General features: G+C 33.6%; 7 protein-coding genes across 20 annotated transcripts; 5 read left to right on the top strand and 2 right to left on the bottom strand.

Annotated features, from left to right (window-relative positions):
- Nucleotides 1-3751: 3751 nt before the first annotated feature.
- LOC140873169 (CDPK-related kinase 7-like) lies at nt 3752-9227 on the top strand. Its single transcript, XM_073276173.1, has 11 exons — nt 3752-5098; nt 5794-5924; nt 6124-6165; nt 6253-6361; nt 7027-7105; nt 7187-7483; nt 7622-7734; nt 7930-8037; nt 8120-8182; nt 8320-8487; nt 8849-9227. Exons 1-11 carry the CDS (start codon nt 4607-4609, stop codon nt 8984-8986), a joined length of 1740 nt encoding a protein of 579 aa, XP_073132274.1. The 5' UTR covers nt 3752-4606; the 3' UTR covers nt 8987-9227.
- A 718-nt stretch (nt 9228-9945) lies between these two features.
- Nucleotides 9946-16774, top strand: LOC140873065 (protein kinase and PP2C-like domain-containing protein). Of its 3 annotated transcripts, none has more exons than XM_073276048.1 (13): nt 9946-10066; nt 10267-10505; nt 10666-10783; nt 11233-11399; nt 12567-12634; nt 12785-13005; nt 13757-13808; nt 14546-15083; nt 15222-15291; nt 15403-15622; nt 15802-15906; nt 16050-16145; nt 16331-16774. In XM_073276048.1, exons 2-13 carry the CDS (start codon nt 10391-10393, stop codon nt 16523-16525), a joined length of 1965 nt encoding a protein of 654 aa, XP_073132149.1. In that variant the 5' UTR covers nt 9946-10066; nt 10267-10390; the 3' UTR covers nt 16526-16774. The 3 variants fall into 3 exon arrangements, with proteins under 3 accessions (XP_073132149.1, XP_073132151.1, XP_073132150.1); XM_073276049.1 differs by having other exon boundaries at nt 9978-10115; XM_073276050.1 differs by lacking the exons at nt 10666-10783; nt 11233-11399.
- Nucleotides 16775-21682: 4908 nt separating this feature from the next.
- LOC140873127 (mediator of RNA polymerase II transcription subunit 15a-like) lies at nt 21683-29000 on the top strand. Its single transcript, XM_073276106.1, has 11 exons — nt 21683-21801; nt 23217-23322; nt 24201-24261; nt 24652-24881; nt 25220-25493; nt 26060-26130; nt 26348-26422; nt 26544-27701; nt 27863-28324; nt 28410-28498; nt 28778-29000. Exons 1-11 carry the CDS (start codon nt 21683-21685, stop codon nt 28998-29000), a joined length of 2868 nt encoding a protein of 955 aa, XP_073132207.1.
- A 1312-nt stretch (nt 29001-30312) lies between these two features.
- On the bottom strand, nt 30313-35115 carry LOC140872995 (SNF1-related protein kinase catalytic subunit alpha KIN10-like). Of its 12 annotated transcripts, none has more exons than XR_012147967.1 (12): nt 34343-34536; nt 33851-34047; nt 33542-33726; nt 33257-33439; nt 33044-33175; nt 32775-32960; nt 32487-32576; nt 32259-32411; nt 31996-32184; nt 30945-31120; nt 30769-30836; nt 30553-30618 (listed from the first exon to the last, which is right to left on the bottom strand). XR_012147967.1 is itself a non-coding variant. In XM_073275945.1 (11 exons), the coding sequence occupies exons 2-11, from the start codon at nt 34038-34040 to the stop codon at nt 30572-30574; spliced, it is 1434 nt and encodes a 477-aa protein (XP_073132046.1). In that variant the 5' UTR covers nt 34041-34047; nt 35095-35115; the 3' UTR covers nt 30313-30571. The 12 variants fall into 12 exon arrangements, 10 of the variants coding, with proteins under 10 accessions (XP_073132046.1, XP_073132043.1, XP_073132045.1 ...); XR_012147968.1 differs by having other exon boundaries at nt 30590-30629; XM_073275945.1 differs by lacking the exons at nt 30945-31120; nt 34343-34536 and adding an exon at nt 35095-35115 and having other exon boundaries at nt 30313-30629.
- Nucleotides 35116-37121: 2006 nt separating this feature from the next.
- On the top strand, nt 37122-40280 carry LOC140873221 (pentatricopeptide repeat-containing protein At5g27110). The gene is made up of 2 exons (XM_073276263.1): nt 37122-39700; nt 39787-40280. The coding sequence occupies exon 1, from the start codon at nt 37122-37124 to the stop codon at nt 39222-39224; it is 2103 nt and encodes a 700-aa protein (XP_073132364.1). The 3' UTR covers nt 39225-39700; nt 39787-40280.
- A 444-nt stretch (nt 40281-40724) lies between these two features.
- LOC140873250 (pentatricopeptide repeat-containing protein At4g13650) lies at nt 40725-45467 on the bottom strand. The gene is made up of 3 exons (XM_073276313.1): nt 45013-45467; nt 44765-44902; nt 40725-43598 (listed from the first exon to the last, which is right to left on the bottom strand). The coding sequence occupies exons 1-3, from the start codon at nt 45092-45094 to the stop codon at nt 40891-40893; spliced, it is 2928 nt and encodes a 975-aa protein (XP_073132414.1). The 5' UTR covers nt 45095-45467; the 3' UTR covers nt 40725-40890.
- An 11936-nt stretch (nt 45468-57403) lies between these two features.
- On the top strand, nt 57404-57715 carry LOC140873126 (uncharacterized protein At1g05835-like). The gene has a single exon (XM_073276105.1). The coding sequence runs from the start codon at nt 57404-57406 to the stop codon at nt 57713-57715; it is 312 nt and encodes a 103-aa protein (XP_073132206.1).
- The last annotated feature ends 2288 nt before the right edge of the window (nt 57716-60003 follow it).

Raw genomic sequence — 60003 nt, 5'->3', positions numbered from 1 at the left:
CAAATATGGTTAAAGTCATTTAAGTCTTAACATTTTTTCATACAGGTTTATCAATTATTCAGTTTCTTTTTTTCAAACAATTTTTATGCTCTTTAATTTATTTACGTGTAACTAGCTAGTTGTTACAAATAAGTCTGGAACTTGATACCTTATCTTCACACTCGAGACCTTAATGTCATATGAATTAGATGTCATCGACAAATGTATGATTTTCTTATTATAAGTAAAAAATATTAAAATATCAAAAAATTGATGACATAGGGATCCCAAGACGAAAATTTCGAACCAATATATATTTAATGAATATATCTGAGGTTATGAGATACATGTCTGAATACGTGACGTCTCGAATGAATTAGGGCTTATCCAGCTGCAGGAAAATGAATAATATATGACTAATAATTAAGTGGGATTAATGGTGGTGATTGGCTCCCCAAATTGGCATAGGATTCTCAATTATAATTAGAGTATATATAAATAAACATTGACCAAAAAGCATGTCTGATTATGTTATTGTTTTTATTTTTAATTGTCTCCGTTATAAGGGAATTATTTGTAATGATTAGGGAAAAAAACATCTGTAATACATGTTCGTGCATGTTCATGTCCAATTTATTTAGTCATAAATTTTCGATGGTGTAAATACGATAACAAAAAGTCTTGTACATCAACTTTATTCCTCAAATAAAGAAATGGATGAGAGAAGGGTATATAAAAAGATGATGAATTTATTATTTTTTATTTGTGTGTGTGTGACGAAGCTAAGCTAGCTCCATTATGCCAAAAAGAGGGGACAAATAGTAGAGTCCTTGTTTGTTTTCCCTCTATATATTTTAACGGAGAAACCAATGGAATGCCAGTCCAAAAATACAATTCTATAAACATAATTTTTTTTCCCGAGGGCTCAAGTAACTTTCATTGATCAATTTTTAATTGTATATAATACACGTATATTATATAAATATCAAATATTTGTTCATGTCATCATTAGCCAAAAGGAGTAAATGAAAATTTTGTTTCCATTCCAATGATTAAGAGAATTTTTTTTCAAAAGAATAATAAATATTTGATTAGCCTTTAAGCATAGGGATCTTGAAAAGATGGTAATGATTAAGAGATTTTTATTTTTGAAAGAGAATAATAAATATTTGATTAGCCTTTAAGCAGATGGGCCTTGAAAAGAAGGTAATGGGAATAATATATAATAAAAAACTAATAAAACACTGTCTTTTTCTGACTTTTTTTCGTTTGCGTCAAGGGAAATTGGATATTTAAATAATCATATAATTTTCAAAATTTTGTTCAGTGAAAAAAAAATAATGTACATATTTTATTTTATATTAGTATTTTTCACGTATTTCTTGGCCAATTTCATATATGTTAATTTGTTCGTAAGTCTTATATTACGGTTTCATGGATATAGTTGATTTGACTTCTATTTAGAATGAAAATAATATTTTTGATATAAAAATAATATTTTTTATAACTCGAATTGAATAAAAAATTGTGTCACGAAATTGTTCAGTAAAACATCGCATATAAGCTATCGTGTACCTTTTAAATTTCTTTTGCTAAATATTTCTGCCATCTATCCAAATTTTATCATGTCATAGTACCATCTTTATGGTCTTTTCCTCATCATGAATATAGACAATTATCATTGTATCCAATGTGGTGGCGGAGAAAAATAGTGGATAGAACACGCTTGTGTGAAAAATAACTTAGGTGATTGGAGAAAGCTATATATTCTAAAAGTTATTTTAAAAAAAATATTTTTTATAGTTTTAAAATTGAATTATATTGAAATGATGACCCTTTTCTCGATCTTATTAGATGAATTTTAACTCCTACTCGTAATCAAAATATGATTTGATAATATTGCATTTGCAGTGTTGAATTTTATCTCGTATCAATATCATATCAAAATTTTATTTCTTGCGTTCAAACAATTCCGCGTATATGTATCAGAACTCGATTAATAATGTTTGAAAATACTTTAAAAGATAGTTGTAAGATTTTTATTTTACAAAATTTTTCACTGTTTTACAAACTAATTAGAACAATTTCAATTGTGTCACGAACAATTTTAGTTTTTCAAAACCCTTGAAATATTGTTTGATTTGTCAATCGCAACAGAAACAATAGACATTTATCTCCACAAATCATTAAAAAAGGGACTTGATGCTAGAAAAGTTTTGGAGAATCGAACAAATTCCCATCAAGATAATGGAGAATAAATTCTAAAGTGTCACACTCTTTTAAGGACTACTTTTGAATACGAATCACTACAAGAGGAAGAATATCGACTTCACATATGTGTAGTCGTTTTATATCCTCCAAAAAAAAAATGTTTCAATTAATTTTTTGAAATGTGTAAGTTTGTAACCCCACTGGATAACGTTAAAATCTCTCACCAAAACTAGTTATTTTTAAATTTGAAATCGACATTTCGTGTGACTAAGGTAATTACAGACACTTGTATTTTTCAAAGTGAATAAATGTGCTTGATCATGACCATGACTTTACATTGTCAAATATAAAAAAACATGCATCTTTGTGTACATATATATACATATGGTTTCGATGATTTTTTTTGTGGTCCGAAAAAAAATATATATACTGCAAAAACCGGTAATTTTGAAAATGTCGATACATTTTGAAAAATGATAAAAAAAAAAATTAAGTACCAACAATCCATTTCCATGGCAATAGTAATTATATGGCTAGCTAGGTTGTAAATTATAAGCGCCCAAATACTTAGGTGATGCAATATATTGAATGTGGAGTTTAATTGCTGTCAAATAATACATATAGATTTTAGGTGATGCATTAATTAAAGTTATATTCAAATTTTACTATATGGTCTATAATTCATACATGAGAAATCAATTAGTTATATTGATATAAATTACTCGATTTACAAATTTTTTGGCATTATGTAATTTAAAAATATCTTGAGCAAATTATAAGCCAAATTGATATAAACATAAAACTTTCGATCTAATGTCAAGAATCGATTAAATTTATTGATTAAAAGCCTATATTAAAAATACTGTACACAAACACTTTCGTGAGTCAATTTTATAATACAAATCTTCTATTCCAACCAATCTCTATATATATATACATATTTTACTTTTTATGCCAAAATACTTTTTTATCGTAAATCTATAACTATATATTATGTAAGAGCCCTTTAGTAGTCTCTTGGTGTGTCCATTAAAATAATATATAAATTAAAAAAAACACACAACCGCTTTCTTCCACTATCTCATTTTTTCCTTCAATTATGATTTTTTTCTTCTTTTTTTCATTTAACTATTTTTTTATTTTCTCAAAAATTTTTGTATTTAATATATAATACAATAATTTTATTTGAAAGTTTTAATTGAAATATAATTTTATTATAAAAATGGACTATTTAGCACGCAATGCGTGCAACATAGTGACTAGTATGAATGAAGTCGATTCGTTTTACAATAGACTTATTTAAAAAAACTAAATTTATTTTAATGAGAAAAATATATTTTAAAATTAACCCTTTTTCAAGAACAAAAAAACAAATTAGATCATCCATCCCCATCTCCTAATTGTGGAGTTAGGAGGTAGAAGAACAAGAACTTTCCCACCAAAGAAATATTGTTATTTAAGGCCAAAAATAAAAAGTATAAAAACGCAGAAAAAGTTGGTCAAAGGCTCAAAAAAACCAACAGGAAATAAAAATGGTGGTTAGCTTTGAGTTGTTGAAAGATGTCTGTCTACAGATCCCTCTCTATCTTCATCTCTCTCTTTCTCTCAGTAAAGGACAGCCTGGAACCATCCAAACTTAAACCCCACTCCCATTATTATCACTTCATTAATTTAATTATTGGCCCCTCTTAACAATATTCACTCAAATCATTTTTGAAGAAAGTACTGTTTTGTTTAAAACGAGAAATTTTCTTGATTATATCGGTGATTTCTTAATTGCAAAATTGGTTTAGAAAAGCAAAGGAAGAGACTTCATCTCTTTCTTGCATACTCTGATCTGACTAACTCTTTTCTCACTTTTGTGTTCTTTTTCTGGTTCATATTCTTTCCCTTATTGAATTTTTTTCCGGCATCTTTTACTTTAGGGAGTACTCTATTTCATGCTTCGAGTGATTCCGAAGCTCTTATTTCCACACACACCTACTTCAGTAGTTTATTCATTCCTGTGATTCTTCTTTTTATTTTTGCAAATCTTTCTTGCATTCATCATTGAAAGGAAAGGTGTAATCCATCCCATTCTTTCATTGTGTCAAGAAGTTATATTATATTTCGCCATTTTTTTCCCCTTCTCGTGCTTCCCTTTTCCACGTAGATTTGCCTTGAACTCTGTTTTCGCATCAACTTCCCTTGTTTTCCTTTCTGGATTCTGCTGATCAAGCTTTAAAATTCTATCTTTCTTTAGTTTTTATGCAAAAGATCGAGTCTTTGAGTATTGTTGGTGCACCGTTCCTGTTTATTTTCCTTTCGGAATTCAAAACTTGCTTGGAATATGTCGTCGTGATCACAAGTTGCCCTCTTTTCCCCTCTTGCTTTACTTGAACGTTTTAAATCTACTGTATATACTGTCCTTGATTCAATGGGACTTTGCCATGGAAAACCCGTTGAACCGCCACAAAATCTGTCTGAAACTTCAATAATCCCTGGTGATAACCATGATTCCACACTCACTTCCTTTACTGGGAAAACGCCCAAATTCCCATTCTACAGCCCGAGTCCACTTCGTAGTGTATTCAAGAATTCCCCTGCGCATTCTGGTAGTGTTCCTTCAACTCCTCTGCGCTTCCTCAAGCGTCCATTTCCACCTCCATCGCCAGCTAAGCACATTAAAGCCTTGCTTGCAAGAAGGCATGGCTCTGTGAAGCCAAATGAGGCCACCATACCAGAGGGTAGTGAGTGTGAGATCATTGGATTAGACAAGAATTTTGGGTTCTTGAAGAATTTCAACAGCTACTACGAGCTTGAGGATGAGGTGGGCAGGGGTCATTTTGGTTACACTTGCGCAGCTAAGGGGAAGAAAGGTAGTATGAAAGGGCAGGATGTGGCTGTCAAAGTCATTCCAAAATCCAAGGTACCATTCGAAATGGATCAAAATCCATCTCTTGCTTTTATCGGTTATTTGGATGTTCATGTACTATGAAGTGAATTAATCTGGAATTTTTAGTTATTTGCCTCAGGATACATGTCTTATTGTTCATAAATTGGCACATTGGTTTCTGGCGATGTTTCCAATGTTTTTTTTCCTTCTTAATAACATTATATTACTAATCAAGTCGGTAGATTATTCTCTGTTAATGCTTGTGAGTAGTTTTCTGTGATTTCAGAATTGTATCATGAACATTGCAATTTGTAACACTTAGGTAGTGTTTGGGAAGGAAAAGTTCAAAAGGGATTTCTAGAAGCAATCCCAAACACTACCTTAGTACATATTGAAATTATTAAATCCAAATAGTTACTATAAAATTCCATGGCCAGGTTTCTCTTTTGAGTTTGGTTTATACAAGGGTTTAATTGGTGGATCCTGAGTCTTTATCCTTTTGCTTGTGACGGTCACGTTTGTACTATCACGTTTGTACTAGCTTGCAAGGTTTTGATGTCTCGTTAGTTTCTGATGGATGTACCACTATTCTGATGGTTTTCAAAGGATGAAAGATTTTCGTTGGAAAAGTTATACTTGATGTATGATAAAGAAACCAATGTAAATGATGAGTAAAAAAGATGAAGCTCTTACTTATTTAACCAAATCTTCTAAATATTATTTCGCAGATGACCACAGCTATCGCCATAGAGGACGTCAGAAGAGAAGTAAAGATACTCCGTGCTCTGACAGGACATAAGAACTTGGTACAATTCTATGATGCGTATGAAGATGAAGAAAATGTCTATGTTGTCATGGAGTAAGTTTGGACTTTGGACTATTAACTTCAATTAAGTTGGTGGCAAAGCTATGCCCCTTGCTGAGAAATATATAATCTAACTTTTTCTTTGCTCTTTTGCTCTCATTCAACTGGAATGTTTCAAATTCCCTCTGAACCTCAGCAATGGCCTCTCTAAAATCTGAATATACACCTCCTAAAATTTTCCCCCTCTTTGCAGGCTATGTGAAGGAGGGGAATTACTGGATAAAATTCTCGCTAGGTAAAGCTTAATGCCTTTTCCTTTCCATTTCTGCGAATCTATCTTCATTTTTGGTCTTTCATGTAATTTTACGATTGTTTGATCAAGGGGTGGCAAATACTCGGAAGAAGATGCTAAAATTGTCATGGTACAGATTTTAAGCGTGGTTGCATATTGTCATCTCCAAGGTGTGGTTCACCGTGACCTAAAACCCGAGGTACATCTACTGTCACAAACAATTATACAAGCCTTTGTCTGGGAAATGTACCATAGTGTAATACCTTTATTTCACGAAATAATCTCACTTGCCCATTCCTGAAGGGAAGTTATTCTGTTTAATCAATTGATTAGTTATGCAACATCAAGCAATATGTTGGGAACTCTGGTCTTATTTTCTTTATTATAGTTCTCGTAAGTTATATTCTAAAGTAAAAATACATCAATGAATGAATGCAGTGTAACCAATGATTAACGTGGTTGTGCCATAAAAGTGCTACCTAGAACTCTATTAATCTCTATCAGTTTGAATTACAATTGTCATCTCTTTATATAGGTGAAATATGTTTGGATAATGCTTTGATTTTATGGACTACTCCAACAGGAGCTTCCTTTATTTGGTGAACTTTAACTTATATTGCATAAATATTCTTTGAGTGTCTTTTATTAATCAACTGATGTTTGAACTTAAATTATTTCTTCCTCAAACGCCATGATTATCATTCAGATAGTCTAATAGCATGTCTGTGCAATTGTTGGTTTTCCATTTTCCAGGAAGCATTCACACAATTAAAAATGTATACGCGTCATGAATATATTTTTTTCTGCTTTTGTGGAGAATATGATAACTAGATACAACTAAATGAAATTTTTACATTGTCTCAGAATTTTCTATTCACAACAAATGACGAGAATTCCACATTGAAAGCCATTGACTTTGGATTGTCTGATTATGTAAAGCCAGGTTGAGTTTGTTGGTATTAAATACTTTTTTTGTTCTTTTCATTATTTTTGTGGTGTTGATTTAGATGGATTGATAATTTAGATGAACGATTGAATGATATTGTTGGAAGTGCTTACTACGTGGCGCCCGAAGTTTTGCATAGATCATATGGAACGGAAGCCGATATGTGGAGTATCGGTGTAATTGCTTATATTCTTCTTTGCGGAAGCAGACCGTTCTGGTCAAGGACAGAATCTGGAATCTTCCGCGCTGTTCTAAAGGCCGACCCCAGCTTTGATGAAGATCCATGGCCTTCTTTGTCCTCTGATGCCGTAGATTTCGTGAAGAGATTATTGAACAAAGATTACCGGAAAAGGCTAACAGCAGCTCAGGCTCTTTGTAAGTCGGGTGGAAATATTTATGGACTCTGTTTTATCCAAAACGGGATTCCTAAACTGGTCTTTCCAGTGAGTCCACCAACAAAATATAGTGTAATAACTTGGTACCCAAATATGTTGATGAATTTTTTTATAATAGGTCATCCATGGCTGGCTGGCAATCACACTGTGAAGATCCCGCTAGATATGATTGTATATAAGCTAGCAAAAGCTTATATATGTTCCTCTTCTCTGAGAAAGACGGCTTTAAGGGTATGTATATTTTGACTGTAATAGGAAATTATTTTCACTGGTAATCTATTAATTATGATATTTTCAGTCAATTCCTGGGATATCACGGCTTGTGTCTCTTGTACACCATTTTTTAGCATTTCAAGTTTATCTTCAGTGAAAATGGTATTAGCTGTGGATATTATTAACCAAGAAACTGTTCGAACATTGAAACAGGCACTTGCAAGAACGTTGTCAGTACCTCAGTTGAACTATCTAAGGGAACAGTTCCAATTGCTAGGACCAAGTAAAAGTGGATTTATATACCCACAAAACTTTAAAACGGTGATCTCTCTCTCGCCCTTTCTCTTAGTTTTTAGTATTTTAATCATTTTATCTTAACTTCACTGATTTACTTTGGTTGCAGACTATGTCAAAGAACTCCACTGATGCAACGAAGGACTCACGGGTTCTGGATTATGTCAATATGGTAATGCTTTCGGTAACCCATTCTCTTTCAAACATTAGTTCCGTCGTGGATTTTTTTAGCAGATCATATATCTTTACAAGACTTGCTATTATACTGATGATGAAAATGGTTGGATCATATCTTCATGTGTCGAACAGGTGAGTTCTCTTCAATTTGGGAAATTGGATTTTGAAGAATTTTGTGCAGCAGCCACAAGTGTGCATCAGCTGGAAGGAATGGAAACCTGGGAGCAACATGCACGCCTTGCCTATGAATTGTTTGAGAAGGATGGAAACCGGCCGATTAAGATAGAGGAACTTGCCCCGGTATTCCTCCCTTTGTTCTATCCCCTTTTTCACATGCACATGTTCGGCATGCACGTAAATAGAGTCATAGAAACACATCCAACCTTTGCTTGAAACAAATCGGGGACAAAATCAGCCTTCCTTAAATTATAAAGATCTTTTGGTTTTTCGGAAATTTTGTTTCCAATTTTCATAAAACTGTAAGTTATGCTCCCCAAAATCCATGTAGTCTGCCATGTCAGTTCCTTCTTTCCCCCATCTCCCTAATTTATGGATCCTCCCCTGTTTAGATTGGTTCTATAGTTAATCGAAGATGTTGCGGATTCTCAGTTCTGTTTTCAAGACTTCAAGAAATTTCTAATCTTCGCCGCCTTTTGAACAGGAGCTTGGACTTAGTCCATCCGTACCTGTGCATGTGGTTCTGCAGGACTGGATTCGACACTCGGATGGAAAGCTCAGTTTCTTGGGGTTCGTCAGACTTCTGCACGGAGTTTCTTCTCGTTCATACCACAAAGCATGAACGAAATATGATCCAACTACTTGGTTGTTTTTTCGCAATATGGCCAGTTCCTTGAAAACAAGAATCTTCACAAGAATTATAGGCTCAGTCGCCAAGGTGTTAGCCATTGTCGAATTTGCAGTGAAATGGTTCCGTCATTTTTTTCACGTATATTTGATGTAGAGGATAGTATAGATGAGATTAGATCAGCAGATGTGTATGTAGTGTTAGAGAAAAGTTGAAATGTGAAGTGGTTTTTGTATCTTTTGGTGTACTTTCATGTCTACTTTATGTTATTAGTTTCATAATAAATCATGGTTGCTATAATTATGCACATCCCGTTTAGTTTCAAAAGCCAGGTCAAAAAAACACTTTTTTAAGTGTTTTTTATTTAATAAAGTATTTGGCTGACCAGAAAAGTGCTTAAATAAACACCTTTTCAAGTCAAAATTAGAGCTTTTTCAAAAGCAAAAAATTATAGCTTAAAAAAGTATTTTTTTTAAAAAATGTCTACCAAATCCAAACGGGTGTTAGTTTACCACTTTTATCAAGCATCTCAAGTTTAAAAATAATCATTCTAACCAAGGAAAATAAATAAAATAAAAGCTTAAATTACATTTTGTTTCTTTGTGATTTTGATGTTGTGATCCAAATGCACTATCCACTCGTACGATAGGTTCGATCGAAGTTTCGGACGCAGTGGATAAACCCTAAAGCTTAGAAATAATCATTTTAACTAAGAAAAATAAATAAAATAAAAACTTAAATTACATTTTGGTTCTTTGTGATTTTATCATATCAAATTGAATCAAAAAAAATAATTTTAATAATTTTTCATTGAGAATATTAACATCCATCGTACTAAATTACCACAAATAACACATCGAAAAATCTTGATTAAAATTGTCAAAAATATAAAAAAATAACTATCTAAAGATTGAAATAGAGCCAAAATCACGAATATACAAACAAATGGACAATACAATTTTCCAATGGGAGATCAGAAGTTGCCCAAAGGCATTACCCTAAAAATGTTGCGTGCATGTTTGTCGATATATGCCTTCAAAGCATCAACCTTTATTCGTACCTTTGGATGTTACGGTGAGCTAGCATGAAATTTGCTGTTCGAATCAAGTAAATTGCATGCTTGGTAAATCATGAAAAATTAACTAGATTTATGGCTCTAGTTATGACTTTATATTGTTCCATTTTGGCTTGGTTTCAATTTTATTCACCGACTAAAATCACAGCTATTCCGGTTTCGTTTCCAAATACGAATAACTGGATTGTGACTTTTTCAGGGGATAATTCCAGTTTTTGTTCTATGGCGTATTGTGTGGTGTATAGCTAATTCAAGAAATTCATTGGCTTCCATTTCTACATCCTGGTGTCTGGCGATCCCTCAAGAAACATAAATTAAAGAAAATGGTATTGGAAATTATGGAGCCAAACAATTGCATTCGAGGTTGCTGTCACAGTCAGACGATCCCTCTTCATCTCCACCCTTCTTCTTACTCCCTTGCTTCCCCAATTGCCAGAGGTATGTGTGGAAAAATAATCCACTCAACATTATTCTTTCGAGATCGTATATTCGTATTTCAGCTATCAGTATGTGTATGTGTGTGTATATTTTGATGAAAGCTATCAGTATACTTTTTGCTTAAATATCAACTGGGATTTTCTGGATTTTTGGTTTCAAGGGGCGGAGAGTGTGGTTTACCAAGCCATTCTTGATGGTACGAAAGTGGCCGTGAAGAAACCAATTTTATCCACTTCAGACGACCTCGACAAATTCCACAAAGAATTGCAAATACTCTGGTTATTTTTCTTTCTTCTTACGATGTTTATTGGGAAAACACCAGTTTATGGAAAAAAAACATTTTGAACATTGTATTGAGTTTAAAACGTAGACCTCTAGTTGGCATATTTTTGCATTCTCGAGCTTCTGGGCTGGCGATATTGGCGGTATAAGCGTGTTTCGAGTCTAATTCCCTGACCCAATTCCTTTCTATATGTAGTTTCATGATAGACCTTGGTTATTTTGTTAGATTACTGTCTACAACATTTCAAACATACAAATATTGCAAGATTCGGTTGTACAGATAAATACATTTGTTTGAGTGGAATTTAGCTGCCCGTGGATGAAACTAAATTTTTTTGTGTAGAGTGAATTTGATAGTCTTTGTGATTATCATGTAATATTTATGTATTTAAAAACAATTATATTTGGCGCACCATAATTTTTTCTTGAAATATGATTGCTGAAGCAAGTTAGATCATCCGGGGATATTAAAGTTGGTGGCGGCACATGCAAGGCCACCAAACTACATGTTTTTCTTGGAATTTTATGAGGCTGGAAATCTAGCCCAGAAACTACACGTTGAAGAATGGAGTCCAAGCATTGGTCAAGCAGTTAAAGTTACCCTTTATTTAGGTATAACACGTGTCTCTGATGAATCTTAATAGTAGTTGTTGTGTCAATAAATTTCTTGGTGTATTTGATGCTTAAAGCGGGGGAACATTAACTATCTCAGAAATTGATGGCATTATTGTTTATCATCTTAACTGTGATATGGTTGATGCTTTGTCTATTGTATTTTATTTGGTACCTCAGTATTGCTTACCCCAAGTTCTTTGTTCTATCGTGGCTAATATTTCGTTTTTTTTAAAAAAAATAAAATTAGCCGGCAGCCTCATTCAGCAAAATGGAAATTATATTGTATCGTATTTTTAAGTCTTGCATGTGCATATGATAACTAAACTTGATAAAAGCATGCATCAGTCAAATTTGTTCAATCATATGCTGTGACCACAATGAAAAGGGATATGCCTAGCAGATTCTTATTCTTTCAATCCCCAATGATTGCTAATTTGCACAATAACTTCTCTGAATTACTCCTTTTTATGATGGATCTAACGTCAGTTTCATGATGTTGCCAAAATTAACTAGCACTTAAGGTTATTGTATCATGCCTGTTATGGTATTTGACTTCTAGTTTTGCAGAGTGTTTGTAATTTTTTGGATCCTCTGTTTCTAAGTCGATCAACCATTTGGTAGTTGAACTGGAAGAGGACATGCCACTAAGTAGACGACACAAAGTTCATCTCTGCTGCCACTAATTTGATTTTCTTCTCAAAAACTGCCATAAAATTTGATTGAATTGGTGTTTTGCATGCCAAATTCAGCAAATGGAAATGCATATATATTTGATGAATATGTAATATATGAGATGGAAAATTAGCTTGGGGTTGGATGATGCGCTCTTGAATTGCAACTGTTTTTCTGAACAAGTATATACAAAATAACGTTCACTGGAGATCTATGTTGACTATGTTTTATCCTCCTCTTTTATGCCATTATGGATAGAACCTTTGGTGAGTTGACTGGCTTGTTCCTGAACAATCTATTTAGTGTTCTAATATTTTTTTCTTCTTCTTTTTTGTTGACTATGTTTTATCCTCCTCTTTTATGCCATTATTTATAGAGCCTTTGGTGAGTTGACTGGCTTGTTCCTGAACAATCTACTTAGTGTTCTAATTTTTCTTTCTTCTTCTTTTTTGACCTTTTTAAAATTAATTCTCCTTTGCTTTCTGTTTGCAGCTAAGGCTCTACAATATCTTCATAACCTTGGGATTGTGCATAGGGATGTGAAACCAGCAAATATTCTTGTAATGCCGTCTACGATCTCTTGATGCATCCAAACTTATAGCACTAATTATGCATCTGAATTTTTTTGTAAACTTCAATATTTTTACCTGCATGTGGCATCCATTGCACTTATCTTGAATGAGATGATAATTTATGCAGTGTCTGTGCAGCTCGACGAGAATTTTCATCCGCATTTAGCAGATTTTGGTTTAGCTGAGCACAAGAATAATCTTAAACAAGTTTCTGCATCAGACTGGAAATCTGGCAAGCCAACAGGTGGCTTCCACAAAAGAAATATGGTCGGTACTCTTATTTACATGGCACCTGAAGTGCTGAGAAGAGAGATACATACCGAAAAATCTGATGTCTATAGTTTTGGAATCACAATTAAGTAAGAACATCCCAATGACTTGTTATGTTTTCATTTGATGAAAAGTGAATGTCGTTCATATGCTCATCTATTCCCTGCTATGATTCTCTGGAACATATTATTTTTTTGAAAATAGTTGTTTAGCAATCACGAGAAGCAAATTTTTTAACAATTTGAGGTCTAATCTGTTGCATTTTCATATTATTAAAATTCACGCCAACTGCATACAGAAAAAAAAACACGCACACGTGAGCTTGAGTTATAAGAGCTATTAGCCAATTCAAGATGCTACTGATGCTTGGGATTGGCTATAGCCTTGCATTTTGTGCTGGTGACACTTTGAAGAAATTGATCTCACCTTTTGCTATATCTATTTAAGTTATGCTCTTGAGAATTAGATGTCTAGTTGGGAGGTGTTAAAAGGTTATGAAGTGGAAATTACAGTTTTGGATTTAAAAGTGCAATTTATTGAAGCTCTGAGATTAGGGTGAAGTTATCTATCGCAGTTGCCTAATGGGTACAACAAGAGACCTCTAAGAGCCTTGACAGGCGCCCCTCAATATCAAGACTTTATGATTGGGTTTTGTTTCTTGCAGCTGCACCATGCTTTAGGAATGATGAATTTGAGCATGAAGAAAACGATAAAAAAAACTATAAGATAGGCCTACGTAATTGGAGAACAATTTTAATTATTTTAATTTATTACTGAAATGTAATTTTAACTCTTTATTTTTCCCAAATTCTGTGATACTTGAACCTTTATACGTTGCAGTGAGCTTCTTACTGGTGTAAGCCCATATACTGATCTTCGAGCAGAGGCACAGGTTATCACTTATTTTCTTGCTTTTTTGTACCAAGAATATTGGAGAAAAGGGAAATTTTATGTGGTGGAAGGTGGAGAAATAAAGTCAAACTTTACCTTTTCCTTCGTTTGCTACTCCTACTTCTTTGAAGAAACAGAGTGTCGGTTAAATCTGTATAGAAAGGATAAGTTGGATTCAATTAAACAATGGCATACTCTATAACTTCTTTTCAAATTGTGCCTGGTCTATTGCCTGAGCAGTGAGCTGTTGCAAAGGAGAAGGTTAGGTCTTTGACACCTAGTCAGAATATTATAAGATTTTATTTTATCATTCTTGTACCTACCACGAGTTTGGCATGAAAACAAAGTGCATCTAGGAAGTCATGAAAACTTCATGAGAAAACATCAGTTTGAAAATCGATGATGCCTGTACAGTGATGGTGAATTTTCGCACTTTTTACCTTGTATTTAGTGCAAAAATTGACTACTATCAACTTATAGTTTGTTAGGAATCATTGCATCTTGTATTCCCATGAGTTTGGCCCTTGAACACTTCTTCAGGTCGTCATACGATGTAAAATCATATTATTCGGTAATCTCAAAATGTAGTTCAAGGTAAATAATACTTAAACATGCTGAGTTCTTGTAAAAAAGCCACATTGTAATTATTTCCATTTTAATTGTTGTTTTGATTTAAAATTTTATTGGTTGGTCATTACTGAACTTTTGAGCTTATTTCATATAATATGCTGGTGGCAGGCGCATACAGTCTTGGAAATGAACTATACTGAGCAGCAACTTACAGCTGCTGTGGTTTCTGAAGGCTTGCGACCAGTTCTAGCTACCTCTGAGTCCAGTGCTTCAACCAAGTTCATCCCTTTGATACAGAGATGCTGGGATGCAGACCCTCAAAAAAGGCCATCTTTCAATGACATTGTTTCAGAACTTGATGTAATGTTTGAATGCGAAAGAGGAGTGGATAAAGAAGAAGCCTTTGTCAGCTCTCGTATATCTTGTGGGAACACCCATGAAACAGCCGTTAAAAGTTATCAAGAACCAATTAACTGGTTTGCCCATGGCAAAGAGTTTTCACCAAGTGATTTGCTTTCTTCTCATAATGTTCTGGGCACGTGGTTTAACTCTTCAAACAGTTCTTTTCCCTACCATCCAGTTCTCTCTTGGGGTTCCTTCTCAACTTGTGGAAGAAGAGAAACCATGGAGGATTCACATTTTTTAATACCCAATTTCTGCAATGAAGAGGATGCCCATTTTTTTGGGATTTTCGATGGTCATCGAGGTATGTATGTATATCCACTTTCTAATGACATCAATGCAAACTCTAGGAATTATTAAATCTTTGACCTTTTGAATGTTTTGCAATGGACTTGTGCAAATGGCATCAAGAAACAAATACAAGCTCCTGTATTATGTGCAGGTGCAGCTGCTGCTGAGTTTTCAGCTGGGGCTCTACCTGAATTTTTGAGGGCTCAGATCTCAGCGAGCAGGTAAAACCCTTCTCCTTATAATCTAATTTTGCGTGTTGTAGATTGATATTAGTGAATATGAATACCAATACCATGGAGTTACTTATCTTTATATATCTGACATGTGTGCAGTCCTTCTCAAGCACTCGTAGAAGCTTTTGTTAGGACCGATATTGTCTTCAGGAATGAGCTAAACTCTCAGCGTAAATTAAGCGGAGTTATTCAAAGGGACTTCCACCCTGGTTGTACTGCAGTCACTGCTCTTATAGTGAAAAACAAGTTATTTGTTGCTAATGCCGGCGATTGCAAAGTGATTTTATGTCGTACAGGAAATCCCTATGCTTTAACCAGGGTGAGATGGAATTTATGTGATTAGGTCCCTCCTGATTTCCGTTTAGTTTCCCCCTTTCCCTAGAATTTATGTGATTCACCCCTGGACTTTATAGCAGTATTATGTCTTTCTCGTTTTCACGCTGCTAGGTATTATACGTTTTTTAAAAAAAATTTAACTGGACGACCTCAATATAGTAGGACCATGTTGCAAGTTGTGTTGAAGAGAGAGAGCGTGTCATTAGTGCTGGTGGTGAGGTTAAATGGCAGCTTGATACATGGAGGGTTGGTCCTGCCGCTCTCCAGGTAATTCACTTGAGTAAAATTATTTTTACAAATTTTTTTGATAAGACGACGATATAAATATGTGCATTTAATTTGTCTCCATAATGTTTTGTGATTCCATATCTGATATTGCTTTGTGTTTTATCATTACGTCCTTTTATCAGGTTACGCGATCCATTGGTGATGATGATCTAAAGCCTTATGTAACTGCAGAACCTGAGGTTGATGAAACTTTACTATCGGCGGAAGATGAATATATGGCAAGTCATATTTATTTGGGAGCCATTTGTCATAGATATTCGGGTGTACATAATTTGTTGCCTAAACTCGAGTCCAGACATTTGTTGCCTACAATCCAAATAATATCCCTTTTTCTCTATCTCTTCATGAATATTTACATCATGTTCCTTTTCTGTGGGCTATAATGTCTCTAATTAATTTTCAGGTGATGGCCAGTGATGGGCTGTGGGATGTTGTGAGCGACACAGATGTTGTAAGCATCATCAGAGACACGGTGAAAGAGGCTGGAATGTGCGCGAAGAGATTGGCGACTGAAGCTGCAGCACGTGGCAGCAAAGATAACATCACGGTTATAGTCGTTTTCTTACGTCCCGTATCTACAGCAGAGAGGATTTACTAGCTGCTATACTGCGTTTCATTGGCGTAAATTCGATTTGGAAAATAATGAACTGTAGGGGGTGATTTTGAAGAATTCCAACTAGTTTTTTAGAAGAATTCCAACTAGTTTTTTAGAATGATAAATTACTGGTGATGCGGATAAGGTTTCTTTTTTAGTTGGGAGATGATACTTTCAAACTTGGAAATCATTGAGGGACAAGAAGTGTTCTAAGTTGTGTTTTGTGCAAATAGTAATAAACATCAGCCACTCTCTCTCCTATGTTATTTTTCTTTCAACCACTCAAAATCCCCATTTTATGGCGGGAGAGGTAAAAAATAAATCTAATCCGGCAACGGACCGAATTGATTTGAAAATTACGGATTTGGGTTGGGTTAGAGTTAATCCGAGATGACCCGATTTCTTTATTATTACTATTATTTATATAGAATATTTAAGAAAGATTGATTGCATTTTTATATATTGTATGTTTGAAAAAAAATTATTACATATTGATATAATAGAATTTCATCATTTAACATCTATTTTGTAAAATTTTGATTTTTTAAAATAATTTTTGATTTTTGTAATAATAATACTTTAAATTTTCTACCATTAGACTTTTAAATTTAAATTATATAAGTGAGATTTTTTTTATTATGTGTTTAAATTAAAATATTACTATAATTATTGTGTTTTAAATTTTAATTTATTTATTTTGTTAAAAATATAAAAAAATAAAATCTAATTGGTTTGTGTGATCGGATTAGTCGGGTTAGCCATTTTCGGATTAATTCGAGTTTGAGTTGATAAAATTTTAATCCAAATTGGCAACCTTGATAGGGCCGATGTAGTTTTCGAAACAATATATTATTTTTGTCCTATGGAACTTAAATTTTAGAGAAACTGCACGTAAAACTTGAATAATATTTTTAATTGAGAGGGCGATCAATTGGGTCTAATTGTATATCAGGAAATGATCGGAAGACAATAATTATTTTGAACATAAAAAATCAAATGTATATATTTCAATAAATGCTTAATTACCATTATATATATCTTGCAAAATTTAATACACCATAACTTAAACTATCTCATATAGGCCATATATCATAAAAAAATCCGTGTCCTAATTATATATACATACACAAAGATTAAAAGTAATAATCTTCAAAAAAAAGAAAAAGCAAAAGCAAAAGAAGATCAACATTATTCTCATCAAATTTTGTTGGGAACCGGAAATTTTTATTTATTTATTTTTGATTGCAGATACTCAGAGATTTTTAAGATTAATTATGTATTGTTTTTTCCTCTCAACATCGACATTTGTCATGCCATTATTTTATTTTATGGTTTAAATAATCCTAACTGGATATTTACACAATCTGATTTTGTACATTGGTGTATATATATATATATATATACAACTAATATTTAACAAATTTATTTTATTTTATTATATATTTCAACATAAGAGCTGTAAAGGGCACATTTCTTTCTCCAATTTTTGCTGTAAGATGGGAAGATCAGAGCAATGACTATGGTGGAGTACTACTGAGTGGGTTTTCTCCAATTGTGAGTTAATAAAATTACACTAGTACATGTTTTCTATTTATTTTATTTGCTAATTATTTGGAGTATCTGCTATTTTTGTATAAAAGAAAATCAATTAATTAATAATTGATTTGAGGTTATATATATATATATTTGGAGTGCTCAATTTTTTGAATTACTTGATTATATATTTTCTATTATTTATTTGTGAAAATATATCTATCTTCGTGTTCTAAAATTTAATAATTATTAAAAAATATTATATTGATAAAATCATATAATGCACATATATATTGGGTCTGCACAGTCTGAAAATGATGGAAAAATTAAGATCATCTGCTGTGGAGAGAGAAACAACACAGTATACTGTGCATTAAAATATATATGATTTCAATATTCCATGTGTGTAATTAATTAAATAATATTTAATTATTTAATCTTGTGATATGAATTACAGAAGTCTATATATTGCACAGTATTCTGTGCTGTTTCTCTCTCCACAGCAAAGGATCCAGATCCGGAAATGATGTACCTTTTTTCCTTCTGTTTTTGATTATTACAGAAACAAGTGTTTTTTTTAATACAAAAATAATAAATCTGTTAGACAAATAAGCAAATATCAGTTTTGAAGTTGAAAATCTTTCTTGTAAGAGATCAAATGTGAAATGAGTGTATGCTTGGGGAAACAAACAAAAAATAACTTTTTGTTGTTGAAATGACTGAAGTGAAGAATTACAATTTTGGTCTTATAATTTGCATATTTTTTATTTTTAGGTCCTGTTAAAAATAATTTTATAATTTTAGTCCTGTAACTTGCATCTTTTTTTTATTTTTGATCCTGTTAACATTAATTCGCATTTTTAGTCCTGTAACTTTCATGATTTTTTCACTTTAAGTCCTGTTAATATTGAATTTACAATTTTAGTCCTGTAACTTGCATTTTTTTTTTATTTTTAGTCTTGTTTGCATTGAATTTTCACTTTTTGTCTGTAACTTCTATATATTTTTTCTTAGTCATATTATCAATGAATTTATATTTTTAATTCCATAAATTTCATACTTTTTTATATTTTTATTTATAATATATTATGATTTACATATTTTAAAGCTTTTAAAATTTAAATGAATTAAATAAAAAAAATTCAACTAAAATTATTCAAAACAATTTTACCCTAATTATAATCTTATAAAATACATAATATAAATAAAACTATTAATCTAATGTGAATCATGTTTTTTTGGGTTTAGTTTTGATATATAATATGAAATCGAACCATATAATTTTTTATTTTAAATTTTATATCTGACCAAAATTCCATTTTCGTTTTGGTATTTTGTTTCTTGAGTTGGGATTTATGGTCATTTTTGTTTTAACCAAATCTTAAATATTCACGTCATCTAAAACAATTTTTGGTAGAAATATAAATAAAAAATGAAAAAAATTACAAATTACATGGTATAAAAATAAAAAAATTCGCCTTTAATATGACTAAAAATAAAAATTAAGTGTTAACAAGACCATTGAATTCCCCTTTAATATGATTAAAAAAAATAAAATTATATGGTTCGATTTCAGATTATATATATAAAAACTAAACCGAAAAAAATGATTCATATTATATTAATAGTTTTATTTATATTATGTATTTTATAAGATGATATTTAGTTTAAAAAATATTCGAATAATTTTTAGTTGAATTTTTGTTGATTAATTTAAATTTTAAAAGTTTTAAAATATGTAAATTATAATATATTATGAATAAAAATATAAAAAATATAAAATTTATTGAATGAAAAATATAAATTCATCGATAATATGACTAAAAATAAAAATATATGAAAGTTACAAGATAAAAAAATTAAAATTATATGTAAACTGGACTAAAAATGAAAAAGAATGCAAGTTATAAGACTAAAATTGTAAATTCAGTGTTAACAAGACTTAAAATGAAATTTCATGAAAGTTACAAGAATAAAAATGTGAATTCAATGTTAATAGGACCAAAAATGAAAAAAAAATGTAAGTTACATGACTAAAATTGCAAATTTACTTTTAACAAGACCAAAAATAAAAAAATGTGCAAATTACCGGACCAAAAGTGTAATTTTTCCCTAATAAGTGTGGGTTTTTTTTATTTTAAAGAATGTATGCTACGTTTTAGAGTAACAAACAATAAATTATGATACATTTTAGAATTCAAATGAAAATTTTTGTTATTAAACATTATGTTAGAAATATATATATAAAAATATGATATCTACAAATAATAAAAAAAACATCTCTGACATAAATGAAGTAGGATAAATATATAGAATGAAAATTTAGTAAAATTGGAAGGAAAAAAATAATAACAAAAATTACAAAAATATGTAAACTTAACCAAACAATTCAAAATTAAAAAGCAGTAGTAGTAGGATCTTGTACTTTCAAACAGCATCATTAGTTAATACATATTTTTTTAATACAATTTTTTTTTTGAAAGGGTACACAATTTTTTTAATTCTTATAGATTTTGTTCATTTAAATTTTCTAAAACACCACATATATATCCCAAATAAGTGAATATTGTGGATAACTGCATTTTATTTATTTGCGTGCTTGTATATATTCTATTTCATAAAATACTATTTTTTTTAGTAATTTTATATATTAGTTTTTAACAATTCTGGACTTAAATAGAAAAAATAATTTTATTTTAAAAATTTAATGAATTTTTCTAGTTCTTTTAATCTTGGATGTAATTTTTAATAAATCTATTAAAATTAGTTAACATAAATACATAATTACAACAATCAGTTATAATTATCGAAGTATAATGATCAGCTATAGCCTATAGCTTGTTTGCAAATCTGATCTACGCCGCGGGGAGGAGTCTGTCTATCTGTTTAGTTCGTAGCCACGTCATGAGATCAAAATTCTCCACGTCGCGACAATATGCGAATCTATCATTTGTCAACGTTGCAAGTTCGTTAAATTATGTCATAACAAAAAAAAAATTCAAGTTGCGACAACATAGACGATCAAAACTCGAGTCGTCATGTCATGTCAAGAAATCAAAATTCTCTATGTTGCTGACAACATCCATGATCAAAGCCATCAAAAAATGCATGCATGGACAAAGCTTACAAATTTCCTTTAAATTATTATTTTTATAATATATATAATATAAAATTAGTAAGGGTTTGGATTTGAGAAAATTTGGCGGAACACAACCGATCGAGCCATTTAAAGGATTAATCCATGGCGTAACGTTTTCCTACTCTTCAAACTGTTAGACTCTCTCTCTCTCTCTCTCACACACACACACACACACACAAAAGCAGGGTTTGATTTGTTTGTTTGTTTCATATAGTCAGAAATCTCCAAATCTGCGTACATTTATACACACACACGCTGGATATATATATATATATATATATATTCAGATACATGCACGCATGTATTCGTTGGTATTGCAATATTTGACTCTATCTTTTTGTGCTTTATTTATACATTAACCTCTGTGGGATCGATCCGACTAGGGTTTCCTCTACTGCCTTGTTTACTTCAAGGTGAAGAGGCTAACTCAATTCTTCAACGTTTGAGTTTTGATTATATATATATATATATATATATATATATATATCATGGATGATGGGAACGCAAATTCATCACCAGAAACTCATGAACACAGCTTCAACTTGGATGACTGGATGAAAGAACTCTTGCCCGATCAAGAGGACGTTGAAGTCGAGGCTGAATTCGGGTAAATTTTTTTTTTTTTTTTTGCATGATTAGCCACTCCCATCTCATGAATCTTGATTTCAATTAGTGATTGTTATTTCTGATCAGATTTTTTTTTTGAAGTGTATATATATGTATGTAGCATCACTCCGTGGTTATTTTTTTTATTTTCATTTTTCAACTTAATTTTTTTTTTTTTTTTGCACCGGCCTTAAAATGATGCTTCATGCGAAGTGATTCGATTTGCTGGTTCTTTGTTGATCTGGTGTTGATTTGATGATAGAAGGGAGATGTGTATGTTGCATGCATAATTCCTCAACTCCTCTTTCATTTTATGTTAATTTTCTGGGGTTTTTTTAGGGTTATTTTTTTACATTCAGTAATCGAACAAGGGCAAATCAGTAGATCTGGGAGATTGAGAGTACTTCTATCTGTTGCTTGCAAAATATATCTTATATATGTTGAGGTTTTAGAAAGTCGTCTTGATTCTTGTTTTTGGTTGAATTTTTAATTTTGAGCATGATTGAAGCATAAGAAACGTAATTTTAGCTAGTTTTATATTGTTTTGGAATGTAATCCTGGTAATTAAAGATCTACTCACTTACTTATTTACTTGCTTTTTGTGCATTTTTACATTTTTAATCAGATAATTTTTCACCTAGTAAATTAGCTCTTATTTTGTGAATGGATAATTTTCTCATTTCATGTAATTATAACTTACTCTATTTGCCTTTCTTTCTTTCTTTCTTTCTTTCTTTCTTTCTTTCTTTCTTTCTTTCCTTTTTTGCCCCCTTCGAATTTTAATACTGCACTTGTATCACAAAGAACTGTCTTTTACTAGTAAGAATTTATCTACTATTTTTGTTTTTGTCAAGATGAGGATATTCATTTGATTTTAATATTGTTCAATGTAGATTCGAATACATGGTGAGTCCTTTGATATTGTGCAAAAATGTTGGAAAAATAATTGGCACAGTCCTTTTCTTTTGTACTTGGAATCTGACGTCCGATGGATCACTATTTCATCAAGTATATATCAATATTGCAATACTCTTGCTGTTCATCATTATTGTTCCTTTTTCATGTTATCTAATTGACAGCAAATTAAGACATGATATTGTCGTGTCTGATCGACCGTTACTTGAAATATGCGGCACCTCTAATTATGTTCTTAAATATGACGTCATTGGCGAAACGTCGTGGACAGCAACTAGTTAGTTAATTCAATTAGTTAGTTATCATGCCAATTATATTAAAGAACATACTCCATGCCTTAAAGTGGAATTAAATTTAACTTTCTGGGAGAAATAGATTGCAATCAAGTTTTACAATAATACTTTCTTTTTTATTTCGTTTAAATTGTGGTGAAACCTATTTTGTCATCAAGTTAGGCTCCAAGTTGGAAAACAATGGTAGAGTTCTCATAATTACATGCAGGATGGGGCAAGCTGGAATATTATTGCCACCCCCAAGTGTAAATAATTTTAGCCAGGAAAACAAGTCTGTGCAGATGGAGAAAAGCTATCAAATTGATGCTACTTCTGTAAGTTTCCTTCTCCAATGTTCCTCTAAATTTTGGCATTTAGCTATCAAGAATGGAGAATGGTTTTCTATATTAAATGTATAAAATAGCTTGAATTATTTTATGAAACCATTAAGATTGTTGTTTTTGTAGATTGTTTATGAAAACCAAATTTACTCACGATTAACGAATGGTTTAACGTGAACGTGAATATATAATAACACCTCTCATAAGGATGTTAGAATCAAGATCCTAGATGTGTGATGTTATTGGATTTTTTTTGCAACTTTAGAAGACGCCACCGGAGATCGGAAAAGGTGAAGTACATCATTCTGCTGTAAGTTGTTAATTACACCATGAGGGTTACTTATAAATTTGTTTTTTTTTTTTAATAGCGAAAGCCTTGTATCCAGTAGTAAATTATTATGTCATGCTCCCCTCCAAAAAGACATATAATTTGGTATTTCGGAACAAAAGTAATACTTATTTGTTTCCTTAATTTTAGGATATCATATCAGAGGATTAGTAAGTTTATAATACTTCATAATTATTTTCTATTTTTGATTGAAAAGAAGTTTTGAAATATTATTTTGCTTTCCAGTTTTTTATTAGAAGTTGACATTAATATAGGATAGCTAAGAAATTTCCTGAATAGTTTGACTGAAATCAGAATGAGTACTTCATGTATTGTTTTCTGACTGTAAAATACTAAAATTTTGCTGGTTGTGCTTTTTTACTTCACTGTGAATAATTCTAGCAGACATTTGCATTTGCAAAAGTTAGAAAGACATACAGTGACAAAACATATTTTGATGATGAATATGCTTCATTGGTATATATTACTACAGTCGTTTTCATATTAATGCTCAAGATTTTTTAAAGATTGATTTGTTCATTAGCTGCAGTCAAATGTCTTACCCAACATATGTCAGAACTCGAAGCCAATGGTTTCTGCTTCAGGTATCTCTAGAACTATGCATAGAGGCTAGTTAGAATGATCCTCCGTATGTATGTTGTTTTTAACAAAATTTTCTTCACAGATGTCCCGTAGATGTATCAGATGAAAATTTAGAAGCTGGTTTTAACATGTCTGTAGTTTTATGCTCACAGAAGCATCTCAAGAAAACTGTATTACATTATCTATTTTTCACGGTCTCAGCATGGTGCAAATTTAGTTAGTTACTCTTCACCGCATGTAAACACGGCCCTTTAATTTGCAGCAAGACAATTTTGTGCATCGAAGGAGAAGTTGATTGAATCTATTTTTATTTTTTAAAAAAAAATAGGAGTTGAATCTATTAACAGAACATTATTTGTAGAACTTGAATTTTTATGCTTATGTATTTACAGGCAGCTCAATTATCCAAGTCAGGCAAAATATCCCAAGTAGTTTATCTACCAAATACTCTGGATTCCCCGAGAGTCAGACTTCAAGCAACATGGTCACTCAAATCCATCCGCACCATCAATTTCAGCATCAAGTACTCCTTATGCATCCAGCAAACAGACCGAATATTCAATCGTCGGCTTTGCATTCCAATTCCCATTTGAGTAATCTCAGGCAACAGCAGCCAATACATGTACTTATCATTCCCACTAACATCTATGGATCTTTTTGTTGCAACTTTTTAAATTGTTATATCAGGACTTCTGATTGGAAGGAAGCAATTACCCCCTCTTTCCTCCAGGTCTAGCCGTGCTGCTGTCCAACTCAAACAAAAAATTTCAGATTTTACTTGTATATTTATTGAAAAATGCTAGCATTGCCCTCCCAAAATCCATTGGATTGTCCGCAGATGAAATTGCAGCGGTCACGCCTATTGGTCTTAGTTTGTGAAGTATTTCGTAACACATAGCATTGATCGCTATTCCTATTATTGATACACGAAGCCATAAAATTTTATCTATATTTTAGCAGAAGGAAAGCCCCACTTTCGGAATGCTGCAACAACATAAAATTGGAAACCAATCAAGTTCCTTTATGGTGAACGGCCAAGAATCATTCAATGTAGTTCAACACTCTGATCAATCAACATCGCACAAGCAAATAATGCAGCTGCCTCAAAAAATGCAGTTGCAAGTGCAACCGAAGTTACAGAGAACTGCTTTTCTTCATTCTCAGAATGTGATGGCTATTGATCAGAAGATGCCAGCAAATCAGTCTCAACCAATTCAAGTTGGATCTTCGCAAGGTATGTTCACAACCCATACATATAGATCACATAATGTTTAGATGAATATTTAAAATGGTCTCACTGTACTTTTGAAATCACATTTTAAATGCATATGTTTTGTCAAGTAAAATTATGTGAGTTGAAAAATGAAAGAGGATCAGAAACATAGTCGCTTTATTGATCCCATTGCACATATAATGCTGATGGCTGGTTTTCATCCTTTCCTAATCTATGATTCCTAAGAGTAAAAGGAGCAATTTTTTTTATCAGATAAATGATATATTACTAGCATTGGATTTGTATATTATAGAAAGATGCTCAAATCCATGTCTTAGATAACGATAAAAAAATAAATTTCAAACTAGATGTGAAAATATGTCGAACTGAACTCCTTTTAACTAAGATTGTTAATGTTATTTCCCTTTTTTGGTAACCGCTATCTGGTATCGTTGTATGTCGCACTTGGCACTGATATGTCAATGTATTTCCTGTTCTCTGTCTTCTAGAGTTACAAAAACTCCACGTTTCAATGCCCTATCCATTCAAATATTTCCGTTTGATATTTTAAGATTTGTCTTTTCAAGGATTATTAAACTACAATTCTCAAGCCGGATTGATGAATTCCAACGATTGGGTTGATCCAGCATTCCAGCAGGTAAAATTACTACTGATGAAATACATTTGTATTTAAAAACAGTAGTTTTAATCACTACTTAAAGTAAGTTCATCATGTGGCATCAATATGGAATATATTTTTAAATGGAGTTTGAGTTCTTTATAAGAAGCATCATGTTGTCTGTGAAGAATGAGGAATTCAGATTTTTTCTTTTTCTTCTTCTCTAAACTATAATGTGTTGTAATTTTGCTGATAGATTCAATTCATAAAGGAAATGTACATGTCTGACTTGATCAAATTATTCGAGAGATCACAGGAGTTGATGCATCAGGTACAAGTCGTGTCTATTTTATATTTTCGTGTCACAGCATCAGATCATGTATGTTCATTCGTTATCGCTTTTATCATTACCATTTGATACTGATGTTGGAAAGTATGAATTTCTCACGCAGGCAACCAACGCAGAGTCAGTGGAAAAACACGAAAGGAATAGGACTTTCGCAGAAAAAATAATAAGATTCCTACAGTTTTCCAAAATGGATCTTATGATGAATTACAGAAAAGAGAAACTATACAATATTATTAGTGAGGTGAGGACTAACCTTGAACGATTAATTGCCAAGAATCACGTTCCGTTGCAACGACACCCTCAGCAACTTGTTGAGATGTCTGGTGGTATGATGAGAACATCCCAGATGCAGCAAAGACCAAACTTTCTTCAGTACAAAATGTCTAATCAGTGCCTGAACAGCCCACGTGCAGGAATGCCACTGTCTTTGAGGCAGCAAGGGACAAATAAATTTCAGGTCAGCCCTTCAGTTGGACTTAGAGACACCTCGTCTATAAGAAACTCCAATGCATATAACTTGATGGGTTCAGGATTTCAAAAAGGAGTTGAGCACATGGCTCGTAATATGTTACTTCATCCTGTAAGTGGAATCGCTAACAGTAATGATACGATGACTCTACACCAAAGAGTTGCCTCGTCGAAGAACATCCACAACTCCTTGGATTCTTCTGTCAGCTCTATTACTCAAAAATCCATTTCCATTTCACCTCAGCAAAATAAGCATCGGGATCAAGCTATGGAAATACCAAATCTGAAGCAACCATTACAACAGTCACTGGCTGAAAAAAATAAGCGTCAGGTGGTACCAAAATTGAACAATGATTTGAAGTACGGGTATATTTCAGGATTCAATCAAAATCAGCCAATGTCTTCCTCATATCATGTTATTTCTCCTCAAAATTCCCAGCACTCTTCGACATATATTGAGCCAAAGGATTTTTCATCCACCTTTTCCAATTCTGCAACACCGATATTATCAATTTCCTCGCCAGCAGTTGTTCCATCTCCTATGACTCCCTCTTCGGCACCACTAGATTCTGAGAAATGTCACTCAAGAATTCATTCATTGTCTCTTGACGAGAGGAGAAAAGTTCATCAGATGCCTGCTGCTCTATCTCAGCTAAAAAATGCAAGCAATCAATCCCTTGTAACTGAAGAAACTGGACTATTGAAGTCTCCTTTGCTTGCAGAGTCCACTTCTCCAGTTGTCAATCAGTCGCCACTTGATAAAGAAAACCCGTTGGGCCGATTAGTTGAAGCGGTTAGTCCAATTTTTACACTATTTATATATGTTTGCATCTATATATCCAACAGCACACACTTTCACTTATGGAACACTTGGTTGGTATAACAATTGTTTATATATGCATGTATCTGCATAACTGCTATTAGGATTAATTTATTTTTAATTTGGTGTTGAAGGTGAAGTCTTTATCAACCAGAGCTCTAAATTCTTCAATACGGGATATCTGCGCTGTCACAAATATGACTGACAGAACAGCAAGAAGCCTCTCTCACAGTGAATCAGATAGGATCTTTGTCCAGGACCTGGCTGATGATATTAGAAATTATGAAGATGGAAACTACAGCCTGATCTATGGAAGCTCGAGGATGAAGCGTCGACTGAGCACCATGGTTTCTGATGATTCAATATCGGAAATGGAATTGAATGCAGATTCTCCGATGAAGAGGTTAAAAAAAGAGGATCTCATCTTACAAGAGATAAAGGAAATTAACCAGAAGCTTATTGAATCTAAGGTGGAGGTGATAAACACAAAAGATGTTTTCCGGGCTGAAGCTGATAAAGGAATCGTCATTAGGTGCTGCTATAGTCCGGTAGGACTCGCTGGTGAAATTAGGATCCCCGGTTCCTCAGAAAAGACGGTAACAGTTTTTGGATCTTTTTCTTCTGTACTTTCTGGAATTTCCGCCCGTGAATAAGTTAAACAATATGATTGCCTGCTTACAGTTCCTCACTCTGCTTCTGGAAATGATTGTGACTCCTGATTATCCAAATTCTTCTCCTGTTGTGTCGGAAGAAATGCCTCTTGATTTTAGGTGAGAACCAATTATATTCACATCATTTTTGTGGTGAGAAACCAATTATATACACATCATTTTTGTGAATAAGTTTTTCTGTGACATCATTTTTATGTGAGAACATTATCTTGTTGGGATTCATTTGCTTGCTAATGGCACTCCTGGAATGCGTAAATGAGTATGGATTTGTGAGTTCAAAACAAATTGACAGGAGGATAAATCTTACACAATCAAGAATGATGGATTTATCGCAGCCTGACATAAAAATGTGTCTGATATGTTTGCTTTATCTCACAGTGGTGATGAACAAGGGAAAGATCTCTGGACAAAGGCAAAGTCCATTTTCACCTTGTCACTTAGAAAATGCTCGCACCCGATATCACTTAAAGAAATGGTTAAAACCTGGGATGCTTCTGCTCGTGCTGTGTTACAGGAGTTTGCTGAGCAAAGGGGAGGTGGTAGTTTTAGCTCAAGATATGGCAAGTGGGAAAATCATATTTCTTTTTCTCCTGTTTCCTAATTTTTTCCCTTTTGTGGAAAAAACTTGTATAGTTACAAAACTGATATTCTAGAGCATTTAGTTATGTGTTTGTATTTTGGAAATGTTGGAAATCTTATCTTCGTTCTTATAACTTTTCTCAACTCTTGTGGTAGTTCATTAATCTTAGATTTATCGTGTAAAAATGACCAAGCTGCCCGGGTTTTTTTTCTTTTCACCTTTGCTACTACATTTGGTTCTGAGACTTGTACTAGACTAGACTTACTAGTTTGCGTTCAAGTGACTTCACCAAGAAAACAATAAATGTTTTGATATGTATCACAGGCCTCAGTCTCATGGGAATACAAGATGCAATGATTCCTAACAAACTATAAGTTGATAGTAGTTGATTTTTGCACTAAATACAAGGTAAAAAGTGCGAAAATTCACTATCACTGTACAGGCATCATCGATTTTCAAACTGATGTTTTCTCATGAAGTTTTCATGACTTCCTAGATGCACTTTGTTTTCATGCCAAACTCGTGGTAGGAACAAGAATGATAAAATAAAATCTTATAATATTCTGACTAGGTGTCAAAGACCTAACATTCTCCTACGCAACAGCTCACTCCTCAGGCAATAGACCAGGCACAATTTGAAAAGAAATTATAGAGTATGCCATTGTTTAATTGAATCCAACTTATCCTTTCTAGACAGATTTAACTGACACTCTGTTTCTTCAAAGAAGTAGGAGTAGCAAACGAAGGAAAAGGTAAAGTTTGACTTTATTTCTCCACCTTCCACCACATAAAATTTCCCTTTTCTCCGATATTCTTGGTACAAAAAAGCAAGAAAATAAGTATATGGGATTACACCAGTAAGAAGCTCACTGCAAGATATAAAGGTTCAAGTATCACAGAATTTGGGACAAATAAAGAGTTAAAATTACATTTCAGTAATAAATTAAAATAGATATAGCAAAAGGTGAGATCAATTTCTTCAAAGTGTCACCAGCACAAAATGCAAGGCTATAGCCAATCCCAAGCATCAGTAGCATCTTGAATTGGCTAATAGCTCTTATAACTCAAGCTCACGTGTGCGTGTTTTTTTTTTTTTCTGTAAGCAGTTGGCGTGAATTTTAATAATATGAAAATGCAACAGATTAGACCTCAAATTGTTAAAAATTTTGCTTCTCGTGATTCGATTCAATCTTCACCTTTCCTGAATGAAGAAAGAGAGTGAAAGAGAAGAGACATAACCCGAAAATACTTTTCTTAGTCTTTTTCCTATTGCTATCGCACCCTTTACGCTACCGCCTAAATAACTATTTTCAAAAAAATAATATTCTCCAGAGAATCATTGCAGGGAATAGATGAGCATATGAACGACATTCACTTAATTTCATCAAATGAAAACATAACAAGTCATTGGGATGTTCTTAATTGTGATTCCAAAACTATAGACGTCAGATTTTTCGGTATGTATCTCTCTTCTCAGAACTTCAGGTGCCATGTAAATAAGAGTACCGACAATATTTCTTTTGTGGAAGCCACCTGTTGGCTTGCCAGATTTCCAGTCTGATGCAGAAACTTGTTTAAGATTATTCTTGTGCTCAGCTAAACCAAAATCTGCTAAATGCGGATGAAAATTCTCGTCGAGCTGCACAGACACTGCATAAATTATCATCTCATTCAAGATAAGTGCAATGGATGCCACATGCAGGTAAAAATATTAAAGTTTACAAAAAAATTCAGATGCATAATTAGTGCTATAAGTTTGGATGCATCAAGAGATCGTCGACGACATTACAAGAATATTTGCTGGTTTTGCATCCCTATGCACAATCTCAAGTTTATGAAGATATTGTAGAGCCTTTGCTGCAAACAGAAAGCAAAGGAGCAGTAATTTTAAAAAGGTCAAAAAAGAAGAAGAAAGAAAAATTAGAGCACTAAATAGATTGTTCAGGAACAAGCCAGTCAACTCACCAAAGGCTCTATCCATAATGGCATAAAAGAGGAGGATAAAACATAGCCAACATAGATCTCCAGTGAACGTATACTTGTTCAGAAAAACAGTTGCAATTCAAGAGCGCATCATCCACCCCAAGCTAATTTTCCATCTCATATACTACATATTCATCAAATATATCCATTTCCATTTGCTGAATTTGGCATGCAAAACACCAATTCAATCAAATTTTATGGCAGTTTTGGGAAGAAAATCAAATTAGTGGCAGCAGAGATGAACTTTGTGTCGTCTACTTAGTGGCATGTCCTCTTCCAGTTCAACTACCAAATGGTTGATCGACTTAGAAACAGAGGATCCAAAAAAATTACAAACACTCTGCAAAACTAGAAGTCAAATACCATAACAATTCCTGAGCTCAATTGTTTGACGAGCACTCGAGCCTGAGAAATTAAAGCTCAAGCTTAACTCAAGCTCTACTTACGATCAATTAACAATTACATGCAGCATTTGGTATCCTAACGTTCAAAAGTTTTGCTTCTTTCAATAGGTTACTTAAAATTACAAGTCACAATTTACAGTAAAAGTTTCAACACATATACGTATATCACCAAATATAAAACTAAAAATATCGAAAGGCCAAAATTATGTATATTCCAGAGGCAGAGGCTGGTACATCCGCACAATTGTAATAAACTACATCACCAAAGCTCTAAAAGCAGCACAAACTTCAAGGAATAGAAATGGAGGTCCCTTCAACTGTTGCAAATCCAATACATACAACTCTCCATTTGCTTTGTATAGCTGGAAAATCATGAACTATATCACATACTTGTTTTATGCCAAAAAAAAAAAGAAAAAAAGAAAAAAAAAAGATGCATGATTATTACTTGTTCCGAAACATATGGCTAAAAGGGTTCCCTTAAACTAAATGATTTTTTTGGGGGGTTGCATGATTTGAATTTTTTTAAAATTGCTGTCCACTTCTGCCTGTGTCATCTATCATTTACTTGTAAGCAACATCGAGCCAAGAATCTCCCTTTCGAATACATAAAATGAACCAAAACTCACCTGAATTTCGAACTTGACAGCATCTCCGGATCCAATACAAATTCCTCTACCGGCAGCTACTGAACACCTTGAAGGAGGCGGTGACCACAAGCACTTCATATTATAGCTTCCTATTCTCTTCCATTTCACATTCAACCGGTGGAAAACATTTAGAATTTCTACCATTGTTTCTCCTGGACTCGCCTGAGACTGAACATTAACCAAATTTAACAGACAGAATGAAAACTAGCATATTGAAAGATTTTCTGAAATCCAAGTATTACCTTCAGACCAAGAGTCCAATTGCTTTGTCCATGCGAAGCTGATTCTGAATATGTCTGAAGGTTATCTGTGCTCAAACTTTCTTGGTTTTGAATATGGTTAGCGACTTGAACCGGAGGGCGGTTATGCAGCAACATAGTGTATGTAACCGTGGCCTGAAACGCCAGAAGACGTTTTCTTATGGCCAAAGAATAAAAGAGTAACTACAATGTTTAAGGCAGCCACAACACCTCGTTCTGCAGATGATTCTGAAGCGATCCAATCACTTCTCGGACATCAAATCCCATTCGAACCACATCTTTCACAACATCTATATCAACCTTTTTCAAAAGTTACATGAAAAGATCATTCTTAAAATCAATCATTTATAAGATCAGTAGACGTGTCACACTACAAGCTGCAGGCTCGTGACCCAAGCAACACAAGTGCACGTTTGACACAAACTGAATTGGGTCCTTGTATTATAAGATGTACATATCTTTTTGTCAATAAAGGATTATCCAAGAAAATGCACTCACCTTTTCTGTTCGGTTTAGGTAATCTGGTGATGGATTCGCGATATATGGTGGAAGACGTATCATAAACCATGGGTGCCTACGTATTTCTGGGATAGATATGCGTTTCATAGGATCGACTACTAGTATTCTTGAAATCAAATCCTGAGCACTCTCGGTCAAGTGATTTCCAACAGGGTATACTCCACTCTACCAATCAAATAACTTGAATCAAGAAACAAATTTTCAACCGTCGTAATTTTTTCTTAAATAAAAATTTAAAATTCTGTCACCTTTATCTTAGCATATAGGCCAGGAATATTATCATCATCAAAAGGGAGCCTCCCACAAAGAAGGGCGTATAAAATAACCCCACAACTCCACACATCCACCTCTGGACCGGCATATAGTTGCCTACATATGAGCTAGTAGAAAATAATGATAAATATAAACTAGAAAGCAAGTTTATCACAAGCTAGAATTTAGTTTTGCGTAGGTTGAAAAACCTCCGGAGCTGCATAATTCGGGCTTCCGCAGGATGTTTTAAGAAAATGTCCATCGCGCATAACATTTCCAAAACCAAAATCAGCGATCTTGACGTTATGTTTCGAATCCAGGATTAGATTTTCAGGCTTCAGGTCACGATGCACGATCATGTGATGATGACAGTACTCAACTCCTGAAATGATCTATTCTGACATCAAGTAACATGCTGTCTTGATTAGAACAATCTTCTTCATCTGATTTTCAACTATAACAGAGAATAACAGTTTTACAAGAATCCTAAATACCTGTTGGAAAAAGTGGCGAGCCTCGTCCTCTTCTAGTCTACCATGTTCTGTGATATAATAAAACAGTTCACCCGAGTTCATGTACTCCATCACCACATAAACCTTTGTTGGTGTATCTATGACCTCGAAAAGTCGAACCACGTGAGGATGAAAGAGTTGTCTCATAATGTTTATTTCTTTCCTCACTGAAACATAATGACAAAAGCTCAAAAACACACAGAATCATAGTGTTAGAATCTCGAAAAAACACAAATTTGATACTCAATCAATCCGTGGCCTAGAATGTGCAGAAAAGTGGGCAGTGTGTACCTTTTTCTGCTTCAGAATTATCAATTGATTGGCGATCAAGAATCTTTATGGCAACTTTAAGCCCTGTTAAACTATGTACTGCTAATTTTACTTTACCAAAAGCTCCAATACCAAGAGTTTTTCCGAGCTTGTATCGCGGTAGAACGTTTCGGCTCGATTTGCCACGCCTTCCGGAACTTCCTCCATCCATCTTAGTACTACCAATACATAAAGACGAAATGTTCATAGATGCCCAAAAAAAAAATCACATATAGCTAATTAAAGCCTCAACTTATAATCCGAAAACGTTTTCTGATTAAACCAAACTATGCTCTAAATAAGAACGTCACATACAAAAGTCCTCAATAAAATAAACAGATAATTCAAGATAGTTTACACAAATTATGAGGCTAATTCAAGAATATTTATGCAAACTTGAAGAAAGAAAACATTGGCAAAATCATCAATCTACAGATTTATGTGACGATAATACATCTCAAACATGAGGGGTACCTTACTTAGAGTTGAACAAAATCACATGCTATAGTAATGTATTTTTTGTTTCAAATGTATTTACAAAGTAAAAGTAGTAAGCGTCAAAAAGCAGCAGAGATCAAATTACATATTTGATTAAACGAATACTTAAGTTGTGTTGTGTTCTCCGTCAAGTGCAGTGGGAGTTGATTCGGAAACCATTAAACAAAGTGATTGTTCTTGGACTCACCGTTGACGAATCTATAACAAACAAAAATTACTTTGTGGGTGTGACAAACAAATAAAGTAAAGTAACATCAAATCTAACTTATGAAAAGATATCATAGCAAGGCAAAATTGCATTTTTTTCCTTCACAAACTCGAGTCTTTACATTTGCCCAAAAACTGTGTCATTCAAATTAATTGAACGGGTACGGAAAATGGTTGTCGAAAGTTAGGACCAAATATTTTTTTTTTTGGGTTTATTGACAGGAAACTCGAAGCTCCTACCTCTTTGGTGTACACGGGAACTGCAAATCACGCAAGCCGAGTAAAACACACGAGGCGAACCTAATGCGACAAAATTCGACTGACAAAATATTGGTAAAGAGAATTGAACTTATGATCACTGCTAAAGATAAAATTTATTGGTTGTGTGATGGGTCAATGATAATAGAGACCTCCGATCCTTTGATTCAATGTATTCATTAATTACTATATAATGCATTAAATAGGAATAATAGTGATCTGCATTCATTTATCATTTAAAAAAAAAAAAAAAAAAACCTAACTCAAACGTCAAGGGTTGGAACCATCCAAAAAGCAGATTTTGGGGTGTGGGCTTCCTATTTGCTGGATAATAAGAAAAATTGATATGAGAAACAACTTAATATTGCCTTTTCTTTAGTTTTTATTTGAAAGTGTTGATTGATTTATGCCGGTTTCCTAATCCTGATTATACTAAATAATGGATATATACACATCCTTACTGGATATAACACGAGACAATATTGATTCAATAAATTTCTAAAACCAATTACACAAAATGTTTCGCTATGCTTTAACAAATCTTATATTGTGACAAACCATTGGATTTTACGTTAGGTTATAATATTAAAATATTATCATTATGCTAACATGAACTCAATCGTGCAAGTAGAGCGGAGATTTTGCTAGGAATCGAAGATAGCAACACACATTTCCAGGAATAGAAAAGGAGGTCCCTTTAGCTGTTGCAAGTCCACTACGTACAACTCTCCACTGGCTTTGTACACCTGGGAAAATGGCTCATATTATTTATGCACCAAAATTTAGCAGAAAAATGCATGATTTTCATGTGTAGAATCTCTCAGGGCCATCTTGAGCCAAGAATCTCGGTTTTAGAATACATAAAATGAACCAACACTCGCCTGGATTTCGAATTTAATAGCATCTCCAGACCAACACAAATTCCTCCACTAGCAGATATTACTCAAAATGTCTTACGTGAGCTCTACATTATCATTTATCACATCTTGATAATTAACTTCAAATGATACAAATTAATCTCGAGTTCTAAATCAAATTCAAGATCAAAATAAAAATAAAATGAAAATATTAAAAACCATTGAGCTTATCGTAAGAATTAGTAATCCACGCACACGTGCATAAATAATTTATATTAATCTAAAAATAATTAATATTTTAATTATCTTAAATAGAATAAGTAAATATGAAAGACGATTAGGAGTGACCCGTCCCGTAAACCCCCTACCTAACTCCCGTCCCGAAAAGAATTGAGAATTTTTTTTTCAACCCGATCCCGTACCCGAAACATTTCGGGACCCAACTATTCAGGATCCCATCGGGTAGGGAGAGAAAATCCCGAATTTTTTTTTCATGTTCAAGATTTCGTTTAAAAAATAAAAAAAAAAAGTGATAATTTTATTAAATATACTATTTAGAAACTTATATTTATAAATAAAAATAAATATTCAACTTAAAATATATAATATTAAAATATTTCGGATAATGTTTCAAAGTTTTGTTAAAAGAAAAATTTTCGGATAATTATTAATAAAATGTTCGGATACAATTACTAAATAAATTTTGTTAAATAGATTGTCAAATTAATCTTTTGAGTCTTGTTCTACATATTTGTTCTAATTAGATAATTATAAATATGAACTAATCAAATTATTGATTTAATTTTTTTAAAAATACACAAAAATAAAATGACATTTCGTGATTTTACAATTTGATCGTTCCAACAATAAAAATTATGCGAATTAAGTCCTCAATTTAGTGTTATATGAGTTGAAACCTAATAATATTTAGCTTATTATATTAATAAATTTATTAATAAAATATATTATTATATTATTTCAAAACGGGTCGAAAATCCCGTCGGGATAAGGTTTTATTCCCGATCCCGCTCCCGATATTAATCGGGATGGGAAAAATCCCGAAAGTTCGGGTCGAGAAAATTTTGGGTTGAGATTTTTTCGGAATGGGATTCGGAAAGGGTCGGAATTTCGAAAATTTTCGCTACCTCTAAAGACGATAGTTATAAATAGTGAATAATATTTATTAAAAAAGGTAGTAGATAATAAGTTTATTAAAGGTAAAATCTGAAAGAAAGGGCTTTCTGTCTTCCAAAATTGGTGCATCATATTAGATAGCATAGAGGTATGCCGGGGCTACATGGCCTTACTCGGTTGTTGGACCAGACCAGCCCATTGTATATGACGACCCATTAAATCTTCCCGGCCCGTTTTGAGGGTGCATTTATTAATGGGAAAACTCCGCCTTTTGAATTACATTCCCTCCAATTTGCGGCATGAACACTGCCACCATACAAATATTATTTTCTCTGCTGAAATCTTGCACTCACACAAGATCATTGAAAACAATTCAAACAGTTCATCAGAAAATAATTTCTTCAGGTTTGCAAAAGAACTTAGCTTTATGTAAAAACCTCGTTAATCTTTACATCTCATGCCGAGCATATAAATCAGCTAATTCAGTTTTTCTGAGCTTAGAAAACCCGTTGGACATTACGTTATGGAATGGATTGATGGCAGCGTATACGAAGAATTTCATGTATACAGAGGCACTTACGTTGTATGAAAATTTGCTTCAGTTCCCTTATTTGAAACCGGATAGTTACACATACCCAAGCGTTTTGAAGGCTTGTGGTGGATTGAGGAGATTAGATATCGGGGAAAGGATTCATGCAGATTTGACAAAATCTGGCCTTTTATCAGATGTTGTCATATCCAGCTCTTTGGTTGGTGTGTACGCCAAGTGTGGGTTGTTTGGAGCAGCTGTGAAGTTGTTTGATGAAATGCCTGCGAGGGATTTGGCATGTTGGAATAATGTGATTTCGTGTTATTATCAAAGTGGGCAGTCTGAAAAGGCTTTGGAGTATTTTGAAAGGATGAGGAGTTTTGGGTATAAACCCGATTCGGTGTCTTTTACAACAGCCATATCTTCATGTGCTAGGCTTTTGAATTTGGAAAAGGGGGAAAGCATTCATGAAGAACTGGTGAGGAGTGGGGTTGCGTTGGATGCTTATGTGAGTGCTGCTCTTGTGGATATGTATGGTAAATGTGGATGCTTAGAGAAGGCTAGAGAAGTTTTCAATGAAATTCCTAACAAGAGCTTGGTTTCATGGAACACAATGATTGGAGGTTATAGTCAGATTGGGGATAGTTTTTCATGCATTAAACTTCTAGTGAGAATGAACCAAGAAAAACTTATGCCGAATTCGACAACTCTAAGCAGTCTGGTAATGTCTTGTGCTAAATCGGCCCATCTCCTTCACGGAAAATTTATCCATGGCTACATATTAAGAAAAAATGTGGAATGTGACATCTTCATCAGAAGCTCATTAATTGATATGTACTTCAAATGTGGATGCATCAAGCTTGCTGAGAAAGTATTTACCACGATGCCTAAAACAAATATTGTTTCTTGGAATGTAATGATTTCTGGATATGTATCAGCAGGCTGTTACTTTGAAGCCCTGGATATATATAAGGACATGAGGGAAGCAAGAATAAGCCCGGATGCGATAACATTCACCAGTACTCTTTCAGCTTGTTCGCAAGTATCTGCATTAGAAAGGGGAAAAGATTTGCACAAGTGTATCATTGAGAGTAAGTTTGATTCAAATGTGATATTAATGGGTGCTGTTCTTGATATGTATGCCAAGTGTGGTGCTGTCGAAGACGCTGTAGGAGTGTTTAATCAGTTATCTAGAAGAGATTTAGTATCATGGACTTCGATGATAGTTGCATATGGTTCTCATGGTCGATCATTTGAAGCTTTGAAACTTTTTGAGGATATGTTACAATCTAGCATAAGGCCAGACAGAGTAACCTTTCTTGCTGTGATTTCTGCTTGCAGCCATGCAGGATTAGTTGACGAGGGGCGACATTTTTTTAACTTAATGATTAACGATTATGGTATCCAGCCTACATCTGCTGAATACTCTTGTCTTATAGATCTCCTAGGACGTGCTGGCAGGCTACAAGAAGCTTACGAGCTTCTACAGAATACACCTACCATGAAAGAGGATGTTGAGTTGTTAAGTACACTATTTGCTGCTTGTCATTTGCATGGGGATATAGTCTTAGGGGAAAAAATTGCAAGTTCCCTTATTGAGAAGGATCAAGAAGATCTATCTACTTATGTTGTTCTAGAGAAGATGTATGCTGCTACCAAAAATTGGAATGAGGCTCGCGAGATTAGATTGAAAATGAAAGAAGTTGGGTTGAGAAAGAGTCCAGGGTGTAGCTGGATTGAAGTTGATAGGCAAATCCGGTCATTTTTAGCCGAGGATAACACATCCCCTGGTGCTGAATCTGTTTTTGACTGTTTAAGTTTGATGTATAGTCACATGGAGAAGGATGAAAATTTGAATCAAGCAGCGCTGTAATTAAACAAGGTAAAGTTAGTATGTAGTAGGGGTATGATGACGGTAAGCATAAGCAGTGAATAGTTAGTAGACAAAGATGGCCAGAACTATGCAAAAAAAGTTGCATGGATTATTTTACTGTCGTTGGATTTGTGTGGGCAGTAATTGTTCTTCTGCCTTGTGTGGCTATCTATGTGGCATAGATATTGAATAGTGCTTCAATATCCAACTTAAAAAATTTTGGGCTACATCGTTTAATGATTAGATTGTGGCAGATACTTGAGCAACAAGTTGCAGGAATAATTGTGGGTAGTGGGATTGTTAGTCTAGCTAACCAGTAGTTGCCTGAGTATCATGTAGAGTTGTACAAGTGGCTCAATGATTGAATCTCAGAACTTGATAGTTTGTGTAGTTTAAAATATTCGATTTGCATTTTGTTACCAATTATAATTTTGCTATAGTGGCTTCGAGCTAGATACTGCGACAAATTGGATAAGGTAAATCACTCTTTCTTTTCAATACAGTGAAAAATTCAAATGGAGATTTTGATAGTGTACTAATGAGTGAATTATCGACTCTATAGGTATTTGCTAAATTCCGTGGAGAGCATGGAATGGAAGAGAAACTTCTCTACGTATTATGTTGAAACATGAATCTACAAGCCTTCATCCTATGGTGAAGGATTACAGGGTATCACGAACAGTAAAGGAAGGAGCTCGGAAGGTAACACAAGAATATAGCTCGATGATTTTAGTATTCCGCATTTTCGGATGAAATAAATTATGGAGGGATGTTGAGATGTGGTCGCTGTCATGCGAAACAAGTATCATTTCGTTAGAAAGTGTATGCTCTTGAAAGCATCGAGACCAGAAATTTTCTTTTATTTTTACCAATTTAAACCACCTATTCTTCCAAATTTATTCAATTCTTTGTATTTTTGAGACAGTGCGACAGAAATTCGAGCATGTATAAAGTTAGCCCCCTCTCGTGTATTTTTTGACCTTTTTTATTCTATTTATTTATTTGTAGGGGTCCTTTTCAATTAGATAGTTTTTTTTATGAAAAAAGGACTGAAAACTGTTATTAGGTACCGGTCTTGTAACTTGTAATAAAAAGCATCAACTTCTTGATTTCTACTGTTTTAATTATCTCTAACCGAAACTTTGTTTTAGTTATTTCTTTGCATTGCATTCATGCAAAGAATGGTAATTCGTGTGTAAACACTTTCCAGAGAACAAAACATCTAGTGAGGATTAAGCACAAGAAGATAACCTATCCACCGACGAGGAAAAAAACCTCGGCAGCAGAAATCAAAAAAGCTTTCTAAGAATGGTGATAAAGTGCATCTTATAATATTTACAAAAACAGTGATTTAAAGATGTCGATAAAAACAAAGAGAACAAAGAGATCTTTCTATATAAATTTAACCACCTGTAACTAGGTGATGAAGTTGGGTAAGGTCACTGTTGTCCATGCATTATCAAACATTGAAACTGACTTCAAGAGGATAAGCCCTTTAGTGACATAACTGCAACTGGAGCTAGGAGCAAGATGACAGAAATAATTAAAGTCCTATTGTGGAAGCCAAACAAGAGACCGGAAAGAGCTTTGCTGTTTCAGACATACATTTGATCCATAAAAATTAGTCAATTGATATTCTTCCTCTGATATATCGCCTATGTCCTAGTTACCAGTAGTCTTTACATGAACACGCACCATTATGAAAGTGATGGAAGCGATATGTATCCCTTACAGTGATAGTTCGATTGACAACCTTTGACACTAATTTAATCCAATTGTGACAATCAATACATACACGCAAATTCTTCATCACACGCAACGGAATATTATTATTCAAACTTAGAAGTCCAAATGCAACAGCTAACTTTTCACTGTGAATATGTGATGATGGATCCTTCTGCTCCAATTCCAAATCATTCCATAGGCTGTTACGATCTTGTACATAACCAATTGCAGCCACCTGCTCGTTCAGATTCAGCAAGTACATGTATATCTCATCTGCAAGAGGATGGAGTCTATCACCAGCAAAAAATGCATGGAACATATTTTTTACTTCAACCCAACTACGGCCAGGCTCTTTCTTAACACCTCTTTCTTTCATGAATTGTCTTGCACGATCCCGATACTCCCATTTCCCTGTAACAGCATACATGTTTGACGTGAGTACATGAGAAGCTGAGTCTTCAGGTTCTAATTCTAAAAGGTGTTTTGCTGCAACTTCGCCAATTTCTGTGTTCTTATGAACTGTGCAGGCACTTAAGAGGGTTCTCCAGACCATTGCATCTGGTTGAATTGGCATAGAATCCACAAATGCTCGTGCACGTCGCAATTGGCCAGCCCTCCCAAGAATATCGACAACACATGCATAGTGCTCTGGTTTTGGTACTAACCCATGCTGTTCATGCATGGATTCAAAGTAGCTCAACCCCTCCTCCACAAATCCTATATGGCTACAAGCTGACAAAACACCTACATATGTGACATTGTTTGGCATGATTTGCGACCTTTTCATTTCCTCAAAGAGCTTTATAGCTTCTGTACCATATCCATGTTGGGAATAGCATGTAATCATAGCATTCCACGAAACTTCATTTTTCTGAGGTGTCTCAATGAACATCCTTTTGGCACCATGTAGGCTTCCACATTTTGCATATAATGTAATTAAAACATTACATACTTCAGCCTCAAAGCTGTTTCCAGTTTTCATTATATAAGCATGAATTTGCTTGCCTATATTTATGTTTGTTAAATTTGCTGCAGCACTAACTGCAGATCCATAGGTGAACACATTAGCTTCCTCTCCTGCTTGAATCATTTGGCAGAAGACCTTCAGCGCTTCCTCATTCTGTCCGCCCTGTGAAAATCCCGATATCAATCCATTCCACGAAATATTATCTCTATTGCAGATTTTCTGGAATGTCATGTATGCTTCTTGTATACGACCACATCTAGCATAGAGACATATAAGTGCATTACCAATCGAAAGATCCATTAAGTAGCCAGAGACTATAGACTGACTATGAATTTGACGTCCTTGATTGAGAGCTTGAACTCCAGCACATGCACTAATTGCACTTGCTAATCCAATTCCATCTGCTTGAATCCTTAGTTCTTGCATCTCCTTAAAAACATTAAGAGCTTCAGTGAACATGTCATGCTGTGTATATCCAGCAATCATGGATGTCCAAGAAACGACGTCGTCTTTACTAAAACGCTTGAATATTTTCCAAGCAGTTCCCAACTCTCCAAGTTTGACATACATATCTATAAGCACACTACATGCGTAGACATTTGTCTGGAATCCATTTTTTATAACTTGGGTGTGAACTTGCTCTCCTAAGTCAAGAGCTCCAACAGAAGTACAGGTTCTCAATATACTCGGATAGGTGTACTCATTAGGTAGCAAACCAGCAATATGCATTTGTGAATAAATACGAAATGACCCTTGGAGATCACCCAGCTGTCCATATGCCACTAGCATCACATTCCAAAGGACCACATTACTGGATTGTGTTTCGGAGAAGAATTTATGGGCCGTTTTAACATCCGAGCATTTTACATACAAGTCCAGCAAAGAACCCTCTACTATTACGTCCAAACACATTCCTGCCTTTATTGCATATGAATGCAGTTGCATTCCCTTATAAAGAAACCCCATTGATGCGCAAGAGGCCAAAATACAAGCAACAGTAACGCTATCAGGCTTTAAGGATACCGTCAGCATTTTCTCAAATAACTGGAGAGATCTCTCATTTGATCCTTGCATAGAATATCCTGAAATCAGAGTGTTGTATGAAACCTTATCCTTTTGTTGCATTTCAATGAAAATCAGTTCAGCAGTTATCAGATTCCCACGTCGAGAATAAAGCGCCACAAGAGAATTGCACACAAAGAGTTCTGATGAAAATCCCCACTTGTAAATTATAGCATGAAGTTGTTCTCCAAGTTCATAGGAGTCTATTTTAGTGCACACACTTATAATGCTTGAGAAGACGTATGGGGTAGGGAAAACTCCAGATTTTCTCATCTCATTGTAAAGGAGGATACCATCCACTTCACAACAATTTTGGGACAAGCCTGATATCATGGCAACCCAAGTACCACTGTCCCTCGTGTACATGTTGTTGAAAATTTGAAATGCACAATCTACAAATTCATTCTTCAAGTAAAAATCTATTAGCGGATTACAAACGAGTGGCCTTGCAAGGAAACCAGAACGGACACATTTAGCATGAATCTGCTGAACATACTGAAAAGAAACTTTAGTTCCGCCACAAGCCCGCAAGGCATTAGCCACAGCAACCTCATCCAGAGTGACATTATTTTTGAACTCTTGCGAGCATAAGCTAAAAGCTTCAGCATGTAACTTCTTACCTGTGAAATGACACAATAAATATCATTTCTTTTTCCAGGAGGTAGAATTTCTACAGCCCAGAACATGGTTTTCAACAGTTGAATCCAGTTTCTTTTTCACCATTTTACAAAATATAAAGTAACATGAAAATTTTACCAGATTAAAATAATGTATTGCTTGAATTTAAGTGTTTTCAGAGAGGAATCAGTTCATCTGTTAAAAAATGGATAAATTTTAAATTTTTTTACTATGGTTGTTGCATTGTGCCTCTGTCGTTAACCTCTTTGTCTTTCATCATTGGTAGTACAAAACTATGTATGGAGACACAAAACGTACATCATAAACACAATCACATCTAGTCATTTTTACAGTACGGAAAGGTCGCATAGGGTAGACATAACATGAGTGGAATGGAAAAGAGATCAAAGCAAGAGGTTACTAGCTTGTCAGAGGTTGATCGTTCTAGTTAGATCCACGAGATCCATAAGCTATATTAAGTTATTCTGTTATTGGATATCTCACTTTGGCATCACCTTCATTCTACCATCATGTTATGTTTTACCCAATGGTTTTGAGTGTGCACGTTGTAATGCTATGTATGCTTTATGACTAAATGTAATATGACTAAATGTAATACAACACAAAAAGGTCGCTATAAAAAAAACCAAGACTCAATTGTGGCCAGGGGGATTATTATATGCTTTTAATTTGTTGTGTTGATGTTTTTGTCACACCAGATGTTAGCTTTTTAGTTCAATTAAATACCATTGTCTTGCATACAATTTTAATCGTTCTTCTTGTTCTGTTGTTCATAATTTGTTACACATAATTCTTGGTACTTCAAAAATATAAAACTTTTGTCGATCATAAAAATTAACCAAATAGATAACAAGAACTTGAATTGATACCTATCATCTGTTCATTTATTTTTTGTATGTATAAAAAATAAACATGCATGGATTGAACTAATGCCTCTCTCAGAATTTGGAGAAAAAGGGAAAGGAAAAACATCGATTTAATGAACCCATATGTCAGTTTGATAAAACCATTACACCTTACTTCACCAAAAAAGCTAAAAATGAATTGAGCTTTAAAGGCCTCCAAAACATCATCAGAACCAACATTGCACGATTGGAGTTTCAAGAAATAACATAGATATCAACAAGATGACTAGAAGTCTGAATACCTTTAGCAAATCCAATTGTCAATATTCCAGCATGGATGTTACGGGTATCGAGCCACCATCCTTTCTCGAGGATTAAATGCACCTTCCTTGAGATCAAGGGCAATGTTCTTGAGATCCTCATAGAGATATTTTGAGTGGCTATTTGGCAAGCAGCAAATTTAGCACGATTAGTCCATGCTTGTACAATATGTGAGAATGAAGTATAACTCAAGATAGAGTTTCATTGGTCTGGGAAGATAAGAAATCACCTGTACACTCATTAAAAACAAAAGAATTTCGAAATTCATTTGGGCCCTGATAATACTGGATGCTGCTAGTACGCTGGTTCATCAGCAGTAGAGGTGCCCATAATATTACAAGATAGAATCTTCATGTGTTTGTTGACTGTGATTCTGCTGATAATTTGAGGACTGGTGGATTATTCATATTGATGGCGGACAATGGTTTTTTGGTCATGTGGGCTTTTCATCTTACAGTTGGAGAAATACAAGTCCGGCATTTCACCGAACAAATAGAGGACGTCGCTACGCTGAGCGAAGATCGGACTGCACGATGTAAAATTTAACAAGAGGAATCGTCACCAGACGGTGGCTGCGCTCTGAGCTGCGGACATGCAAATAATACGAGTTCGTAGCGAATCGCAGCCCAGGTGCGTGGATAGCTGCATAGGTTGACGGTTGGGTGTATATAACGGTTTTGTGTTTTTTGGATTTGTCCTAAATTTTAATATAACTAAAATTAACATATCGCTTATATTTTATTGAATATAATATAATTGTAATATCGATGTTTGTTTATATCGATTATAACTTCAGATTTTGTTATTATGTTGCAGATTATATGTTCAATGTATTATGATATTTTGACAAATGATTTTTTTTTGTATTGATAAGACATCTATCGCTCATAAATTTTATTGTTGTGTTATTCATTTTTTTCATGAAAATTTATGAATATATTGTTCTTGTAGAAAAATATTTGAATCGTGGAAAAAATCTAACAATAAAGAATATATTATTATTCTCAGAAAAAATATGACATGTAATTAAATTTTTTTATTCCTCTATAAGTTTCTTCTCTCGGCACATATTTTAAAATTCTTCTTCTCAAATGGGTTTTCGAAACTTTCTATAACTTCTCCTCAACTTGCTGCATATTTGTCTATTTTCTAACTTTCATTACTCTCTTCTAGTGTTATATTCTTTATCCGGAGCTTTTCAATTTAGACTATAAGATAAATAGATAATAAAGGAAAAGAAAAGAATGTTGTTAAGTTTTCAATCTTTATACAATTTTTTTTGGGATAAAACCCAAATACGTCCTTAAAGTTTTCTAACTTTCCCAAAAATATACTAACACTTTATTCGTTCCTAATTATGTCCCATATTTAACAAATAGTTTCTTTAATATGTCCCTCAAACTAAAAATTGCCTATAATATCCTTATTCTAACAATTATAATTAATATTTCCTCTGGGCTCAAAAAATGGTATCAAAACCTAGGTAATTTTATCCAGACTTTATATTATTCATTAAATCATACTTTTCTTTGTTGAGGAAGAGATTTTCAACAAACCATGGATTCAGACGAGAGTTTGAACCAGAAGAATTTCATCTATATGAAATCCCATAAACAAGTGAATCTATTTGAAATAGATTCTTTATAACAGAACTTAAAGAGACTTAGGTCTTTTATACTCTCTGAATAGATTAAGAAATATGATTTCTAATTCTCAATTTCTAGAGATCACACCAGATTCCTCTAAACTCTCCGGAGATCTTAGAGAAATTCAAAAGACGGTACAATATTACAGTAATCAGCTGTATGAAATACCTCGGCAGATTGAAGAAATCCTTAAAAAACAAGAAGAAATTCGTATAACTCTAAAAGATCTTCAAACTAAAATTATAAATCTAGAACATACTTCTGGTTCTAGAAAGAGAAATACAGGAGGAAGGTTACCACTCTCGTTTGGTACCGAACCTCTGTTACATCAGAAAGGTAAAACCAAAATGGTTCAAAAACCTTAAACAGATGATGAATTGATGATTAATCTTATAAAGACAGTATCAGAGAAAAACACTATCTGATGACTACTTTAAAAAGATTAAATCTCGAGGATCTACAAGATCTTGCGGATTCTTTTTCGAATCTTAAAGTAGTAGATCTAAAAATAAATTCTCCCGATGGTGAACAACCCATAGGGAATCCCCCGAGATATGTGGTTAAAACAGAAGAACCACATAGTGAGTTTCATGTTGGAGAAAATTCACATCCAGCAGGAACCAGATCAAGAAAGAGTAATATACCAATACATCAAACTCCTTATGGAAAAACCGTTTTAGACCCGATACATCCTTATGGGGTTATGTTAAACCTGGATGTTCTGGACTTCAAAAACAGAGAAGATCTCATAGATGATTGGACATCAGCCATGAGAATAGCAGCAGAAACTTTAGATCTCGATAAAGAAGGATTTATCAAACTTCTGGAAATGAGTCTAATGGGATATGTCAAGATAGCTTGGGAAATGACCATGCCAGAAACCAAGGAATCAATCTTAGGAGAATCACTTAGCGAGATTGGAGGAAGAATGACCACCCTTTTTAAAGCACAATTCATAGGAGTAGACTATTTCAATAATCAAGATACAGAGAAAAAGAGAAGATATACTCAAGCTCTGTATAGCCTCGAGTTACATGATATCTGTTTAGTTGATGAATATATTATGTTATTCACCAAATACAGATGAAATTCGGGAGTTGAAGAAAATGTAGCCATTCAGCTATTTTTCGCAAAAATGCCAAGCCCCTGGAGAGAAATGCTGATAAAAGAATACGTTCCAGGTAATCTTGATACTTTGGCAAGACGCGCCTCTTTTTTGAAAGAAAAATTGGCGGAATGGTGTCATATGGCAGCATTACAGAAGAACTACAAGAAAATAAGGGGTATTAACAAGCATACTCCTCTATGTTGTAGAGAAAATGATCTTCCTACGGTTATAGGGAATAAATCACAGGGATTTAAAAGGAAAAAATTCAGAAATAATCCCTACAATAAAAGAATGAAAAGTTCTTGGAAACCAAGAACATTTTGGTACAAACAAAAGGCCAGATCTTATAGATCAGGTAGAAGAAGTGGACCTACAAGAACATCCCAGCAACAAACTCATCACAAGGTAGGGGAAGAACACCATCTAGAAGAACTTTCAGAAGAACTCATACGAGAGCAAGTGAAAGTTTCAAGGATTGCAACTGCTGGACATGTGGAGCAAGAGGACATATATCTACAAACTGTCCAAAAAACGAGAAAAAGGGAGTTAAATTCTTTGAAGCAACATTAGATATGGATGATGCGGTATTCTTTCAAGATCTAGTCCAAGTATATTAATTTGAATATATCCCCTCAGATGAAAGTATATACGAAGAAGAGATATTGTTTAGCCAAGATGAATTTGAAGATGAATCAGAATCAGTATCAGAATAAAGAAAAAGTGTTTCGACACGAAACACAAGAGAGTTTGGCTGGATTTTTTAGTCAAACCACGATATCTCATAATATGGTCCAAAGGATTATGAGAGAAAATCCAACATTACAGAAGTACCAAGGATTTTCTGCAGGACAAGTAGAGAGGGTCTTAGGCAACCTAGGGCTAAGACAAAGAAGACATCATTTGATTTACAAAGTATCCAGAAGGAAAATGGCAATCCCGATGGAGTTAACAAGTAATCAAATAGAGATGCAGTTAATTCCTTTTGAAGAAGTAAGAGAGAAATTGCAAAAGCTGAAAAGTGAGGTAGCAAGAACGATGTCTTGGATTCATATTGGAGCAATCCAAATAATGATCAAGGCAACTTTTAAAAAAGGAATAGTTTCACCCATAGATATCGTAGTATGTGATAAAAGAATGGGGAATATCCAAGATACTGTTCTGGGTACGATCTCAGGATATCTATGTGCAAAAAAAATTGTAGGAGTTATTTATCCAAGAATAGCCTACAATTTAGCTGACAGAGACTTTAGTCGAGCCTTGACGTTGCATCAAAACTTCAAGGAAAAAAGATTAATGAAGGAAGGTAATAGACCATATTCTATTACTTATCAAATTTCATATGCTCTTTCTAATACGCACAATTCTGAATTATTTATTAGAAATAAGTTTATTGAAATTCCAGAAATCTTTGGAAAAGTTGCTCAAGCAATATACCCGGAAAGAATCGAGTTTCCTTTAATTCAAGAAACAGACATTCAATTACAAGATAAACCGGTTCTATACAGAGAACTAAAAATAGAACCCCGAAGGTTATTTTTTCAAGGTGACCGAAAGACAAGTCGAAGGTGGGAAAAATCTCCTATTCAGGAAATTCCACCAGAAGAAAAGGAGTTTTCAATAATAGGAAAACTTAGATCTCCAGAAGGATGGAAAGAAGTCAAAATAGTATTCGAAATTACAAGTCACAGGAACCAATTTCCTTGTAACTCGATTTACTATTTAGAGCAGCAGGTAACAGGAACTTACCAAGGATTAATAAATATTGGAGAATTGGAAGTTCAAATCTGTGGAATTCCAGGAAAAGAAGTGGATCAGCTCATTCTTGGCCTAGAGTTTTTGGAGGACCATAAACCATGGAAACGCCTTGAAAAAGGAATAGAGTTTATGACAAAAGAAAAGATTTGGAGGATTCAATAAGAATTCTACGAGATGGAAAACCAAGAGAATTGGATAAGGAACAATCCCTTAATCAGATTTGAAAACTCTGTTTACAAACAGAGGAAGAAACAATTATTGAAATTAGTAAGTCATGAACATGATTTACTAGAACGCATTGAAGAAGTAAAAATGAGTAACCATACTCTACCTTCCGAGGCCTTAGGAAAACTAAAGGTAAATAGTCTTAATCGGATTACTGAGTTACAACACAGTCTGTTAAAAATGGCGGGGCCATTTAGTAATCCCTTTAAAAAATAACAACAAGTCCTTTCTCCATATACATTCCAATAGGGATGTTGTATGAACAATATAAGGCTGAATATTTTGCAGCTTATATTGACTCGGGAGCAGGAATTTGTACAGCAAAAAGAGGAGTCTTCCCTGAAGAATGTGAAGAAGAATTGCCAAAAATTGCTAGACGAGATTTCTCTCGAAGAATTTTAATTCTTTGCAAAGGAATAAAACAAACAGAGATCCTTATAGGAGGAGCAGGTCAAACACCTTGGTACAAGGTAAAAACACCACCAATCTATTTCCATGATACAGGAGCTGATATCCTGTTAGGAAATAACTTCTTACAAATGTTTAAGAAGTCCACACAAGACAATGAGTCAAGAAGACTTATGTTCACTACAATTTGTGATCATAAAATTATCGTTCAACGACTCAAGGTTGCTTTTTATCGACAAATACCGATAATATTTCGCAGTAAGCGTGGTGATAAAGGACAACTTTTTCACCCGAAAATGAAAAATCCAAGAAGGTTTGGAGAAACCATGTTGAAAATAATAACAGAACAAGAACTCCAAAAAGAGGATATGAAGCTTCTCAAAGTAACTCTAAATCACAGAAATATAGAGTTAGAAAATAAAGTATCCCTTGAAAATGTCAAAAAGAGGCTCAAAGAAAGTTACAACGAGCATTCTTTGGCATGGTGGGATAGAAATCAACTCAAAGTCAGTCTTACTCTAAAGAAAGGCAAAGAGTATGAATTTGTCAGATATAAGCCTATCCCAAAGAACATAACAGATCAAAGGGATATGAGAATAATTATCAAGGAACATTTGGACCTTGGTCTAATCAAAAAAGGAGTTTTACCATATAGCAACCCAGGTTTTCTGGTCAGAAATCATGGTGAAATAAAAAGAAAAAAACCCAGGTTAGTTATTAACTACCAAGGTATTAATAAAATCCTGGAATTTGATGGATACTTCATACCCAGTAAAGAACATCTAATTAGCTGTGTACGAAATGCTAGAGTGTTCTCAAAATTTGATTGTAAATCTGGATTTTACCAGATTCGAATGGAAGAAGGCAGTAAGAAATTCACAGTCTTTCCTACACCACAAGGACATTATATCTGGGAAGTTATGCCTATGGGATTGGCTAATGCACCCCAAATATTTCAAAGAAAGATGGATAATCTTTTTAAAGATTATTTCAACTTCATGTTTGTTTATATTGATGATATTCTTATAGCATCGAAAAACATAGATGGACATATTAAACATTTAGAGATTTTCTCTAAAATTTGTACACAAGAAGGACTGATTTTATCTGAAAAGAAAGCAGTCATAGCAACAAGGAAAATTGAATTCCTTGGAATTGAGATTGATGAAACTGGAATAATTCTACAACCTCATATTGTGGAAAAGGTAAAGAATTTTTCAGATAAACTCAAAGGTGTAAAACAACTCCAAAGTTTTCTAAAAGTAGTTAATTTTGCAGGGATGTTCATAAACAATCTAGCAATGTATAGAAAGGTGTTTAGTCCTTTGTTAAAAAAGGATGCAAGGTTTATATGGACCAATGAACATACTAAAAAGGTAAACCAATTAAAGGATATATGTAAAAATCTCCCAAAAATGTCTATACCCTTGGATGAAGATGATCTGGTGTTATTTACAGACGCCAGTGACTAATGGTGGACAACAGTTCTTACTAAGATCACTCCGGATGGAGAAATACCATGCAGATACTGTAGCGGTATTTTTTCAGAATCTGAGGCTATCAGATGACATATCAACGAAAAGGAATTTTATGAAGTTAAAAAGGCTTTCGAAAAATGGCCATTATTTTTACTTGCTAAAAAATTCACTTAAAAGGTTGATAACACTTAGGTAAAAGCTTTCCTAAGGAATAAGATTGAATCTAAACCTGAGAAGGCTAGATTATTAAGATGGCAAGCTTTATGTCAAAATTATATTTTTGATATTGTTATTATTAAATCTCATGAAAATATTCTTGCAGATTTTTTAACAAGAGATGGAAGGCAGTGACGTAGATTTCATCATGAAAATGCAGAGGCATCTCAGGAAACACCTTGGGTTGCTTCAAACCGAGTTCAACCAGCTTGTCATAAGTGCCGATATGGCGGGCAGGTTACAACAAGCTGATCGGATCAAAGTATCCAATCGAATCACAGGATGTATGCAAGCTCAAACTCAACTATGGGCTGCTATTCAAGGGCCAATTATGCGTGCCATAGAAAAACCACTGGTTTCTCAAAAACAAAAAATACAACCACCGATTGTAAAACAATATGTTGAGGATTCTAATACTCAAGAAACAAGTTCTAATCTATCATCAGCTTTTGATGATCTAGATAAAGCAACAATTGATGAGGATAACTCATCAAGTCAACCCTCCGCCTCTGGGGTTAAAGAGGAAGAGATCAATCTTAGGCCCCACACTGATAAGGGCAAATCTAAGATTGATACTAACCCAGCTGTAATTTCTCCATTTCAGGTTTATCAACAAAGATGGGAGAAATTAAGTACAAGAAGTGAAATCAACCCGATCAATTACAGGGTTGATGTTGCAGGAATATATCCAAGGGTTTGGCTAAAAAACAATGTCAATCCTAAGGATGTAAAGCTATGGTATGAATTTGGGGCTCTAACCTCAGTTTATACAACTTCACCAGGCTTCCAAGAAATATCACAACTACCAAAATGGATTCAGGAAGCAGTCCAAGAAACATGGGCAAATAATGATCATTTGTCCAGAGGAGATGTGCTCGAGTTATACTTCTTTAGTGCTGCTCCAGAACCAACAGGGAAAGGATCACACGAGCCCTTTCATTTCATCAAGCTAAAGAGACCTGACATGAATAATCAAAGATTTATCAAGGATCCTATATTTGAAGAAATACCATTGGTGTCCACCTTTGGAGAAAATAAAATTTCAACCAGAAGGCATGTGGTATTTGGGTTTGTCTCACCGAGATGGATAAGGTCAAGTTTTCGTTCAAAATTTATCAAAATTCTGTGAATGGATCATTCCTGTTAAACACAATGACAGGAAAAACTACGGCTTTTGCGGAAGAACTCTTCGAAAAGAAGAGGAACTTTTTGTGGAACAACAAGCTGCCGGGGAGTAAAGAAACTCACCGAAAATTTTGTAACATGGCTCATATCAGAAGATGATCAGAGAATATCTGCCCAAAATATCCAAACTAGAAGGAGCCAGAATTCGGAAAAACCTTCAAACCCCGAACGGATCGAAAAGATTTTTTCGAGACAAGCAAAGGTGGACAGGGACCACCAAAACCGCGTTTTCCCAGGGGCCTACTGCAAAAGCAAAAGATGCCCCGACAACAATAAAAAAAGCATGTGAGGAGAATAAATCCAAAAGAAAAAGTCAAGCATGTGACTCCTCCACTAGTAAAAGATGCCATCGGGCATGTGACTCCCACTAGCAAAAGATGTCATCAATAATATCATAAAGAATTCAAGACAACTGTAAGATTCCCTGAATTTTTTCGGTGAAACGAGTGGAACTTCGGCTATAAATACAGGATTTTAAGAAAGCTGAAGACATCGATCATTTTCTTCAGTTTTCTTACAAATAAAACATTGTAATATTTCTCTTTCTATTGTATTAAGTTTTACTTTTATGTATTTCAAGAACAAGGCTACTATGAGTAGCTAAACAAGTTATCTCCTCCTCTTCAAAGGAGGTTGATTTATGTAATAATATGTTGTTTGAATAAATTTCCGAAGCTCTTCTCTATCATGTTATTTTATTTAAAAAAATTAAGCTTTTACTATGCGCCCTAAGGTAGAAAACGAAATAGGGATGTGCTAGCTGCTGCTGAAGAAGTCTGTGTCAGGAACCATCGGTTGCGATCGCGCGGTTTGGTTGTGAGGAACAACCTGTAAAACCCGGTGGACATAACCCGGCAACAGTGTGGTCAAAGAGGTATTCTGCTTTAATTTACTGACGGAAGCATGATGAGATTAAGCCTTTAAATTTTAAATAGGAAAATAAAGGGTAGAATGAGCATTATTTAGTTTTAAGGACAAATACAAGAGACTATTTAATGAATCAGGGATATATTTGGAACATGAAAAGTGAAAGGGATATAATACGGAAAATGAAAAAGATACAGGGATATATTTAGGAATTGTCCCATTTTTTTTCGATTCATGTAGACTTGTTTGGACTGTTTTCATGTGAGACAAATTTCAACTAATTTTTTGTTCATGTTGATTGAGATTTAGTTGATGTAGTCTGCTCTTGTCTACTTTTTCAATTAGTAAATCGTCTACTTGAAGTCGGTGGAAATGTCATGTCTATTGAAGGCAGTAGATATATCTACTGAATCTCTTTGACTTCATTAAAAACAAGATGTCTCATATATATTAAACACAAAAACTTATGTGAGACGGTCTCACGGTCAATTTTGTGAGACGAATCTCTTATTTGGGTTACCCATAGAAAGTATTACTTTTTAGGTCAAAATTATTATTGTAAATATAGGTAGGGTTTACCCTTCTCACAAATAATGATATGTGAGACCGTCTCACAAGAGACATACTCATTATTAAAAATAAGTGTTATTTACACTCCAAAAAGTGTTAATCACACTCCATTTCACATTTTTATTCCATTATTTGACAAATATACCTAGGGGTGGGCGTTTGGGGTTGAGTACCGACCCGATCGGGTCTGTTAGTTTAAAAAAATTCAGGAGAACCCGAACCCGATAATATATTTTTCGGGTTGGTGACGGGTAGTATAATTACTACCAGATCGGGTTCGGGTACACGGATTATTTTTATTTTTTGAAAATTCAATATATATTAGTTTGTGTTATCCAAGTCTATATTTCTGTAAGTCTAATATTTAAAGCCCAATATTAACTTTCATACTTCCTCTTCATTTCCATTATATTGCTCAATTAAAATGGTCGCTCGTTTTTCTTTGGATTGGGTATACAATACATTACTTGAGTAATGATAATTATTGTTTCACGGACCTTGATTATTTAATTGTTTGACAGAGTTGAGATTTTTAAAAAAAATTGTGAAAAATAAGTAAAGATCAAAGGGTTTTGTAGCCCACGACCACAAATATATGGATTGATTAAATTTATATTCAATGAATTTGTAAAAAAAAAAAAAAAAAAACAATGTAGCAATTTTCGGGTACCAGACTACGGGCACCCGACCTTACCCAAAAAAATCGGGTACCCGACTGTCGGGTATCCGATTATTTCGGATCGGGTTCGAGTAGTCAAAATAACTACCCGACATGTCGGGTACCCGGTCCGAAAAACCCGAACCTGCCAAACCCCAACCCGACGCCCACCCCTAAATATACCCTTATATATATCTTTCTTTATACACAAAATTTTGATTGATCATCCAAAATCTAAACTTATATACACTTTTCCATATTGACTATTAGTCTATTTTATTTATTTTTTTTTTGACAATAATCTTTTAATCTTATTGAAAAAAAGTGATATTGTTCATTACAAGATTTACTTACCAAAAAAGAAAGTTCTCAGGTTCCCAAATAAAATGAGAAGGGGGAAGAAAGAGCAAAAAAAAAATCAAGTTCATGTGCAACTACTTTCGACGTTCGTGTGCAACTATTAATCTTATTATTATATTCAAAGTTTTTAATATTTTAATTTAATATTATATATAATCAAATTTTGTACAATTTCACTTTAATTGGAAATTTTTAATATATTTATATTTATATCTCAAATTCTATCGAAAGTTTATATGATTAAAGCAAATTAATCATCCAGTATTAAATAAAGATATATTTATAATTAATCATATTTAATTATCTCATAATTTATTTTTAATTTTAAAATTATTTTTAATTTTATTTCAATTCATTAAAAATTTTCAAAATAGAATAAAAATTTTCAAAAATTTCTAGATGGAAATATTTTTTTATTCAGGTATTAATTATATTGTTTTTCAAAACAAAATAAATTATTTTCATTTACTAATAATATTAACTTATGTTATTTGTTTGAAATAAATTAAAATTATTTAATTTAATTGGTAATCAAATCACGTAATATACTATAAATTTTTAGTCACACAACTTATTTTGAGATATTTTTAAAATAAAATCTTTCATAATAATGAGATGATATTTGAAGATGATTTATGATATAAAACATTTTCTAATTTGAAAATTAGTTTGAAATTTGTATTTTATAGTTTATATTAAATATAATATTTTTTCATTAAATGAAATAAAATAGGAAAAGTGTGTAAAATTTAAAAAGATAGATTGTCATCACAAAATTAGGAAAGAAATATATGAAGTTGAGTGTGATAATATTTTTTTGGAGTATAAATAACACCCCCTACAGGGCCGGACCTGATATTTTTTAGGTCTGAGACGAGTTTTAGAAAATGAGCCCTCAAATAATACAATGCAGTTTTTTAATTAATGAGATGTTTCTCTAAATCAAACACCTAAAAATATAAACTAAAATATAAATATCAAATAACATATAATATTCAAAATGTATGTAAAATAATCAAATAACATAAATTTTAAGTTCTTTTTTTACCTAATATCGTTTTTAAGCCTTAAATATTGCAGAAGCCCAAAATAACTTATTGGGTCAATTAATATATTTGGATTCCTTAAGAGTCAAAGACTCAAATAAATTAAAATTATTTTTTGGATCTATACTTAATACTTAGTATTTTTTTTTTGGCCCTCTTAAATCCTAATTACATGGGCATGAGGCGGAGGCCTCTTGGGCCTCCCTTCAGGTCCGGGCCTGCCTCCCTATATTAAAATGTCCCATAAATTTAATTCACCCACATATTGAGATCATTTAATATTGAAATTGAAAGTTAGAAAGACGGCAATAAAATCTACAGAATTTAATATGTAACAATTTCGTGATCCTATGATTTATTTATTTCCGTTAAAGATTTGAGATATATGCCCTTTTTTGCGTGTGAATGTTTAAAAACAGTAATATTTATTTTTGCACCTTTATATTTTATATATGGATCTTTTCCTTTTATTATTTTTTTTAAATTCATGTCCGTATAAATGACCGTGCTTTGCCATTGGCATTGTATACAAAGAAAAACTAACCAAAACCCTTTTGGTGCTTTTCTTTAACAATAAAAAGAAGAAGTCACCCGCTTTTAAATCTTCCATGGAAGGCATCATCAAGCTTCTATGCCTGATTTTCTTCGTGACATTTACAAGCCAAGGTATATTAGACGCTCTCAGATTTATATATTTTTGTCAATTTGCGATTTTGATCCTCTAATTTTTTTTTAATTTGTTTTTCGATGTTTAACACGTACAATATTGTCGAATCAATACTCCGATGAAATGCAATCTTCCCAAATTGACATGATGTGCTAATCTTATATAACACTACCTTAGTATGCCATCAAAAATGGTCTTGGCGATCTCAAACATTTCATATACCCATTTTAATAAAGTACTTTTCCATACTCTAGAATTATGCATCTTTCAAAAATCCAATCTGTGACTTGACTTCTACGAGTGATTAAAGTTTTAATTTTTAAATCATCATATCATCTACATATATAGATTTATCGTTTATATACTATACATAATTCATCGTCCTCTTACTCGAACCAAACGGTGTCTCGACGTACATATATTCAGGGAGTATGGCACATTGCGAGACAAGCGATCTGCTGATCAACCAGACGGCAACAGGAGCATTAGTGAAAGGTAAATCCCAGTGGAATGTGACGGTGACGAATGAATGCCCATGCACTCAGCTTCACGTGACGCTAATGTGCAAAGGATTTGACACAGTGGAGCCATTGAACACTTCGGTGATCGCAAAATCTGGGGATTTATGTCTCTTGATCAACGATGAGCAGCCCATTTACCCATTTGCTACGCTTAGTTTCACTTATGCTTGGGATGATCAGTTTGCCTTCAAGCCTAATTCGTCTAATGTTGCTTGCTCTTGAACTTTGGTTTGATTTAATTTAATTTGATGGAAACTGTTATTAGTGCATGGAATATTATAGTTTGTTAATGTTATCGCTATATATGGATTTGTGAATGATAATATATATCATATATGGTATATGGAGCTTGTTTTTTTGGGATAAATTTTGATATTTTTCGAATATGATTTGGTGTTTAAATCCAACACAAATATCGATTGACCAAAGTTTGTGAGCCACTCATGAGTCATAGGTTCAAGTTCAACCAATTAACCAGCGGTACTCGAACCATTGAGTTAATTTTTCTCAAATACAAAGTGAATTTATTATATGAATAAAATGTCATGAACAAAATACACATCATAATATATTTTATAATATATTGTTAGATTATTCTTGGTAATACATATATATATATATATATATATATATATATATATATATATATATATATATATACTTGTCAAAACGGGCCGGGCCTCAACCCGTCTCAACCCGCCTTTAGGCAGGGTGGGACGGGCCTCCAAATGCTCAACACAACCCAATCCGCCTTGGGCTGCGGGCGGGCGGGCTGACCCGCCTAATTTTTTATTAATTTTTTTTAAATAAATGTTAATTTTTTAATTAAAATTAACAAAATTATAAAAACACTTGAAATGCTAAGAAAATGAAAAATAAAATTTAATCAAATAATTTAATCAATATTAAATTATTACTATGAAAAATTAATAATATATAAAATTAATTAGTAAAATAAAATATGAAAAAAATTAAAAAATACTACAATTTTTTTAGTCTCACAAGCCCGGTACAACAATATTTTAAAATATTCTATATTCCAATAACCCAAAGGTCCTACTGCACTTCCTAAAATATGACATTCTTAATACATTTTATTATAATTAACTTCTATCGTAGTAGGAAACCCAAAATCTCACAATGACGGTACTTAGGCATCGAAAGCTAATTTACCCAGACTTGTTCATTCAATTGAAAATGTTAGAGTTTACTCTTATGTTAAGATATCATTGTTTCCTAATAATGTAATTTTCTACAAGAAAATAATAATTTTATCACTAATTGAAAATCCCAAAGTGAAACTGAACACTACATGAAATCTTAAAACTCAAGATAATGCACAATGATCAAACAAATCATCAATACGAGGCAAATGATATTTATTCTTTACCGTTGCCTTGTTCAGTTGCCGGTAGTCGATACACAATCTCATGGAACCATCTTTCTTTCTAACAAATAATACTAGAGCACCCCAAGGAGAAACACTGGGTCGAATGTATCCCTTGGCCAGTAAATCTTCCAACTGTTCTTTCAATTCTACGGGTGCCATTCGATAAGGTGCTTTAGAAATCGGTACAGTACCTGGCATCAGTTCTATGCTGAAATCGATCTCACGATATGGAGGTAATCCCGAAATTTCATCAGGGAAAACGTCAGCAAATTCACTAACCACTGGCAAATCAGCCAATCTATGGCTAGTTTTCAATACATCAACTGCATATACAAGATATCCCTCTGCTCCTTTCTGTAAAAGTCGAGTAATAGATAATACTGAAATCAGAGGAATCTTAGCACGAGAACCCTTACCATAGAATTTCCATTCTCCAGCCATCTCAGGTCTGAATCTCACAACTTTCTGGAAACAGTCTACGGTAGCTCAGTACTTGGTTAGCATATCAATCCCAATAATGCAGTCAAAATCAGACAAACTAAGCACAATACAGTCTATCTCTATCCCATTACCATCATACTGTAGCAAACAATTTTTAACCATCTGCATGGATATAAGACCTCTCCCCAAAGGTGAAGAGACATATACTACAACAGGTAATGATTCAACAGGCAAAGCATGTAATAATGCAAATCGTTCAGAGATGAATGTATGGGATGCACCTGTATCTATCAATACATATGAAGGATAACCACAAAGAGAATAGTTACCTGCAATCAAATCATCTGGTGCTCCATGTACCTGTTCCTCCGTCAGTGCAAAGACATGAGCCTGTGATCTCGAGGGTTGACTACCAGTATGACTCCCTCCTGGCCTTGTCTGTTGCTGTGGATGTGATGGTTGGAAGGAATGAACAGAAGAGGCTTGCCTCTCAGGCTGAGTCACTGATCGTGATGAATCTGTACCTCGTGATCTTTCAGAACCTCTCTGAGGACACACCCTCGCAAAATGTCCAGCCTGATGGCATATATGGCAACTTCCAGATACACCTCGGCACTGATTGGTCGGATGACTTCCACCACAACTGCTACAATACACTCCTAACTTCGGTTTTGAGCCA

The sequence above is a fragment of the Henckelia pumila genome, unplaced genomic scaffold, assembly GCF_033568475.1.
Source record: "Henckelia pumila isolate YLH828 unplaced genomic scaffold, ASM3356847v2 CTG_525:::fragment_3, whole genome shotgun sequence".
Classification (NCBI taxonomy): Eukaryota; Viridiplantae; Streptophyta; class Magnoliopsida; order Lamiales; family Gesneriaceae; genus Henckelia; species Henckelia pumila.
This window is presented reverse-complemented; position numbering and strand designations above follow the sequence as displayed.

Coding starts and splice junctions, on each gene's coding strand:
- LOC140873169 (XM_073276173.1), top strand. CDS start 4,607: ATGGGACTTTGCCATGGAAAACCCGTTGAACCGCCACAAAATCTGTCT. Junction 6,166..6,252: donor CTGGATAAAATTCTCGCTAG/GTAAAGCTTAAT, acceptor TGTTTGATCAAG/GGGTGGCAAATACTCGGAAG. Junction 7,735..7,929: donor TGAGAAAGACGGCTTTAAGG/GTATGTATATTT, acceptor ACATTGAAACAG/GCACTTGCAAGAACGTTGTC.
- LOC140873065 (XM_073276048.1), top strand. CDS start 10,391: ATGGTATTGGAAATTATGGAGCCAAACAATTGCATTCGAGGTTGCTGT. Junction 11,400..12,566: donor TAAAGTTACCCTTTATTTAG/GTATAACACGTG, acceptor TTCTGTTTGCAG/CTAAGGCTCTACAATATCTT. Junction 16,146..16,330: donor CGGCGGAAGATGAATATATG/GCAAGTCATATT, acceptor ATTAATTTTCAG/GTGATGGCCAGTGATGGGCT.
- LOC140873127 (XM_073276106.1), top strand. CDS start 21,683: ATGGATGATGGGAACGCAAATTCATCACCAGAAACTCATGAACACAGC. Junction 21,802..23,216: donor GAAGTCGAGGCTGAATTCGG/GTAAATTTTTTT, acceptor AATTACATGCAG/GATGGGGCAAGCTGGAATAT. Junction 26,131..26,347: donor TTGATCCAGCATTCCAGCAG/GTAAAATTACTA, acceptor TTTTGCTGATAG/ATTCAATTCATAAAGGAAAT.
- LOC140872995 (XM_073275945.1), bottom strand. CDS start 34,040: ATGGATGGAGGAAGTTCCGGAAGGCGTGGCAAATCGAGCCGAAACGTT. Junction 32,412..32,486: donor AGAATCATCTGCAGAACGAG/GTGTTGTGGCTG, acceptor CTGGCGTTTCAG/GCCACGGTTACATACACTAT. Junction 32,185..32,258: donor ATTGGACTCTTGGTCTGAAG/GTAATACTTGGA, acceptor GTTAATGTTCAG/TCTCAGGCGAGTCCAGGAGA.
- LOC140873221 (XM_073276263.1), top strand. CDS start 37,122: ATGAACACTGCCACCATACAAATATTATTTTCTCTGCTGAAATCTTGC.
- LOC140873250 (XM_073276313.1), bottom strand. CDS start 45,094: ATGAACCAGCGTACTAGCAGCATCCAGTATTATCAGGGCCCAAATGAA. Junction 44,903..45,012: donor TGTTTTTAATGAGTGTACAG/GTGATTTCTTAT, acceptor CTTGCCAAATAG/CCACTCAAAATATCTCTATG. Junction 43,599..44,764: donor GACAATTGGATTTGCTAAAG/GTATTCAGACTT, acceptor GTCATTTCACAG/GTAAGAAGTTACATGCTGAA.
- LOC140873126 (XM_073276105.1), top strand. CDS start 57,404: ATGGCACATTGCGAGACAAGCGATCTGCTGATCAACCAGACGGCAACA.